General features: G+C 37.5%; 4 protein-coding genes across 4 annotated transcripts; all 4 read right to left on the bottom strand.

Moving 5' to 3' along the window:
- Nucleotides 1-515: 515 nt before the first annotated feature.
- On the bottom strand, nucleotides 516-1,667 carry LOC141607901 (uncharacterized). Its single transcript, XM_074427250.1, has 2 exons — nucleotides 1,548-1,667; nucleotides 516-935 (listed from the first exon to the last, which is right to left on the bottom strand). Exons 1-2 carry the CDS (start codon nucleotides 1,665-1,667, stop codon nucleotides 516-518), a joined length of 540 nt encoding a protein of 179 aa, XP_074283351.1.
- Nucleotides 1,668-28,815: 27,148 nt separating this feature from the next.
- Nucleotides 28,816-44,570, bottom strand: LOC141605744 (uncharacterized). The gene is made up of 10 exons (XM_074424628.1): nucleotides 44,069-44,570; nucleotides 42,396-43,378; nucleotides 38,436-38,507; nucleotides 37,428-37,523; nucleotides 35,228-35,293; nucleotides 33,892-34,020; nucleotides 32,074-32,124; nucleotides 30,920-31,060; nucleotides 29,779-30,462; nucleotides 28,816-29,601 (listed from the first exon to the last, which is right to left on the bottom strand). The coding sequence occupies exons 1-10, from the start codon at nucleotides 44,262-44,264 to the stop codon at nucleotides 29,272-29,274; spliced, it is 2,748 nt and encodes a 915-aa protein (XP_074280729.1). The 5' UTR covers nucleotides 44,265-44,570; the 3' UTR covers nucleotides 28,816-29,271.
- A 618-nt stretch (nucleotides 44,571-45,188) lies between these two features.
- Nucleotides 45,189-49,080, bottom strand: LOC141605745 (uncharacterized). The gene is made up of 3 exons (XM_074424629.1): nucleotides 48,940-49,080; nucleotides 46,005-46,392; nucleotides 45,189-45,911 (listed from the first exon to the last, which is right to left on the bottom strand). Exons 2-3 carry the CDS (start codon nucleotides 46,386-46,388, stop codon nucleotides 45,333-45,335), a joined length of 963 nt encoding a protein of 320 aa, XP_074280730.1. The 5' UTR covers nucleotides 46,389-46,392; nucleotides 48,940-49,080; the 3' UTR covers nucleotides 45,189-45,332.
- LOC141607899 (uncharacterized) lies at nucleotides 46,576-47,786 on the bottom strand. The gene is made up of 3 exons (XM_074427249.1): nucleotides 47,439-47,786; nucleotides 47,139-47,364; nucleotides 46,576-47,051 (listed from the first exon to the last, which is right to left on the bottom strand). The coding sequence occupies exons 1-3, from the start codon at nucleotides 47,784-47,786 to the stop codon at nucleotides 46,576-46,578; spliced, it is 1,050 nt and encodes a 349-aa protein (XP_074283350.1).
- Nucleotides 49,081-72,089: the final 23,009 nt, after the last annotated feature.

Raw genomic sequence — 72,089 nt, 5'->3', positions numbered from 1 at the left:
TCGCATTTTCGAGCGTATTCTGCTGAGTCTGCCCTTATTGTAGGCCAGAAGTAGCCTTGTCTGAGGGCTTTGTTTGACAGGCTCCTGCCCCCTGCATGGTTTTCGCATTCGCCACTGTGGAGGGCATGTAATACGGTATGTGCTTCTTGCTTATCCAGGCACCTTAAGTAGGGCCCTGGCAGTGACTTTCTAAAAAGCACATTGTCAATTAGCGTGAATCTGGAGGCTTTCATTTTACAACCTCTTACCACTTTTTTATCATCTGGCAGTTTGCCGTGTTTTAGCCAGTCAAAGTAAGGCAGACGCGAATCCGGGTCAGCTGACTAGTCATCTGTATTTGACAGAACTGCTGCTCCCTTTGGCTGTTCTTCTAGCTCTCCTCTGTCTACTTCTTCTACTTTTTGTATTGATGGTTCCAATACATGCGCGATGGGGATGCTAGTCAGCTCTGTTGGTTTGAAGGTTGCCCCCAGGGGAGCTAGAGCGTCAGCCTCCACATTCAGGTCTCTAGGGATCTACTTGAGCTTGCAATCTTTGAATTTTTGCTTAAGCTCCTTTACTACTTTTAGGTAGGCTATCATCTTTGAATCCCTGGCCACATATTCATCATTCATATGGTTCACTATGAGCAATGAGTCGCCATATACCTCTAGGTTTCTGACTCCTAACTCTAGAGCTAGCTGCATTCCTAGTAACAAGGCTTCGTACTCTGTTTCGTTGTTAGTTGCCTTAAATTCACAACGGAACGCTTGTGCTATCAGATCCCCGTGCGGGGACCGCAAGATCAGGCCTACCCCTGCTCCTCTTTGATTGGAGGCACCATCAATGTGCATCTGCCAGACTTCTGCTTCCTTATCCCCTTTGAGGGTTAAGATTTCTTTGTCTGCCAGATTTTGGATGGCTGTACTGAAATCTGATACGAAATCTGCCAGTGCCTGTGATTTTATCGCCGTTATCGGATCATACCTAATGTCATACCCACTAAGGTGCACGGACCATTTCGAGATTCTTCCTGGAAACTCAGGCTTTCTCATTATATATTTTAGCGGGTAGTTAGTTACAACGTGTATGGTATGGGATTCAAAGTAACGGCACAGTTTGTAAGATGCAATTACAAGTGCTAGTACCAGTTTTTCGAGAGATGTGTACCTGGTCTCTGCTGGTAGCAGAGACTTGCTTACATAGTAGACTGGGTTTTGTTCCTTATCCTGCTCCCTAACTAGAGCCGCGCTTACTACTACCTCCGTGACTGCTAGATAAAGGAACAACGGTTCCCCCGGTTCTGGTTTTGATAGTAACGGTGGGGTGCTGAGGTAAGGCTTCACCTCCCTAAATGCTTGCTCATGCTCTACAGTCCATTCGAATCTCTGGCTCTTCCTTAGTATGTCGTAGAATAGTCTACATTTGTCTGAGGATCTCGAGATGAACCTGCTCAAGGCTGCCACCTTACCTGCTAGCCTTTGCACGTCTTTCAGCTTTTCTGGTGACTCCAGCTGTAATACTGCCTTAATTTGCTCTGTGCTGGCTTCTATGACCAATTATCTCACCTGTTTGTTGATTCCTCTTGCATAAGTTGGAATCACGATCTCTCCCAATGAGTTAGCTGTTTCTCCAAACCCCACCAGCGGGATGGTCTTCTTCTGCAAGTCTTTCTTGCTGAACCCCATGTTCTCTATGGTTTTCAGCTTGATTAGATTGACCAAGCTACCTGTATCTGTTGGAGTATATGTCCTCAATAATAGTGCGATCACATTATTAAAACTCATGATAAGAATACATAAAGGGATGATTCATTTTTATACATCAACTGATCAACATTAATCGGTAATGATTAGCTGACTAGAGTTTGACATTACTGTCATTTGACGGTGGTGATCAGTTGATCCCTTAAGGTCACACCTAAAGTACGATTCCCTTAATAAATAAATTAATTAATTGTATACTGATACAGATTAATTAATTCCTTAAAATTGAACAATTTACATATGTGAGTAAGAATATGAATCTTATTGTAATTCGATTAAATGAGATTCGTTTTAGTAATTAAAATGTTATATTACTAAAACTTTGTCTATGAAACAATTAGATTAAGAATGATCGGTTAATTATAATTACAATATGTTGTAGATTATATTAACATGACCCATTTTATATACTTGTGATTATGAATTACTAGTCAATTGTTATATATAATTAAACTAATATATGTAATGATATTTAATTGTTAAATATGCATTAATATTACTATTAACATATTACATGTTACATGTTACACCTTATATGACAAAATGACAATTGACAAAAATAAAATGGATTCCATTTTAGATGGGGCACCGATTTTTAGAGGTGTTTGGGGTTAAAATGGTTAATTGTTTTTAATTGTTAAAAACACAATGATTAACCTCTAAGACTAGACTACACCCTGGTTTTGTTTTGAGAAGAACAATTGCAAAAGTGAAGGGCATGCATTGGCTCCATGGCCTAACCCCTCCCACCGGTTTTTCCACCTCCATTATAAGAATAAAATTGTTCTTATTCTTATTTTAATTCATTCTTATATTCTCAATATCCACTTCTCTCATATTATCTCTAAAATAAGTTCTAGAATATACATTGTTCAAAAATCTTATATTCATTTAAGATTACTAAAGTAGTAATAAGAAATAATATTAGATTAAATTTTAAGGTTTCTAATATTATATCTAGTTAATATATTATTAGAATTAAGGGGTAGTCTTGGTGCCATCAAGAGGAGAATCTCTACTATTGAGATTTTGGAGGATCATCCATAAACTTGTAGCTCAAGAACAAGTGTGGGAAGGAGTCCTAACTTGTGCCCTAAAACCGATTTCCACATATGCAAGGAACATTGTTCTTACTTTTCTCTTTATATTATCTAATTCATGCACTATATCATCATCTAAATTAATGAGTAATTTAGATCAATAATTAAAATGAGTTTAATTATAGGGTTTCGAATCCTTACAGTATCTACCGGAACCTTTCTCACCGTGCAATTGGCCATTGACAATGTTATGATAAGTGCATCGTGGTGCTCCTAGCTGTCGTGTATGTCTTCCTCGTCGAAGGCGACAGTAGGCAGATCACTGTGAGAAACTCTGTAGGAGGACTCTGGCCTGTCTCCCTTAGTCTCAGTAGCATGTCTCTTGGCCGCTGAATATGTCAGTCCGCTCAAGTCTGAACCGCCTGTTATCACGTTTAAGATCTTGGTGCATGTAGGTGGTACTACGGGCTTTGCAGAGCCTACCTTGTCCTGCTGCTTGCCCCCACGTGGTAACAGGTGGCTCAGCTCTCCTTGCTCGTACAAGCGCCTGATCTCCCTGCGTAGAGTGTAGCCATCCTCCGTGGTATGTCCGATGTCATGATGGAATTCACATTTTTTTCTTGCTGTCTTTTCGCCATGACTGACCTTCTACTGGTGGCCTAGGCCACCTCACTCCATCCCTCATTTCTCTGAGTGCTTTCAAGATTCCTCCGACGGCAGTTGTGAATCCATATTCTGCCAGCGTAGGGAGTTGCTGATTCTCTTCTCTATTGTTGATTCTGTTGACTCCCCTACCATATGGCCTATATCTCTCTTCCTTCTTTCCGGTGGATTGCTTTCTACTTGACTTCTCTATGGCCGACGTGCTGGATACGCTTGGCGTGCTTTGTATGCCAGCTCTAGCTAGCACATATTCCTTAGTCTGATTGCAGCTGCTACCTTCTCTTGTACTGTTTCACAGCTATGACAAGGGTGCAAAGTTAGCTGCTTATATAGGTCTGACTCCTGGTGTAAGCCCCTTCTGAATGCCTCCACCGATGTTGACACATCGCACTCCCGTACTGCCACCTTTTCGTTATTGAATCTGGTGCTGAATTCTCTGATAGTCTCATTGGCAACTTGAACGATCCGGTACAAGCCACCGACATGCTTTTATGGCTTCCTACTACTTGCGAACTGCTGAGTGAACGCATTTACCAGGTCGGCAAATATGGATATCGACCTGTTAGGTAGACTTACGAGCCATCGAAGTGCTAGCTCCGATAGCGTAGATCCGAACCCCTTACACATGCAGGCCTCTTTCACGTGCCCAATGGTTGTTACTGTCATCATTTTCTGTTTATATTGGCTTACGTGATCAAAGGGGTCCGTCGTGCCATTAAAGAGTCATGTTCGGATTGTTGAACCCTTTTGGCATGGCGATAATTGATATGGCGTCTACGAATGGTGAATCAGCGTAGAAGTCAGGCGCTGCATTTTCAAGTGGAGGCGGCATCCCTGGGACTCTGCTTAACATCTCCCTTAACTCCACATACTGTTTGTTCGTTAAGTTCCCTGAATCTGAGCTGCGGCCTTCTGCCACATGTTGAGTCTGAACTACGGCGGCGGCCTGATGCGGTGTGCTATCTAGTGGAGTTGACGTCATGAGTGTCCCCTGATGCCAACTTACTTGCGGGCTACTTATGGAACCTGCACCAGGTGTCTAGTTAGTTGTAACGAAATTATTAATTGTGACGTTACCTGGTGCTATTTCAGTGCAACTGGCAGGCTGCCAATTATCTGGCGTGAGGTATCCTAGTCCCTGTGGGACTATCCTTTCTCCCATTGAGACTACTGTTAGATCCAATCTGGTCACCAATTCTCCTGGAATCTGCCTCGGTTGGCTCTTGCTGCCAGATGCCCCCTGCATGAGTTCCATTATTGGAGCCTGGTTCTCACCCTCCGTTCCTAATGGCGCGCTTGTTTGCTGTTTCAGGAGGTTTATTTGTGCCCGGATCTCCCTGTTCCTTCTCGTTTCCTGAGCTTCTGCTTTCTTTTGATCTTTCCGCATACTTTCCATTACCTGTTGCAAGTTTTCCATGCCACTGAGCAAGGTTTGTGTTGGACTTGGCGGCGGGGTGAGATTTGAGCTTCCAGACCCCTTGTCTGACTTGGATTGTGCTGCTACGGCAGGACTCCTGGGAGGTAAGGTAGCTTTCGTGACGTGCGTGGTTTTCGGTACGTGTCCGGGTACCTGAGTTTGAGCTGTTGATACCGGATTTTGGATGGGATTTGGTGGTATCAGCGGCTGACTGCTTCCTGGCCCGGCTGATGACGTTTGTTTGCCTCCGTCCATTCTGTACTGAGTGATTTAACGCTGACGACCACAATGCCCCACGGTGGGCGCCAAACTGTTTTGGCATTTTTCTACCGAAGCAGGTTAAATTAGGTCAAAGTGATCTTATTCGCTGTAAGTGAATTATGTTGTTTGTATGAACGCTGAGTATGGAAAATAAAGGTGTAAATAAAGATTGACACAAGAGATTTGGTGACGCGGAAAACCCAATGTGGAAAACGACCGCGGGAAGAGACGGTACCTTTCCAATGATTGCACTAGCTTTAATTATGAGAACGATTACAAGGAACTTGGCACGACAATCTAGCTAGCACACTGTGTAATATCTCGTTTAGGTCTCGAATGATCTTTCTCCTCCTTCTCCTTGACTATTTATAGGACTCAAACCCTAGCAAGATGTAGGTTACTTGCGCGGCAAGGAGACCCATGTTTGAGTACTATTTGCCTTCTTTCCATAATTTGTCGTTGAGAATTCTATTCTCCCTGAAATCTCCCTGGCTCTTTCAGCTCGTGGACCCCTCGCAGACGTTAGCTTTACTTGGCCCAGTTTATTTATGAATCTTGATGGACTCATGTCTTCATAGACCCAATATGCGGAATTTGGCCCAAACAAACTTCATTAAATTCAAGATTTTTTTTTATTTTGTTCATCTATTCCCTAATTAGTTGTTGAGGTACGTGATTGTTTTTGTACCACCTTAATATATTTGGAAGAAGCAAATGTATACTTTCATTTGGATTAGATGATGTATTAATTTTGCGGTACTAATTTTGAAAAAGTCATACTTTATTACTCCTCAACTTTTAACAATTTTCGCTTATTTATTTAACCGCTTTAATAATAAAACCGACGCGCAAAGAAAACCCAAAAAAATGACAGCACGTGTTAAGATCACACAATTCTCCTCTATGATCTGAATTCCAGGTGATCGATCTCTTTAAATTATGTGATCCATCAATGACAAGGGAACTCGTCACATGTACATCCTCCCCTTATATAAAAGAGGATAAGGAGGGTTACTATTCTAAGGAATAGTAGAATGAATAGTTGAAAATTTATTATTTTCTTATTTAGTGCTAGGCGGGTTGAGCTGGGCATATGCATACGGGTTTGTATTGGATAGATGGATTTATGCGTTGGGCGTGTTCAGTCCACTACTCAGTTTTGGGCCTTTCACTCATTCCTTCACTGTTTCCCTTTCTCTCACCCCCACAGCCACAACTTCAACCAAAAGAAAAACAAATTAAAACTTCATCATTCTGATCCACTCATTCTCGTCTCACCTTCACTTCTCACTCAACTCATCGACCCTCCATCTCCATCAAATCATCTACAAAATCAAACCCTAATTTGATCAATTCGTCTCTCACACTTCACTTCAGTTCTGCTTTTTCCTGGATGTTATCTATGAAAAGGTGTCTTCCAAAGGAGGCAGGAGGGTTACGCTGGTGGCAACGCAGGTAATATGACGATCTTCAAAACCCAGGTCAATTTCACTTTATTTCTCCGGTTGATTCTTATACTTGTTTTGGTTTCGAATCGAATCGATTTTGCGATAAAGATATATGTTTGTGAGCCTCTAATTTTGATTTCATGATGTTTTTGATATTTGAGTCCAATACCCTAGCGATTCGATTACCAATTTTATTATGTGCATATGTCAACTAAGCTAGCTGATAATAGAGTCAGTCGAGGTGGTACTTTTTACATGGTTTGGGAGCAATAAGCATTAAAAGTTGCTTTGAGACCCCCTTAACACAAACTACGGGGAGAGTTTTGTAGGCCTTGCTAATGTTTGATCATCTGATCTTAAATATTCGAGTCTCAAATATTTAAGTGTTTAATGGAGTTTTCATTGTGATTGTTCGGGCAAGCTATGTCAAATGTCTTGATGAGATATTGTGTAGCTGTCCCTTCGCATGAGATGGCTTTAAAGTTAATTATGTGGGGAAACAATTGGAGTTTAGTTCTCATTCTTACTTTATTAGTAGTACCAATCTACCAATGTGGGGTTATCATTTTTATAAGGTGATTGTTATGAGAACTCCTCATGATTATAACTTAAACTCTTTAAGTGGGATGTGCAAGTTGGATCACGGCACACTTTAAATTGGATTATGCAGTTGTCGAATTGAGTGAAGTTACTATTAAATCTCGCTTAAACTCTAAGGTGGATAAGTTTGAAGCATTTTATCCACTAATTTTATGAGCTTCTGTTGCTATTGCTCATAGTAGCGCTATGTTGTAGAGCTTGCTTTTATGTGTTCGATTCTGTTCCATGTTTTTCTGTGTTGGCGTGTATGTAACCCGCATTTATTTCTGTCATTTTCTCATACAAAGTTGTTTTGTGAAGTTCCCTAATTCTCCTTGTTTTCTTTGATGCAGAAACTTACAACAGTTGTAAATTGCAGTAAACATTAATCTACTTTTCTATCTCGGTTCTTGCCCATAGGTGTTTTCGAAGACACTATATAAACAACTTAGGTAGTGGTATGGTTGGGCAACCAAGATCGTCACTATCAATGGTATCGAAGATCGGGTTTGCTTTTTATTCGACTGCTGCTGGAATTGGTCTTGCTCATCCCTTTAAGTGTATCCACCCACTATATGATCAAATCTTTAATATCCAAGCTTACTTCTTGTTCAAAGATGAGAAATACCATCAGGGCCAGCAAAGTTCTAATCAAAAGGTAGCTCTTGAGTCTGTGTAGATTTTTCGACCTCCGTCCTAAATTTGACCCCATTTGATTTTGTGATCAACTGATATCAACTTTTATAAACCTTGTTTTTTTGGGATATGAGCGACAGTACTGCGAGCTGCTAATGTTTTCCGAAAATGTTCTTATGTTCCTCTTCTCTCCGGACTCCGATCAAGGTACTTACTCTTTTAAATTTCTTCTGTTTTGTTAATTATCGATTTAATCATCAATTGCATCTTCACAAATTTCAAGGTAAGAAACTAATTAGTGTTCTTGTTATTTATTAAATAAATTGCTATTTGAGTTTTGTAAATCTTGGTGACATAATTGAATCAAAACTAATTAGTGTTCTTGTTATTTATTAAATAAATTGCTATTTGAGTTTTGCAAATCTTGGTGACATAATTGAATCATTCTAAGTCCTGCCATTAGTTTACATTTGTGTTTTTATGTAAAAATGGATCCTGACATCCCTACAGACGTTTGATTACTCGTTTGTTGCATTTGTGCCTGGAATTAGTGAGGTTTGGATGAACAAGATCTTGCCATACTGTAAACAAATTGAATCTCCGACCCTACTTTGGTTAATTTGGTATCAGGAATTACTTTTCCGTGGCGCGCTGTTACCTCTAAATGGCCTGAACTGGAAAAGTGTTCTTGCAGTTGCAGCTGTTTTCGGAGTTCTACACTTAGGGAGTGCAGAAAAATCTCCTTTGCAATTTGGTAGATACCGTTTTCCCCTTTTCTCAATCCCTAATTGTGCATACTTGTAGCAAAAGTAAAAAATCCTACTGCAATATAAACTACGTAAATAGAAAGGCCCATAACTCAACTATGCAAGCTAATATTATGTAGTTGATACCCGTCGTTGTGAATACCAAAAATAATATTTATAAAACCTATTAATACTAACAAAAGCTAGTGGTAATAGGGTCGAACCACAGAGAGGCAGATGTAATTATTAGATGTCTAATTTCTGTCTAAGGTAACAGTATGTGGGGATTGAGTTGATTTGGTCTATAGCTAAAGGCAAATAAAAGACAGTAAACTAAATAAACGGATAAAATCAAGAATTAAAAGGGTGCAAGGATGGTCGGTTCACTATAGTTTCGGCGGCAGCAAACTAGATAGGTCTAAAGCAATCACGTGAGACGGGAAAATAAGAGGTGCTCTCGGTCCACTCTTAACAAGTAGCATCTTTCGATCTCGCTACAGGTCCCTAATACCACTAATACTGACTTTCATCCTGAAAAGTGACTAAAGGTCTAAATTAATCTATCTTTCGATCTAATTAATCTAGCCGTCTTAATTAAGCAGGCTATCTCCCTTCCCTATCTTTCGATCTTTATTGGGTCGGTCAAATCCTAGGTATTCAACTGGTCGCGTGCACTCGATTCGTCAAACACAGCAATTAAAACAATTAAAACGAAACAATCTCAGCGTGGCCAGTCGATCGACCAGGGAACCCAGTCAATCGACCGGCATGCGATTTCAGGCCAAATTAATTCTAATGCCGCCTAACCTACAGTTCCCCTACATCCTAGCACAATTAATTTAGCTACTCATAGTACTGATAAAAACAACAATAATAATAACGAAATAAACTATCGAATTCATGCTTAAAATAATCAAATAACAAATAGCAATAAACGATAATTGGCTTTGGATACTAACTAGCAATTCTATATCTATGGATGCAAATAAAGTAATAAACCGAAAATAAGAGCAGGATAGTACCGAATGAAATTGCAGAAGGAAGATCCGAAAACCGAATTGTATTGACTACCCAACAATATTAAGAACCCTAACGAATTTATGATAAAGCTAATGAAAACTGAATGAAACTGAATGTATAAAACTCGATGATTGTATCTGTAAACTAGGTTACGTTATATAGCAAACTCACGTAACTTTATTCCTAAACCTAATATAGCTTTGGGCTTTGGATTTCTCGTTCTATATGTTTAATCTGCGTATCACCTCGCAACTTGGTCGATCGACCACTGTGACCGGTCGATCGACTGAGTGGCTCTGAACAGTGTCTTCTGTAACTCGTGCTCTGGTCGATCGACTAAGGGAGCCAGTCGATCGACTGCTTTAGCTGATACTTGACTTCTAATTCTCGTGGATTTGTCTTTCGGGCCTCGAAATGCGCACCAAGCTCGTTCCTTGAGTGAATACTTTACGTCAAATGCAGTGCAAGGTACTCGGGGACGGATTTAGCTCAATATCTACTCATTTCCGCATAAATCTGCAATATTACATAAAATACGAAAGTAGACGAAATGAGGCAAATAGTAGCATAAAACTACACAATTGAGCTCTGAAATGCGTGTAAAATGGGGTGTAAAACATCATATTTAGGACACGCATCAAACTTCCCCAAACCAAACCCTTGCTTGTCCCCAAGCAAGAACTAGACTCGATCTATAGGAACGAGTTCAATCTCAGAGCGAAATGCAATTGAATAGCCTAAACCAATTTAATGCAAAATTAACAATCAATTAGTAATATGAATCATGCAAACGAGTTATGGAGTCGTTAAAAACTGCTGAACCGTCAACTATGAAGACTCATCAAGTTGGACTCTCACGGGTCGCTCAAATCACTCAATAAATACAGGTGAATATATGTGAAAGATAGAAAGAATACATTTTGTTGGTGACACTCACCTAACTACGACCTATAAGAACATGCCTGCAATATAATATGAAAGTAATCTCTACAACCGTACATATGCATTCCAACCGAACAAATGACAATGACACATGCCGAGGTATATATGGGATATGTGAGGTAATGGGCAGGAAAGGCAAAACATTTATGGGAATGTGGGGTACAGGTGATCAAGCTAGTACCGTAACAAAACCAAATGACAATATCCACTTCTTGCTCAAACTTCTATCCACACGGTGCTATAGCAAGCACAAAACTCACAATCTCCGAAATAATCAACTCCCCATAAGGTACAAATGAAACATGGGAGCAAAAATCGCCATTTAAATAAAGACTTGAATCATGCGAATTGATTTTTCTTTTCTTTCTCGGGCATGGGTCGATCGACAAAGTAGAGCAGTCGATCGACTGCATATACAGTACAACACTCTTTTTTTCTTTTTCGAATCATTTTTTTCTTTTCTCTTTTTTTTCTCTTTTCAATCTTATTATTTTTCCTTCTTTCTTCCCTTTTTCCATCTTTCCGACTTCATCTCAGAATGAGCATATGCTACCAAAAACGAAGTAACAATCCCAAAAAACATAAACTACTAGCTTGACAAGGGCAGGCTAAATGTAGGATGTAGTAATGGGACAAAAAGGCTGTTGTTGGCAGTGTGGAGCTTATGGGTAAAATGTATAAAGGAAAACCTCTACCACATGTGTCAACAAACCACAGACCGAACGCATACAGGTATTAAGCAGATTAAGTTCACATTTATGCACATTTATGTAACATGTCTCATAAGGAGTAACTACTCACAATCCTAGATAAACCGGTCATAGATGTCACCAGTTATAGGCTCTAATCCTCAGAAAATATGATGTAGTTTGCCAAAAATCAAAGTCAAGTCTAAGGTCCAGCAAATAAGTTAACGAAAACTCGTAGACTATGCAAATGATTCTACTAAAAACATGTCGATTTAGCAAGGCTTAGGCAAAAACAGATGCAAATGCAATGTCATCATTGAAATACTACCGTTCCGACTCAACCTATATGCTAAAATAACTATGCTAAAATAACGTGCATTTTTTGAAATTTTATTTTTGAAATTTTTTCAATTTTTTTTTTTTTTTGAAATTTTGTATATATAAGAGAAAATAAACAGCAATGCAAGAAAAAATGTAAACGTGAATGTAAAAACATATGAAATGCAACGCAAAACCCTTCCCCAAACCAAATCGCACAATGTCCCCATTGTGCAAAATCATGTAATGAAACAAACAGGAAGTGGGAATTTGCGAAAAATTAAGTAAACAAAACATGAAGTGAAGACAAGGAGACTCACAAGACTTTAAGCGCAGCAAAAGGAAACCTCCCCAAACCAGCGTGAGCTAGGAGGTTTTGAGCTAGCTTGATGCTACCAATAAGTACCTGAAAAGACAACAATACCACGCATAAAACCGAGAAAGCAATGTTAAAGCGGTAATTATGTGCAAAATTAAGAAAATGGAAGAAATCAGATATATGACGGAAAATAAAGTGGAGTAGAAAACTCCCTTAATTCCGCAAATCGACCAAACACAGCAGGGGAGTGATCGTAAACAGGTATAGCAGCGTCCTCGGTCGATCGACCACATTACCCAGTCGATCGACCAATGTGTCAGGAACAGAAGCTCCTGGAACTGTGCAGCTCAGTCGATCGACCATAAGGGTCAGTCGATCAGAATAACTGCTGTACTTTTCTGATTTCTTCGAATTAGCTCAATAACTTGAGCTAATGAGGTCTAAAAACCTGCAAATGCACAATAATACGCGCCCAAAATTGCGCAAAACCCAAAGCAATTGACTAAAGTGTTTAAAATCCTAAGCAAAGTTAAAATGCGAAGTCTCGCGCACACAAAAGCAATAAATAAAAAGGTTCAACGAAAGCAAATAAAATGTATAGTTTGTGAAAAAGTCTCAGTCAACTAATAGTTGATCAAGAATGGCCATGGAATGGCCCACTTGACTGGCTTCTGGCTACAAGAGGTAGCCTCAACAGTGCTCATCTTCTCAGCTGCACTTGTCTCAGCAGAACTCAACGGATCAACATGTCGGACATCTTCCCATTCAATGACCTCTTCGGACTCGTCGGAATCCAGATCAGACTCCGTTGCTTTGACTGGCTCATCTTCGGGCTCCTCATCCGTGCCATAGCTAAGGCATCCTAGACCGCCTCTTTGAATGATTGGCTTCTTCACAGCTGGAGCAACATGTGGCTCTTCCTTCCCCAAACCAGCTCCTGCAATATCTAAAACAGAAGAATCTTCCTCCATTTTGCTCCCAGTCTGGGGCGGAGGTGTCACAACAGGAGTAGGGGTAGAGATAGGCATATCAGGAAGCACAAAATAAGATTTCTTTTCAGAAACCGTATTACAAGTTACGGGCCACATGGGCTCTTTCTTCCTAGCCGTCTGGGCAAAGACAATGGAATGCTTGCCTACCTTAAAGGTCAAAGTACCCGAACCAACATCAATAACTGCACCAGCAGTGTGCAGGAATGGTCTACCCAAAATGATAGGGATGTGGGCATCTTCGGGCATATCGAGCACCACGAAGTCAACAGGGAAGAAAAACTTCCCTATTTGCACGGGGATGTCCTCTAAAACTCCTATTGGCTGGACCGCAGAGCGATCAGCCATCTGTACTGTCATGTTGATCACTGCGAACCTAGTCAATTTGAGCTTCCTAGCAAGATTCAAGGGCATTACACTAATACTGGCTCCTAGGTCACATAAGGCTTTCTCAATAGGAAAGGTGCCAATATTACATGGGACTGAGAAACTACCCGGGTCTTCTAGCTTAAGGGGTGCAGTATGGCTCAAATAAGAACATGAATCCTCAGTTAGTGCGACAATATGCACAGTTTCAAGTGACTTCTTTTTAGATAAGAGTTGTTTCATGAATTTCGTGTAAGCAGGCACTTGATTGACAAGTTCAAGGAAAGGAACTTGCACATTTAAACTACGAATAACCTTTTCAAACTTATTAAATGATACCTGTTCCTTTGTCGGCACCAATCTCTCTGGATAAGGGGCTGAAAGTAGCAACTTAGCCCTCTCCTCTAAATCTCTCATGCCGGCATCGGTGGACTTAGGCTGGAAGTCCACAACCTTCTCCTTGTTGTAGCTCGACCCTTCTTCAGACCGTCTCAAATGTGAACCATTAATTGACAAAGGGTCGTACTTTGGAACCGGAACGGACCCATCAGCATTCGGGTCTGTCCTCAATATTTTCGGGGCAGTAGTACCCCGAAACAAGTGGTCCCTCAAGTTATCGGGCATTGGAGGACGAAAAGAATCACTATCAGCAGCGCTGTCAGTCGATCGACCAGGTTGATCAGTCGATCGACTGACCTCTATAGGAACAGTAGCTTCTGGTTGTCGCGGACCAGTCGATCGACTGGGTATGTCAGTCGATCGACTGACATACCTGCTTATCGTCTTTTTCTTATTTTTGTTCGTCATAGCCTTCTCCTTGCTTGGTTCCGCCTCATCCTTTTCAGTGACATCCTCAGCCATAGCGGGCCCATCAAGGGTAGACCCACTCCTCAAGGTGATAGCATTAAGGGTCTTCTTTTGATCAGTTTGAGTCGGTAAATGTCCCGGAGCTCGAGTTGTGTTCTTGCTTGCCAATTGGGCAATTTGGCTTTCTAGCATCTTCATCCCGGCCTCTCTAGCCTGGGATTCTTTCAGCAACAAATTCTTCAACTCATTGAAATCAGAACCTTGGGCTTGTTGCTGCTGCTGTGGGATATACGGAGGCTTTTGGTACTGTTGTTGCTTATGAGGGGGCACATAGTTCTGCTGCTGTGGAGGTTGAGTCGGATTTAGAACATTTTGGCTACTCCACCTCAAGTTTGGGTGGACATTCGGCTCATAGTAAGTGTTTGTCTGCCTATAATGTTGAAAGGCAGCACAAGACTCAAAGAGACTAGGACAATTGTCTGAAACATGTCCCTCAGCTCCACATCTTTTACAGACGAAAGGACCGTCTGAAACAGCATTTACATGGTAAATCCCTCAATTGGAAGCTCCTCCCAACTCGTACTTGTCAAATCTCGCCGTGAGAGCTTCTAATGCAGCTATAGAAGGAGATTCAGCAGCTCTCCTTTGATTTCCCCGGGAATTTCCATACTCAGCTTTGTGGGTGGCCAAGTCATCTATGATCTTCCACCCCTTAGTCTCCCCCGTGTTCTCCTGGAATCTGCCATTAGATGTCGCATCCAGGATAGCCCTCTGGTCGTCATAAAGCCCATTGTAGAACTGATTGCATAGGCTCCATTTCTCAAACCCATGATGCGGAATGGTTCGCACCAGCTTCTTGAAACGGACCCATGCCTCATGAAAATTCTCATCAGGCCCCTGTTTAAAGCTCGTGATTTGAGCTCTAATAGCATTCGTCTTCGAGGCAGAAAAGTACTTCTTGTAGAATGCCAAGGCCAAAGAATTCCAGTCGGTGATCCCATTAGCAGCTCGGTCCAGATCTCTGTACCACTCCCTTGCAGCATCGCGGAGTGAGAATATAAACATAGTCTCCTTTATCTGGTCCTGGGTCACACCGGTTGGCGGAGGTATAGAGCAGCAATAATCGATAAATATCTCCATATGCTTGGCTGCATCTTTATTTGCAGCTCCCCCGAATTGGTTCCTCTCAACCAAGTTGATATAAGAAGGCTTCGGTTCGAATTTTCTATCAGCTCCCGGTAATTCGAACCCCTTATATAGGTTTGCAGCTGTCGGCTCAGAGTGACTTGCTATAGTTGCTTCTTCAGCCATGACTGGAAATTCTGGAGATGTGACTGTCTCAGCTGAAGAAGTGGAAATGGGTGATAAAGGTGGATCCTCCTCGTATAGCTCGTTCTCGTAGTAACTAGACAGAGTACTCAGCTCTTCCTCTGTCGGCAATATCCTAGATGATCGTCTCAACTCACGCAAGGTCTTCTCAATCTCGGGATTGATCGGTAGTAGTTCACCACCCTGTGACCTGCGCATGCGCATAAGAAGAAACTACAAAAAGAATATGAGAATAGTTTAAGGAACGAATGTCCCTTAAACTAAGAAACAGACTAAAATAAAACAACTAAAAATTAGAACAATTGCCTCCCCGGCAACGGCGCCAAAATTTGATACCCGTCGTTGTGAATACCAAAAATAATATTTATAAAACCTATTAATAGTAACAAAAGCTAGTGGTAACAGGGTCGAACCACAGAGAGGCAGATGTAATTATTAGATGTCTAATTTCTGTCTAAGGTAACAGTATGTGGGGATTGAGTTGATTTGGTCTATAGCTAAAGGCAAATAAAAGACAGTAAACTAAATAAACGGATAAAATCAAGAATTAAAAGGGTGCAAGGATGGTCGGTTCACTATAGTTTCAAGCGGCAAACAAACTAGATAGGTCTAAAGCAATCACGTGAGACGGGAAAATAAGAGGTCCTCTCGGTCCACTCTTAACAAGTAGCATCTTTCGATCTCGCTACAGGTCCCTAATACCACTAATACTGACTTTCATCCTGAAAAGTGACTAAAGGTCTAAATTAATCTATCTTTCGATCTAATTAATCTAGTCGTCTTAATTAAGCAGGCTATCTCCCTTCCCTATCTTTCGATCTTTATTGGGTCGGTCAAATCCTAGGTATTCAACTGGTCGCGTGCACTCGATTCGTCAAACACAGCAATTAAAACAATTAAAACAAAACAATCTCAGCGTGGCCAGTCGATCGACCAGGGAACCCAGTCGATCGACCGGCATGCGATTTCAGGCCAAATTAATTCTAATGCCGCCTAACCTACAGTTCCCCTACATCCTAGCACAATTAATTTAGCTACTCATAGTTACTCATAGTACTGATAAAAACAACAATAATAATAACGAAATAAACTATCGAATTCATGCTTAAAATAATCAAATAACAAATAGCAATAAACGATAATTGGCTTTGGATACTAACAAGCAATTCTATATCTATGGATGCAAATAAAGTAATAAACCGAAAATAAGAGCAGGATAGTACCGAATGAAATTGCAGAAGGAAGATCCGAAAACCGAATTGTATTGACTACCCAACAATATTAAGAACCCTAACGAATTTATGATAAAGCTAATGAAAACTGAATGAAACTGAATGTATAAAACTCGATGATTGTATCTGTAAACTAGGTTACGTTATATAGCAAACTCACGTAACTTTATTCCTAAACCTAATATAGCTTTGGGCTTTGATTTCTCGTTCTATATGTTTAATCTGCGTATCAGCTCGTAACTTGGTCGATCGACCACTGTGACCGGTCGATCGACTGAGTGGCTCTGAACAGTGTCTTCTGTCACTCGTGCTCTGGTCGATCGACTAAGGGAGCCAGTCGATCGACTGCTTTAGCTGATACTTGACTTCTAATTCTCGTGGATTTGTCTTTCGGGCCTCGAAATGCGCACCAAGCTCGTTCCTTGAGTGAATACTTTACGTCAAATGCAGTGCAAGGTACTTGGGGACGGATTTAGCTCAATATCTACTCATTTCCGCATAAATCTGCAATATTACATAAAAATACGAAAGTAGACGAAATGGGGCAAATAGTAGCATAAAACTACACAATTGAGCTCTGAAATGCGTGTAAAATGGGGTGTAAAACATCATATTTAGGACACGCATCAGTAGTCCTGGTGTTTTTTTTGCTCCCGCAAAAAAAAAAGTCAGTACTAATTGGCTTTATAATTGAACTGCTATGTGCAAAGCTGGGTTTTTGCTGTGGTAAATGAGGTATAACCATGTCGAAAAATACAATTTTTACAAGCACGCAGGCAGTATTGAATCTCTCTTAGAAAACTGTAACTCAAAAGAATACAAGTCATCTTTCACACTTATTATTTACATGACTCGCATACAAACAGGTTATATTTGCTAACAACAGAAATAAATTGAATTGTATCATCCTTTTTAGCTCGTGCTACTGAAGAAGTGAGAGTATCTCGTGCTACTGAAGAAGTGAGAGTAGGTATTTCCTGTAATGCTATGATTGTATAGCTTACCAAAGTTATTTGTTAATGAACATCATATTTGAGGTTGGCAAATACCACGTACAATATAAAGCTGAAACTTCCAAAATAGAATACTGACAACTCATAGTGTGGATTGCTTCAGTTTTATCCTACTTTGGTTCCTTTATCTGCCTCATAATCCTTCACTTTCTATGAGGATGTGTGGACTATAAAGTTACAAATATATGTTTTTTCACTTGGTTGTAGTCGAAATTATCATACAGTATTATATTAGCCACATTATATTGAATCTCCACTCCATTTGGTCCTTTATTGTATTCTGAATAAATGTATGTTTGGAATAGTAATTAGTAGTTTTGTTCTGTACGACTAATTTTCCATGAGGTAGAAAACACTTACAGGGATGAGCAAGACCAATTCCAGCAGCAGCCGAATAAAAAGCAAACCCGATCTTTGATACTATTCATAGTGATGATCTTGCTTGCCCAACCATAACTATTGAGTTTATTGAGAAGAAATTTGAGTAGTTTTGGTGCGGAATATCGACCGATGAGTAGATCTTTGTTTTTACTCCACCGCCTTTAGCATAAACCCAGCCACCGCCACCGCTATTGCTGCCTTTTCTGACCTAGATAGTAGGTGTGGCCCTTTGGAGGGTCCCAGCTTTACCACCTTCTCTGCCTTACCACCATTTCTTGATTTTTATTTTATATGGTGCCAATGGTGGTGATCTGGGAGGATGAGTATGATGACAAATATGCTGGCATCTTGCTGATTTAGCTTCAGTTGTCTTTATTTGAAACTGTTTGGTATGATTTTTAATTTCTCACTTTTTAAAGGTTGGGTGCCACCGTGCCAGTGGTGGTGATGTGACTGTGGGGAGGTCACCGAGACACAGCAACGGCGCGGGTTAAGTATTTTGTTTATTTTCTTTGGATTGTGTCTTTGAGAGATCTTGTTGCATCTCTTAGGTATTTTATTTATCCCCTTTTCCCTCTTCTATCATGCTCAAGCTTCTGTCTGTCTTTGATAGGAGGATCAAATGCGGACAACCTCAAGGATTCTGCTCCAATAAACAACACACCTTCTGATGACGATGTACTGGTATGGCACTTGCTTTCAGGGTTAAGAAACTAATGTGTTACTGTGGTCGAAAGGAAAGGAAGGAAATATCCGATCATTGCTTTCAACTTTGCAATATGTGAGTTCCAAAGCTGCCACCTGAAAGCAAATTTTTAGTACAATAGATATTGTGTTGAGCTGTGTCATTACATAACTCCAGCCCCATACACCTCTCATATATCCCCACGTCATGGGTTTCACCCACAGACACCGTCTGTGGGTCAAAGTTATACATCCACACCCTGTATAAACGATTAACAACACAAGAAAACAATGTCCCCATTTAACCCATAATGAAGCTGATATGCATTGAATGTCAGTTTAGTTAAGTTCATAATTTTGTTCAGATTGCGCTAATTAGATTTGATAGGTTTAATACAAATTTTGTGCTTTGCATTTCATAACTGATGTACCCTTTCCGTCTCAATCATTTGGTTGCCTTTTTTTGTCGGGTTATTTTAATCAAAGGTTAACAAATGATTGAGACGTAGGGAACCCTGAACCAAAATTTGGCTGCTTTCATTAGCAAAAGAAAGCTAATATTCAGTACTTGGTTGTCCATTCTAGGTCCTATAATTGATTGAACCTATAGATGAGATAGCGATTCAGACTCTGCAGACCTATAAAGAGAAGAAGTTTGTTGATATAAGCAAAGAAGATTTGGAACCTGGTTAGATTGTTTTCTCCCGACTTGCTTGTTTTTTTTACCTATAAAATAAAACCTTTTCGTATTATGAATTATGATGATAAATGCCATTTGATCACAATTAGAAGAGTTACTTTGAAACTGCACTTTGAAATGACGCGACTCGTCAACATTAGATGATGATGATGATGATGCTTATGGTATGATTGTCCCTGTGATTGACGCTTTGTTCATTAACCATCTTCTTAAAAGGCACAAAGAAAGGAAGGGAAGTGATCAGAGAAAGGAAAGGAGGAAATGAAGACGGTGGGGGTGGAGATGGAGGAGAAAGAAGGGAAAGGGAATGGGAATGAGGAGACTGAGGATGCTATTACATGACTGTTCAAAAATCCTTTAGTAACTTAGGCTTCAGTGAAGACGTAATCGAATCTTTGAGAGCACAAGATTTTGTCTGCTCGTGAAACATTCAGGTATAAACTGTTTCATAGGAGTATATTACATGACTGTTATCTTTCAGACCTTTCAGTTTTGTCAACATCTTACGTGTGCTGGTTTTATTGCATTCTGAACCTGCTTCTGTGCAATGTAGCTGCTCCTCATACCCTTCTAAGCGAAACTTATTGGTTTTTCACAGTCAAGTGATGGGCTTGAATTGTTTGTTGTTTAATTGTCCATCGATTGATGAATTTTATCAAATTATGTAGTGAATTCTGGAGTCTAGAATCCATCGTTAGAGTGCTTTCGAGAAAAGTTTAATAAGATGTGTTCTAGGTGAGAATATAAATAAATGAGTATTATATTGAACAGCTGACAAAGCGCCTCGGGACCAGGCTATCTACCACCTTTAAGCATGTCAAAAAGCTCTTCATGAATTGATAAGACCACCTTGTCTTTGGTGAGTAATGTTATTGTGTATTAATCAAAACTAATGCTTCTGGTTGAGAGATTGCTTCGTGATCTGCTCTTTTTTAAGGACAGTATGCTAATATGATCTTAGTGAGGTGCGAGCCTTTGCTTTTGTCTATGCCCCAAGTCTATATTTTAACCCAGTTTAATTCAGGAGTTAAGTCTCTCCATATCTCAGTGTGGATTCAATTCTTCGCGTGGCTTGGGCGAGGAAGAATTATTGAAGCGATATAAAGAGTCTTGGCAAAGCTCTTTAAATAATAAGGGCTTGATGCCATTTTGTTGATATAAGGTGGTTTGGGGTTATGTTGTAGATAAAATAAAAAAGGGATTAACAAAAACACAGAAAGATGCACATAGATAATAATACTGAGAGGAGTTTTGTGCTATCAAAGAATCTAACATTGGTGTTTGGTTGCTTACAGGTTATGGGAATGTCATCTCCAATGACAAAATGTTGCTTGTGCAAGCTCTATGAGAGGTGGGTGAAGTCGTGGCTGTCACCGTTGAGGGCACTAATGACGCTACTGCTCTTCATGAGGTCTTTTTTTGTCCTAAACTAATTAATTATTCTTTGTGTTGGGACTCGGTACAAGGTTGCTTACATGGTTCTGGCTTCTTGCAGCTCTTTGATCCTGAAACCATACGTTACTAAGCTATAAGTCGGACAGATACCTGACTTCAAAATGCCAACCTCCTTTGTGTGTGGTGTGATGATGTGATGTGTATTCTGGTGTTTCAGAAGCTTGTGCCAAGTTTGTGATGATGCGTATTCTGGTGTTTGAGATGCTTGGCCCAAGTTTATTGAAGAATTAGGGTTATGTCGTTCTTGGTAGATTTCTTATTGTTCTATGTTCATGTTTTTAGTAAGCATAGTGATTAGTGATTAGCGCTTAGCGAGCCATCGTGATGGTGAGGAGAAATTCAATATAGAAACTTCGGAAACTCGTGGCAAGTTGGTGGCGGACTAAGAAATCGCCATTACTGTTTAATAACTAAGTAATATTTTGTTTTAAAAATTAGATTAGCTTGAATGTTAATATCATCATTTGCTTTCCTAACTTCTCATTAACTCCTGGGAGTTTGAACATGTATGAGATGGTATATCTCATTCCAATGCCTTCAATTCATTTTTAGATTATTATTCCCTTTGTCTCAATCATTTATTTGCCGTTTTCAATCTTTGTGAAGAGTATTTTTTAATCAAAGGCAACTAAATAATTGAGACGGAGGGATAATACTTTGAAAAGTGTCAAATCAATTATGTTCTCTTTTCTTTAGCACCTAGCACCTCTTACCTACTTAGGAAACCTTTGTATATTACCTATTAACTTTAGGGTTTTTTGTTAAAAACTATCTTATATTTAGGGGTATTTGTAAAAAGACTACCTTACATTGTTTTTTTTGTTTTCAACTACCTTCGTTTTCTTTATTTTTCTTCAATAACTACCTATGCTGAAAATCTGGAGAGATTTGGCAAGTTTAAGGACATTAGCGTATCCCATATGAATCTGTTAACATCAAACAACAATTGTCTTTTTTTTTTTTTTTTGACAAAGGTAAATGAAGGTTTACAATCTTAAGGCCCGAGAAGCCAGGCCATGAGCCACATTATTAAGATTCCTCGGAACATAAGAAAAACTTAGGCAATGAAAACAAGCATAAAGTTCCTTGAGATCCTGCAACATTCCTTTGATGATATGATTCACAGCCACATAACCTGCAATCTGACCAAGTAATTGAAGACAGTCCGTAGCCACCTCCAGATGGAGAAATCCCTTACCAATTGCCCAGCGCAAAACCTCTGCAATACCCCATGCCTCAGCATGCAAGGCTGATTCCGCCGCTATCTTCCTGCTTCCACTCTCCATCATATCCCCATCAACATCATAAGTCACCCATCCTACAGCAGCATCCAGGTTCTTTAGCCAGCCAGCATCAATCTTAACACGTATCCCCCCACACTGACCCCTCATACCAATAATGTGAATGAGATGCTCGTCCTTGATAGTCTCTAAATCCTGACATCCTAATGGTCCACTCCCCAGCCTTTTAATCTTTTCCTTATACTCCTTCACATTAAGAATGGACTGTAGACAAACCTCCACATTATTGTAGATCAACTGGAAAAGTAACTGGGGTACAACCCGATCACCTCGAAAGACCGCATTGTTGCGCATCGTCCATAGACCCCATAGCGTGGCCAGGAAAAAGCAAACTCTCCTCTCCCCCTCATCCAGAATCTCCAAATACCGGATCCAGTTTATTATCCAATCTCCAAGCAGGATCATCTCAGATCCCTCAGTCTGGATTCCTAAAACCGACCCAGCCCAAACCCGAGATGATAACCCACAATCCCTAAAAATATGCTCAATAGTTTCACTGTACAGTTGATCCCCTGAGCATATCCGGCATGTGTGGTCCACCTCAATCTTCCTTTTTTTAAACTCATGACCTACTGGGAGAGTGTTAGTAATAATTTTCCAGACCAAGATCTTCCATGAATTCGGTCCCGGTAGACTCCAAAGGCGTGTTTTACAGAAGTCCTTTCCTTTCACTGTAATCCTTGTTTTATCCTTTAAGGTACCTTTCCTCTCGAAATACTCCGTGAAGGCGATGCCGTACCCGCTTTTTACCGAATAAACCCCATCATTGGTGAGCGGCCAAAAACCTTCATCCTTTGTCCTAGACATACATAGCGTTGTTGCCAGAATCCTCGCCGCATCCTTATCCCTAAAGATAGACTGTACTAGGGGAGTATTCCAAGTAAAATCTCTATTCCATAAATCACGCACTTGAAGGTTCCTTAGAAAGACAAAGTTTGAATCAAGCAAACGATCCTTTGGTTCAGGTCTCTCTCCATCAACCCACTTTACAGTCCACGCATTAAGACAAGAATCCCAACCCGGCTTCCAGGCAATCTTATCCATAATCAGCTCCAGACCATAAATAATGCTTTTAACTCCCCATGAACATCCCACACCTTCCTTTGGACATTTCCCCTCAACGAAGGTGTTATCCCTAAAAAATTTCCGTCGGAACATTCTGCTAAAGAATGAGTTGTCCCCAGAGACAAGCCTCCATCCATGTTTTGCAAGTAAAGCCTTATTAAGACACCCGACATTTCGAATACCCAACCCTCCCGATCTCTTTGGAAGACTTAGAAAATTCTTGCTACACCAGTGTAGTTTCTTCCCCAGATTACATCCAGCCCACCAAAATTGTGCCAACAGAGAATTGAGCTTTGTTGCCACACTTACCGGAATTTTAAAAACCGATAGAAAGAAATTTGAGAGATTTGATAGGACTGAAGAAATAAGAGTGAGTCTACCTGCCGGTGCTAAGAAAATTCCATTCCAAGACGAGATACGTTTAGTGACATACTCAAGAAGAGAATTGAAAATCCCTTTCTTTGACTCCTGAAATTCAGCTGGAATCCCCAAATATTTCCCTATACCTTTGTTAGCTCTTACTCGTAATACCCTCATGGTCTCTTGAGCCTTAGCTAAACACGTACTTGGACTAAAAAGGATTCCGGATTTATCCAAATTCAATTTTTGTCCTGAGGCCTCGCAGTATTCATCCAGAATCCTTTTTAAGTGAAGCGTTGATTGTCCCTTATCTTGGAAGAAAAAAACAGAAACATCAGCAAAAAATAGGTGTGTGATGGGTTCCACCTGTTGACATAAGGTGATCCTTTTAAGAAGCCCTGACTCCTTAGCATGCTCAATCTGTCCTCCAAGCACCTCCATACAGAGAATAAAAAGAAAGGGAGATAGCGGATCTCCCTGCCGCAACCCACAATTCGGTTGGAAACGAGGTAACAGAGAGCCATTAAGTAAGACCTCATAGGAGACCGTGGTGACACAGTTCATAATGAGATGCACCAGTCTTTGCGGAAAGCCAAACCTCATAAGTACCGCTTCCAAAAAATCCCATCTCATTCAAACAACAATTATCAACTACTACCAACTTATGCTTATACACTCCAATAATAACTACAAACATTCACTAAAGTAAAGTGTAAGTACATCTTAACTTCCCCGAAATCCGGCTTACGTAAGATTAAATCAATAAAAGAGTCTTATGAGATAGATTAATGCCGGGAAATTGACTAAATATGGCTATATTCTTGGCATAGGTAGTTATTGAACAAAAATAAAGAAAACAAAGGTAGTTGAAAACAAAAAAAAACAAAAAATATAAGGTTGTCTTTTTACAAATACCCTTAAATATAAGGTAGCTTTTGACAAAAAAAAAAACTTAACTTTATAGTAAATATATTCAAAGTAGTAGATGAAGGAGAAGGATGGAGGAGGACATGCGGGAGATTTCATTTTAAACATTGACTTCATTTGGGTGACGATTTATGTCAGCCAACTCCAATCTATGTTGAGACTAAGGCTTTGTTGTTGTTGAACTTCATTTCTAGATTACAACTCATTCAAAAATATTTCAAAACTCTTCTTCAAAATATTCAAACACTTATTTTTCGTTTAGTTTATAATCTCTTATCTAATCAGATTTTGTTATTAGATACTTCCTCAGTTTCATTTGTGGACGCGGGCCCACGGGGGCGCTTGGGGGAGAACAAGCGTTTGCATTTGTGGAGTCGCCACCAATTTATTGTGGAAAATTGGAAACCGTTCGAATACCTCGTGCCATGTCAAGACACAAAGTAGTGACATGAACACCAAGAACTCGTTACCCTTAGCATTCTATGTCTAGAATGACTCTCGTGGATGCCAATGAACACGGATGTTCACAGAGATATGGAGTAAGGGGTGAGGGTACGTATTAGGAAGCTCTTTTGATCGAACACCTAATCCCGCCCGCCTCGATAGCGGCCTCTACTAATGATTAGGAAAATTGTCTATACTCGATATGTTGTCGATTATATGCATGCAATGCAACATCCAACGTTTTAACCCTGGCATGTGAAGATTAATACTAAGTCGTTTAACAAGTAATTTAATCATGCAATTGGGGCAAAGTTGAGATTTAAGTTGATTACATGTGAAAGCATACAATACAATACAATAAATATAATAAATATAATAAAGGAAATTACAATAATTACATCGGATTAAATGATTTATGTCGAAAATACTTCTAAAACGGATAATTTTGAGAAAGAAATAAATAAACAAATTAACGAGCAGGAATTAAGGTGATAATACAATTAGTAGTTAATTAATACGTAAACTAATAACTAGGTCAAGGCAAAACGGGAGTTCAGAGACAGAAATCAACCAGGAACAGGCGCATCAGACCTGCGTCCCTTGGAAGAGGCGCGGCAGTTGCTGCGTCTGTTCCTTGGCTCAGTTCTGGCTGTGAAGCCGGAATTGCAAGTCGTTAATATTCGTTGGTGATTTTAAGGCTTGATTATGAATAATTGACTCGGATGAAAGTGATTAGCAGGTTATTTACATGCGATTAAGGGTCATGAAAGCGATAAACATGGAACAAAACTAATTAGAACGAATTATTTACAAGATTAAAAGGATTAATTAACAAATTAATGAACCAAACAAATTAATTAGGTTAAACAGGTTATTAATGACGAACTAATGATGAACAAAGGGTGGAAAATATATCAAAGAGGAATTCCAGAGACTTAATATTGATGAATCGAACCTCTAAAAACCGAATTTGATTTTAATGACGAACCCGCAAATATGAATTATAAGGGATTTAAGTCGGAGATGAATTAAATACTAATAACGATGAATATATTACATGTTAGAATTATTATGCTTAAATCGTCATATGAACAATGAACAATTGAAGAAAGAAATAAAACAATCGAATCATCAAAGGACTAAGGAAGAAGAAAGGAAGCAGGAACTGCGGCAGCCTCACGAAGAGGCGCAAAGAGTGTCTGCGTCCCTTCAAGAGGCGCAGCGATTCTTTGCGTCCTTTCTCGACGGTCATCTTCTGGTAATCCGTAAAAAAAGATTTAAAGCATGGTTTTAGAAATCGGTTTTAGAAATACTTTCGACATAAACCTTACAATATGATTACAAAAGTAAAGAACAATAATAAAATAGGGATTTACACCCTCAGACTTACATGTTTGACGAAACGAGATGAACTAAGTTTACGTTTAGTGATGCTCGACTAGAATGTACGACGAAAGTGCCCTCGTAAGAGGAAAACGAATAAGATTGATTAATGTTGATTATGGTGGAGTTGGTCAAATTGGTCAGTCATGCAAAACGAGGCTGATACTCAGAAAGATTCGAGCTTACGTGGTCGAAAGTTCAAGCACGTAGACGCCAAAAAGTAAGAACGTGGTTTAGAATGCAAAGGGAGAAGAGAAGGGCGGACACTCGCGTGAGAAATATGTGAGACCGAAGGTCTCTATTTATACTAATCACACGGAGGAAGTAGGGTTTTTCGGAGAAACTTTGGAAGTGAATCTCGAAAAGATATGAAAAGATATGAAAAATACGCAGAAAAGGACTTGGGAAGAGGCGCAGCAGGCACTGCGTCTCTTGGAAGAGGCGCAGCACTTGCTGCGTCCTTTCCCAAGTGGTTTCCCCCTGCGGAAGAAAGATTTCCGTGTTTAGGTTATGGAATAACGGATTAATCTTGTTTTCCTTAATATTTTGTGTGAATATTACGGGAAATTCTTTACCAAAGATTAAAAGATTTATAAAATATGGAATAGAAGTATCCGGAACATTCCAGAACATTCTGACTCGGTTTCAGAAAATGAAGACGGTTTTATGACCCGGACTCCAAATGTACTCTAATTACTGCTAAAACGACCGTATCGGCACGTAGATGACAATTAAGAGGTAGACACAAGTGTTTGAGCGATCACTTGACGATAAACTTACGAACTGTCACAAATCGTTCCGCGCACCAAACATGCGGCCCAATCATCACCGGGTGGTTTGCGGGAGGTGCAGAAATGAGGTATCTACACCATTGAATTGCTTACATTTGCTTTTTGGGCACTATTCATAAGTGAGAAGAATCTTTAACTTCTAATGTATAACATAAAAGATAGTAATGTAAGATTTTGTTTAAATTGTCTTACCGAGTGCATTATGAATATCAAATTTTTATATTTTTTAACGATATGTAACTAAAGATATGAATAAAAGAAAACAATATTGACATATGCGGATAAAGCAAATATGAACTATCATATGGAACGGAGGAAGTATTATAGTGACTTTAGCTCCAGATTTGCCTAGATGGTTAGTTCTGTCATGTATTTACATAATTGATTATAGGTTATTATTCCTCGCCTCCCATGTGCAGTAGCCCATGGGTGTGAAACAGACAATATAAACCTCAAGCCTTAGTCCCAACATAGGTTGGGATCGATTAGCATGAATCATCACCCGAACGAAGTTAATAGGTTTAAATAACGGTCTCAATTATGCATGTTCCTTTTATCGACTTTCAAACTCTCGTTACACTCAAACTATATTGGTGAACCTATCTTAGGGTACGGTGCGGAAAGAACTAATGGGGAAAAGAGAAAGAGAATGAGGTGGGGAATGGGGGAAAGAGAAAGGGGAAGGGCTAAGGAGGGTAGCCCAAATAGTATAAGGAGAAGAGAAAGAATAAGAATACAGATGGGCAAAGGGATACAGGTTGAGAAAGAGTAAAAAGGAGAAATAGGATGTAGAGAGAGGGAAATAGAAGGATGTGAACGATAAAAAGAAAGAAAAAGATGAAGGGAGGAGAAACAAGAATATATGGAGGAATTGTACGAGAAAAAATGGAAGGGATAACAGTATGACAACAAGTGAGTGAAGAGGGTAAATGGAGGATATATATAAGAGCATGGGGGACATGGAAGGTATATGGGAGAAGGAAGGAGAAAATTATGGATAAGGACCACGAGGATGAAAAGAGAGAGCTTTTAGGATACGAGTATGCGACGACGTTGGAGAGAAAAGGGAGAGAGAAATAGAAGGACGAGGGGGGTAGCGAGGGAGATGAACGCGGGGAAAGAGGTGGAGGAGAAATAGGAAGGGTAAGAGGAGAATGCTGAATAGTATGAGTAGAAAGGTGAGGAAGAGATGAGGTGTTTGAGGGCTCAAAAATGTTGAAGAGAAAAAGGATAAACTGTGAAAGAGAGATGGATTAGGGAAGGAGGAGGAGTAGGAAGGGGTAAGGAGGGAAGGGCGAGTAGTATGAGGAGAAAGAGGAAGAGGACTAGGAGTAGTAATAGGAAGAGAAATGATTAAAATAAAGAACTAAAATAAATAGAAAAAAACCCGACTAATAAAATTAAAATGTATCAAACCTATCAAGTTTCCTTTTCACTAATGTAGCGGTTAGTAGAGACATTCTTAATTAAAATGTCATTTTCTTGGAGGAAGCATAGGAAAACTGACGGAGAAGACACAAGAGAATGCAGGGAGCTACAATAATAGAAGGGGGGATGAATAGGAAAGAGGATAACGAGCCTGATAAAAAGGCGGAAGAGAATGAGGCGGCAATGTTAAAGAGAAAAGAGATACGAAATATTTGCGAATGTGATCTTATTTGCAATCGATTCGAACAACCAAAAAATTAAAACGACAAAAAATTCATTGTGATTGCCACTCAAAATGTATAGAAAAACAAACCAAATCAAGATTCGCTACTACGCATGTGAAAAGTAAACGATTAAAATAACTTGGGACGGCGCGCATCGCGCGCCGTGCAACCAACTAGTACACACAAAAGCAACGATTTGTACATTTATTTATTTACAGGAAAAAGGCCTTATTGTTGCAGCAAAAATTATACTACCTCCGATTTTTGAAAATATTCTACACGAGGATGAAGGTTGTGAGTAGAATGGTGAGTCTTACTAATAAAGGATTGTGGTTTTACTAACAAAAACATGCTCAAATGGGTTGGGCAGTTCTAGTAAATAGGCCAAAATCGGAATACAGGGCGATTTCCGAAAATCGGAGTGAGAAAGTGAAAGTGAACTAAACAAGAATTCTACCTCGTTGCCTTCGAGTATATTTTATTGCCTCAGTCTCATGAACGCAGTAAAAGCCTTTAACAAGGGACGAAAAGCTTTTATTGGTTAAAAGCTCTCTACTACGGAGTATTATTTATTTTCCTTGGCCATTCAAAAACTGTAAAATTTTTGAAGCTTGCAAGGGTTCACTCTTTTTGGAGCCACTACAAGATGTATCTTCATTCAAAGCATTTTCCTTGGTGGCTGCCATAGAACCCGTTTTAAATCCAGAACTGTACTTTGCTGCAAATGCCAGTGCAGATTGAAGTGCCCTATCAGAGTTGCTTGGTGGGTTTTTCACTGGTAGATCGATCTCTGTTGGACATTGACTTAGAGAAGTTTGAGAACTCAATATTGGTCGCTCAGGCTGTACATCCTTTGACTTGTGTGACAAATTAGTATTTCCCTTCTCTTTATAGCAAATCTGCAAATCAGTATGCCTTTTAGTAGAAACTCAAATCCTCATACGAGACTTGTCCACATTTCTTAATCAATTTGGCAGGATAGTGGGTTAATCAGTATGATTTATAGTTAATGAACTCACAAATTAATAACATGCAACTATCTTTCAAAATATCAATTGAGAAACGCACACACTTACCGATTTGCGATCAGTTATATCATATGAGGGTCCACCAGAGGAAGAAACACCAATTCCCTTGGCTTTTGCTTGAGTGGGACCATCCTTAAACATTTCTGAAAGGTTCAGACCCCTTTTTGGGGTCGAAGTACCCTTGAATACCTTAGAAAAATCAAGAGCCATATCTTGAGTAGAAGTACCGGCAGCATAATCACTGCTTCCAGATGCGTCCTCAAGATTTTCTTTAGCAGAATCATTCGGCAGTTTCATTCCAAATGAAATATTTCCTGAGCTATTATCTCCATGTGGTGGCGGGAGTGGTAGTTTATTGTCCCTGAGCCTATCAACCGAGGTTCTATCGAGCGATTTTAATTCAGAAGTTGCCCCTTCTACCATGACCGGCTGCACACTAGCTCCAACAGTATAGCTACTTTGCTGGGTGAATTCTGAATCTTTAGGCAGAACAGAATTGTCCAATTGAGAGTTTCCAAAAGAAAAGAAGGTTAGACCTTTTGGTTTTTTCGCTGGCTGAATGGCTTTTGTTGTTGACACCTCCTTCAAGTTATTCAGCACTGTTTTTCCAGGAGTGAAGGGTACACTAGCATTAATTTGCCCTTTAGATTTCGATATATCATGTTGATACACGGAACTAGTGCCCGATTTCAAGGGCACGGTAGAGGGTTCTGAGCTGTCCTTCACTGCAATCTAACATAAAGTAAACAAATTAGGCATTAACAAAAGGTGTTTTTCCCCCATGTTAAGGTCAAATTTGCAGGCAAGTTGAGATTATTTAAATTCATTTAAAGGAACATGAGATGTGCATGGAAATTTGGCAATTAATGCATGCAAATCCCAAATGTGGGACAAAAATGGCCAATTTGGTACAAAAAAGAGTATGTATAGCTGATAAAAACAACTGAGAAAAGCAAGCAAAAAAACTCAGAAATAAAGGGAAAATGAATCTTGTACTAGATTCTCACACGTGACTATGTGAAACTGTCCCAAATGCTAATGTATGTCTTATTCTGGTTATATAAGGTGTGAGACAATCTGGTTATATAAGGTTAATGGTCTTTAAGTGAGCTGCACGCTAGGACCGTCTTCAAGTTTTCGGGAAAACAAATGTTCGTTCCAAGGGTAACTAAAAGGTAAAGAAAAATACCTTGTGAGAAAACGAGCAGCTTTCACCTCTATTACAAAAACCTGTATCCGAGTAATTGTTACAGGGGTACTTGGATAGCTGATGATCAAATGGGCAGTCATCCCCTTTCATGCATGCTTGGCGTGCAAAATGGCAGCAAGGCTACAGTAGAGCACGAACAAGAATATAAACAACATTCTACATAAAATATTTAATATGGAGAGCGAAAGGACTCAAATAATCAAGAAACAAAATGGCCACGTTTGCAAACAGGCTACTTGTAACTTGTATTTTGTATGTTAGTTGGCGGGTTATCTCTTAAGCGTTCTTGAACTCACTTAGTGACCCGGAAGCATGTCCCACTTCTGAAGTTAAGGTATGAAGTAACTTTTTGCCAAATCCCATGAAATTTCAATATAATATTTCTTTCTAGAATTATTGATTTCTAATTATGTTGAAAATGTCATTAATTTACATTCCCTCTAACTCAAGTTATGAAAGCAAGAGAAAAGAGAGAAACGAGGGTGAAGGAATTTAGAGGTTGGTGACCAAAGGAAAGGGTGGGTTGGGCGATGGTAAAAGAGGTGTTGAAGGGCATTTTACAGGGAGGGTAACGACCGCTGCAGAGAGTTGAATTAAGGTCAGGCTAGGCTTGGAGGTGCGTATGTTGGGTTAGCGTGAAGGTGATGGTGAAGGGAACAGAGGGCAATGTCTGCTGAGGGAAGGTTAATTAACATCAGGCTGGGCTGGGAGGCACATTTGGTGGGTTGGGGTTAAGGTGATGGTGACAGATGTCATAATCGGTGTCAAGGTCGTGGTGGGGGTAGTGGTGCAGGGTGGTGGTGACAATGGTTGAGCGGGGTACAATAAAGGTGTGGGATGTGGGATAGAGAAATGGAGGGATAAACTTTGGAAAGGCAGGGATTGGACGACAGTCACAATACTGTGCCCTTAGGTGTATGACAGTATGAGTTAAGGTGAGGGTTACAAACGGTTTTATAATCTTCCTTATCATAGAATCACTCGTTGATTTTTTATTCGAAATCTCACCAGCAATTAAAATTTGTTCTCTCGACACTAAATTGTGAAACTGACCAAGTATCAAAAGAGTAAGATTTAAGATCAGAAGCTATCTTCAATAAAGCTGACTAAAAATGGATATTATTTCTCTCCACCTTTGATTTTGTTAATGGCACCACGTCATGTGAGAACTTGCATTTCTCACCCTGCGAAATAGAAGAAGTAACATGTCAGGTAGCTATAGAATAACACATCAAACAAATACGCAGAATTACAGAAGGACTATTATAAGAAATATCTTGGATTGTATATAAGATTTATAAAATCACGGGCCCTTACTCTCATTCTAAAATATCACACACTAAAATATAAAATAATTAGAGGCCTATAAGGCTCCGTGCATAACTCATCCTTAATGCTTGATAGCGGTGTTGCTTTTTCACATACGGACTTTACTCTTTCACATACATTTTTTCGTAAGTTTCCATATTATACCCTTTCCCTAAATCTAGACTCAATAGGTTTTAATGTTTTATACATACATTTTACCCTAAAATTGAATCTAATTGTTCTTAAAACTTGAATAATGGATTATAATTCTTCAAGTAGTGATGTAATTATTTTGTTTAGCAATTATTAATAAGTTGTTTATCAACTATTTTGCCCAAAAATTAGGGTTTATAATTCTTAAGTTCTTCAATTAGGTTGATGGTTGGCGGAAGGCATGGTGGTTTAGTTGTTGGACGCTGTCGGAGCAGGGACTGTATGGTGGACGATAATTGTCGGAGCAGAGGGAGGGTATCGTGGTCGGTGGTGGCCGGAGCGGGGGGAGGGGGAGTGTGAGGGAGGGGCAGTGCGGGAGAAGGAGCGAGTACAAGGGGAAGGGAGTGGTCGACTGGGTGCGGTGGTCGACTGGGGACAGTGGTGTGTGTAGTCGTCAGGTTGTTGGTCAGATGGCGGTGGGGACGGGTGGTGTTGATGAACTTTGTATTGGCTTTGTGTTTTTTTCCCTAAAATCATAATTACTTTGTTTTGTTTTTTTTTTTTTTTCTTATGTTTTGTATATTTTTTTTTTTGTATTTATTGATTAGTTTTATTTTATTTATTAATTAACAAGATTAATTAATTTTAGTTGTATTGCTTTTTTTTTCTAAAAATAAGGGATGTAAAAAATGACAAGGGTAGGAGACTGTGTTACCCCAAAGCTCCGACACGGTGTCGGATACGGCTATTTTGTGCGAATTTTTTAATTTTTTGGTCTAAAATAAAGTGTCGAAGTGTTGTGTCGATGTCGACACGATAGGTGTCGGACACGCGACACGGCAGGTAAGTGAAGTGTCGGAGTAACATAGGTGGGAGATGGATGCAGGGAGAAAAAAAAAATCAATTGGATGTGAGATGAAAAAATGACAAGGTTAAAATTGTAAATGACGTATGTGAAAGAGTAAAATCCGTATGTGAAAAAGTAATACCCTGGTTAAAATGTGACTTCAAACTGCCTTCTTGAACATGTAGTTATGTATTTAGAAAACAAGAACAAATGAGTCACCATTAATGTGCCTTTACCTTGCTCAAATGGAAAACCAATGTGACTTTACCACTTAACTTGAAGCTAACAAACAGGGTAGAACAAAATAAAAATGACTCGAATCCCAATATTATAAGCACACTAAACCTTATCATGAATTCATGATAGTTCACATGAGACGCATTGTACGAATAAATATGGGAGTTGTGAATTATGATGGAACTATTGTTTTATTTATTTGCGAAGTTGCAGTCATTCAATGCAAGTATCAACATGATATTCATTATGGCCCATCGGTAATTAACTTCTCTATACTGTTAATATAGGTAAGATTGTGTACATCAGACCCCCCCATCCCGCTACTCAGTGAGTCTTGTTCTAGTGTTGTTCTGTGTTAAGACAAAACGAAGGAAAAAAGGAAACTTAAAAGTGAGTATCCAATTACCTCAAGGCATCTTCCATTGAGATAGTGACGACAGTGTTGCACAACTTTAGGCTTCACAATAGGTTTAAGCTTCAACCTCTTCACGCCAAGTTTTCTGTTTAATTCAGCTCGCTGCTTCCTTCTCTTCAGCTGCAGTGTGAAATCAATTAAAAGTAATCACAGAAGTCATGAGATTAAAAAGAGTGAGGGAATGAACTAAATTGAACAAGAAACACTTGTAATTTCAGACATATTTAATCAGCAACAACACTAATCGACTATGTACTATAACTCTATAAGTAATCCCATTGTCCCACCAATAGTTACGTTTGGTTTAGGATCAGTTTTCTTTGTAAATCAAATGCAAGTGGGCGGGACTAGTAACATCAAAAAATATGCCTGAAAAGGGAAACGTAAGATATTCGCTACGACGGACTAAAAAGGAATACGGAAACTTTTAGCCAAGATAGGAGTAACATATTAACATATTTATCTCAAATCTATAATTGATGTCAGAATTATTACTAGAGGTCATAAAATAGCTTTGACCAATGATTTTGAGCAGAGGCTTCCATCCCTTACTAAGTAAGAAACAGAATGTAATGAGCCTACCATTCAACGCAGCAGAGAATAAACTATACGCAGCGACCACTTAGTTTCCTTGTATGTTTATAATATGTGGGTTTAGAGACATAGAGATAACAGGGAAAAACAATGTCGAGACAATTCATGTGGAACATTTCTTTTGCCTTCACTCACATTCTCGCTAACTGAATTTTAAGTTTGTAGCTTCTCAACTAGACACCTAAATAGCAGTAACAAGAACGTCACCTTGAGAAGAAAAAAGAAAAAATTTGCCTACAAGAAGAAGAAAACAACTATGAGTCGATAATGGAGCTTCCTTCCATATAAGCATTGCTCCATGGAATTCCTCGGAAATGCATTTGAATGCTTGTCATTGATTTGATTGGATTTCCCTCGTTGTTATCTATCTGTATGGTAGAATAGGTCTCTCTAGCTTTCCTTCTAGTGTGTTTGTGAATGAAGGAGTTTAAGCCCGGAAATCAAATAATTATTTACTATGATAGGATTCGTTAAATCAAAAATTATATACCATATTAGGAGAGCTGAGATGCAACCTCATAGATGAGTCATGTATCGGAAAATGACATCTATTCAATACGCCAGCACGTATCATTCAACCTAAGTAAAACTGTGAAAGTGAGTCAGGTGCAATAAAAAAACATTTTGTTGAAATAAACATGCATTAGATATGAAACAAAGCATTGAAGTCACATAAAGCTCAAACAATGACGCTTCATATCCCCTCAAGTGAGAATCATAGAGCAAATGTAACCTTTTTCTTTTCCTTCCTTGCTTCAGAAGCAGAACCTCCCCGTTTGTTCTTCAAGATGCTAGAGTCCTGCCATATAGTCACACATCAGACATCGCACAGGCAGGCACTTCCATAAACAACAAATCAATCAAAGCTATTTATTGATGCAGTAAGTCAAACTCCTTAAAGGTCGAATTAACCAAGATAACATCAAAGACCAAGCTTTGCACACCCATTTTGGTGTTACTCGCCTCAGAGTTATAAGAAGCTAGAAGAAGAGCAGCAGCAGCACAAACAAGAAGAGAGCCTTAATCCCAAGATGATTTAGGGTCGGCTGACATAAATCGGCCTTTAGAACCATCCCTGGATGATCGCACACCTCAAAGAAAACGAGAAGTGAAACATAATACCAAAGTCAAGCTAAACCTATAGGGTTGAGAGTTCAATAACTGTTTTCTTTTATAAAAATTTGGAATTTAGATATCAATTACAGTACAATTTAATAACAATAATTTTGAAAATATAACTTAAAATTAATGTTTGAGAAGATCTTAAGGTCCCGTCTGCTTTCTTTGACCCCATCTTTAGTGTCATTCTAACTTCACTCATTTGTATACTACGCATAAGTTCCCAATTAACCATGGTTGGCGGTATATGTACATTCCCAATACCTTGCTCCTGATGTCCATTGAATAGGGTATCAAAGTAAGATCTCTATCTATCCATTTCATTATTCTGAACCAAAACCTCGGGGCAAATATCCTTCACACATTTAGCTCTCCCAGTATCCTCATCATTCTGTCTCTCAGATGTGCCAGTTTATAGATATCTACAATTCTTGATTAACTTTTTCCCTCGCATCTCACACTGCCTTTTTAGCTGCTCGTCTAGCCTCTTTGTACTTTTCATAATTCTCATATCCCATGCATTATCGCGTGTCTCACTTCATCGTTCCACCAAGATGTGTCTTTACTTCATGGCTTATTACCTTTAAATTCCGCATGTGAGTGTTTTAGGCCATTCACTATCGGTCCCAAGCCCGGTTAAAGGAGGAGGGTTGTGGTAGGTTTGTGGCAACTATCGTTAAAACTCCCATCACACATTATAGACATGAATCGAAAAGATTTGCGAACCACCATTTCATAAAATTGTTTCAAAGTTATCGATATAATCCCAAAGCAGTTGCAATCATTTTCAATCAAAGCCAGGTCTTTAAATTGTTTATTATCCATTGTGGCAATTATTTTGAAAAGTTTTAGGGAGTAAAAGTGATAGGGATCAAGAAGTTGAAAATTTTCAGTAAAAGGAGGATTACCAAATTCCAATTTATGCAGAAGCCCTGCAGAAGCGCAGAACAAAGCAAAAAAAAGCCATTCTAGATCCATAAGAAATTCTTCAGTAGAAAAATGCAATACAGCACAGCAGAAGAAGTCACAAATTTGTGGGGTCTCCTAAAGACTCGCCACAGTGAATATTATAGGCGAGAATACAAAGGGTAATACATTTCTTTCTATGATTAATACTATGGATTTTCCCACGGAGAGACAAATAGCACTATATATGAAGGCTAGATGAAGTGATAGCTAGTTGTGTGGGGACAACTCAACAAACATTATAAATGAAGGCCACAGATGAAGTGTGCCTGGTTACAAGCTACAACTATGCATTCACCCATGCAGGGATAAATTGCTCATTAGCTCCAGTAAAGCTTGCTGCTTTTGGTACCCTACCTTTTGTTAAAATTGAACTTAGTTTGACTATTAGACCATGTTTAACGGGGGTGGGGGGAAAGGTGGGGGAGCAGGGTGAAAGAAAAAGAAATGATAAAAAAACTCAAACCCATTGAAACCTTTGGTATGTTTGGGTGCACAAAGGATCAAGGTGTGGGGTAGAGTGAAAGGAAAAAAGTGATAAAAATATCAAATAAGTCAATGCAAGCGTGTCATGAGGATGAGTTAAAGTGGGTGAAAGATAGGATGATAAAAATAGAAAAATTATGGTGGGTTTGGAAAAGTGGGTTGTGAATAAAGTATAATAATTAAATGTTAGACCATGGTGAAATAGACCCATGGATAAACATAATCTTAGAGCATTTGCAGGTTCGCAGGTGTGCTACATGAATTGCGTCACATGAAAACAAGGTATCTAGCTATTATAATTAAGCATAATAAATAACTAGATCAAGAATACATTAAAAATCTAGAATCGAGACACAACTTACAGCAATTGCGAAAGCAGCAGAGATCTGGTGTTTTTCATGTATTTCAGCTCCAATTTCTCGTGCAGCTTTTTGAATATACTCAGGAACAAAAGCTGTCTTTCATGAAGCAGAAGATACACAATAAGAGCTTATTAGCTGAAACACCCAGCAAAAAGACTAAAATCGTAGAGTACCAACATCAATAAGAAGACAGGAGCAGTAACGTTTTAATGACACCAATATCACATGCAAAACCTCATCCCTAGTATCAATAGTGATATACTCCCTCCATCCCATATACGATGTCGACTTAGACCAATGTTTCTGACCATATACGATAGTTACAGATTTTAAAAATGACAATTCGAAAACAGTTTCCTTTGATGAATCAAACATGACAAGTTTTATCTCTTCTTATATTTGGAGAAACATTTGTCAAAGTTCAGATCACTGAACAAAACCCCTAACCATCCACCTAAAATGGACTCACCCATCTGCCATCAGCACTCAAGGTTTGATATGTACCTTGTTCTCCCCAACAGAACACAAACGCTAGAATTTGAAAAAAAAAAACATGGAAACCCCCAATAATATCTGAATGAATAAGAGTGATGAAGGGATGCTCAAACTCAAGTACAGGGAGACAACAAAGAGGTATTACTAATCCTTCCTCTAAAGAAAGATAACCTTCCTTAAACAATACTCCCTTCCATCCACTCCAAAGGTAACATGGGCCCACTTTTTAAAGTGGGCCCATGTTGCCTTTGGAGTGGATGGGAGGGAGTAGAATTTAAAAACACCTTCAGTCACAACTCATAAGATCAATACAAAAAAAAAAAAAAAAAAAAAAAAAAAAAAAAATGGGAAGCATTCCAAAAAGGACACATCAAAAAGGAAAATATTCAAGTCAAGCAGGCAACTCTTCCCAAGTATATCGCAAAGATACTTACCCAGTTACACTACTAAATATCTTGCTTGGACCAATAAAAAAGTTGCAGACATATTTAAACAGGCAAGGTAAACATTTACCTTCCCCAGATGCAGCAACTCTTCCCGGGTATATCGCAATCTCTCACAAGCCTTAGGCCGTCTTTCATTATCCTGCAACACAAGAACGGCATAAATTTATTTATCAAGACATTTAACACTTCAAGCAACCAAGCTCACAAAAGAAGTTGGCATCAAAAGAAAAATAGAATCCTAATACAATAAAAATAAATAAAAGTTAGCTCAAGACACTAAGATGTTTCACGGTAAGGAGAAGTGTACTTTAAGGAAATTTAATCATTCAAGACAAGTTTGCATCAGAAACAGAAAGCTAGAAAATGATGACCACAGAAAAAGTCATTACTACCTTCAGGATTTTTGTAACTATGAGAGAGAGAGAGTTGATATTATAACATAATTGTACGACACTGGCACAGATGCCGACAGAGACATCCTTTTGAAAAACAAAGCTGCTGACAGTACACACGGATTCTACTCCACATGAAAAGACGTATCCTTATATAAATTTTCTTCAAGGTGCTAGCTACCTTTTATGAAGGTTTCTTCCCGACTTCCTACCAAAGCCAATCTTGGCCCAAAAAAAAAAGAGAAACTTTCCAGCAAAAAACACTGATGGTATGCTTCTCGTACTAAAAGTAAGTTTTGGGAAAATAAAGATCGGTCATGATTAATTTTCACTGAAAACTTTTTTTTTTTTTCTAATTGCCAAAATTGGCTTTTGGTAAGAGATTTTGAGGAAATGTTCATATAAGATATGGGTTTTGAACAAAACCTATATGAAGGTACATGTTTTGAAAAAGTGGTATAGAAAGTGGTATGCAAACTGCTATACACTCGATCAAGTCAGACATTCTTTGCCTTCGTAATATGAGGTAATAAAGCAAAATGACTCCCATCAAGTTATATGGCCTGAAGCTACCTATAATAACCAACAATCAGCTAAAAGCCACAATGCCACACAATTGAATACCTCACACTAAAAGTATAACAATGAGATTTTTAACACAGAGGAGCAAATGTAACAATTTCCATAGAAGCTACGGGAACTTTAACTAATACACACAACCAATGGAATCACATTAACAAAATTATGATAGAGCTGAACTTCTACCAGTTCAAGCATCCCCATGAAAGATAACTGATTTCATGTTATAAACGTTACTAGTTTAGGACCCGTGCAAAGTTGCACGGGCGTGTATAGATTGTATATATAAATTTTTTTGTAAATTCTTAAATTTACAACATTGTTTTGGTTTCTTATTTAAGGTAATTGATTTCCCATATGTTACATGAAAATTATATACTTGACAATTACAATTACAAATACAATACTTTTATAACAGTATAATCTACATATTTAAATTATAGTATTAATTTTTTTTCAAAGTAACATTAGTATTAAGAGAGTATTAATTGTAAAAACATAGTTACACTCTTGTTGTATATTATGCTTACACCCGTCGTATATCTTATTTTTGATTAGTGCATGCATATGCCGACATGTTTACCCTTATGTTAAAGCATGTTAATAATTTCAAATATCGGCAAATTTTACCATATATGATAAGTTTTGAAATGTTTGCACAAAAATTAAAATTGAAATGAGGACAAAATAAAAAAAAGTAGAATTACGAATTAAGTCAAAACAGTATTAGTTAACGTATACACTTGAAAACTTGGCATAAAAGGAAAGAACGCTTATGAGTTACACATTATGATATCTCTATAAATTATTTTCTATTTGATATACTAATCAGTATATGTAAATGATCATACTAAAACCTCTCAGAGCTTTTGAAATTAATTTACGACCCGTTTCGCGAAACATATTTGGTCTCTATGTCCCATAACATTACTCGTATCTCACATCTTTTGATGTACACATTCAAAAGTCATAAACTAAGTTGAATTTATTTTTTAGTTTCAAGGTATTCAATATTTGACCGGTAGAAATTGGTACAAAATCAATTGAGGTTCATTTTTGTTAACATGGTGGGCTCATTTCATAGTTAGTATTAGTCGTGTATGAGGTAGTAGATATAAATTTGATGATCATTGTGGGCCATTTGATTAGTGGGCTAATGAATTTTGGTAAAATTGTGCTTAGTATGAGGTGAGTATTTAGGCGGGAAATTAAAAAAGATATTTATGGTTTGCGTTTTATAATTTATAAGAAATAAGAAATAAAAAATTAACCACTTTTATCAATGTAAGTAGAATATAGACTGGTAAAAGTGACCAATTTATAACAAATAGCAGTAAGAGGATTATACATCTGATGTACTACCTCCAATTCTATAGTTTCTGAGCATTATAATAAAGTTTTTGAGTTTTGTTTTAAAGTTTCTGAGTTTCACTATGAAGTTTATGAGTTTATTCACTTAAACATTAAGCTCTAAAAAATTACAATAAAACTCAAAAACATTACATATAAGTTTAGCTAAATTTGAGTTTTGACGAAAAAATATTAAAATCTAACTTATAAACTTTATTATGCTCAAAAAAATACACATGCTCAAAAACAAATAAATTTTGAGATAATAAGCTCAGAAAAAATACATATATGCTCAAAAAACAAAAAGGTTGGAGGTAGTTTATCCGATGTATGTTCCTTTTTCTCTAACAAATAGTGAATATTATGTGTAAAAATGATTGTTTTTTTTTTTAAGTAGTCACTGTTAGTAACAAAATCGTGGTGACTTTTAATATCAAAAGCAAATTTTTTATCATAAAATGGTTATTTTTATGTGGATTCACCATATTAGAGTATCATATCATAGTATAATTTGTGATTGAGAATTAAGCCATTGACACTCTAGAGTGTAAACCCCTTATTCATGTTCGCTAACGTTAAAATGTTAAATATACATCCAATCAAAACTCTCTAATGCATACCCTTTAATCCTTTATTAATGTTTAAAAAATGTCAACCTACTCATATATAATCAAATTTCATTCGTATAAATTGCATTAACTAATAAAAAAATTTGAGGGAGATCGGAGATAGTCTCTAAAGAAGTTATTGATATAAAATTGTAATCATTTATCGTTTTCATGACCATTTTATAATTATATTGTTAATCATGACTTCAAACGACTCTTTAACTTTGTATATATTTTTATAATAAGTGTACTCATTTTATTTTTAACCATGTTTTCATCTGTTTTATTGACCGTGGTACTGTTTTGTATTATAATTATAAAATAAGCTCATAATAAATTTATTATGAGACCTTCTATAAAGACATTTACCCAATGCTTGTCAAATTCAATTTGTTAGTTGTTAGATTATTCAATTTACTAGTGCAAGGAAATGGGAGATGCTATAATAACATGATAATCGAAGATCGGCAACAAAACATTAAGTTCATAGTAAAAAAAAATTAATCAAGACACTATGGCAATTGTTATTGTTCTATTAATTAGTATAGATAGTTAGATTGAAAGTTATGAACACTTCAACATGACTGGCCACTTTAACAAATAGATATTCACACCAGTTTAAAAACGTAAAAGGAATGATTTTGAGACTAACAATTATCTAAATTGCATGATTAAACAATATTGTCTAATCGAGTAAAAACATGATGCTTAAAAAAATTAAATTCATGCCATAAAACAATTGTATATACTATATAAGATATGAAAATTATTAAAAAAAACCACAAAATTCCAAAATTAATTTTATGTTGGTATAAATTATTTTGGAGACCTTAAAATATAGAGAAGTTAGTAAAAACAACAATAAAACATGGTGGTATAAATTTTATGTTAACAACATAAAATAAATTTTATATATTGGGTTATTTAGCTAATGAGCCTCTTTTTAAGAAATTCTAAAATCTATGTTAAATGTGGAGTGAGGTTTTGGAGGGAAAAAAAATATGTTATGGTTGTTTTATTATTTTATATAGATTAACATTTAAGTCATCTTTTGTTTCAAATAAAACATATAAGTCAACTTAAGGAAGTGTCACATACCTCTTTCGTTGAAGGGCTCATTAAAATTCCAAGCACAACCTGCTTCCGTATCTTACCATGAACTATAGGATCACCAGCTCCAGATTTCATGTTATTGTAAGCCTCGCCTTCTAATCGTACAAGCTTACCTACTCCTGATTCTATATCTTTATCAGACTTCTTCTTAGTGTTCTTAGTCTTAGTTTTTTTGGCCTTAGCACTAACAATAAGTTGATTCCTCCGCCCAACGTTGTCCAATAACTGGCCAGATGAAACTTGCCCTACATTTTCTCTCTCCCATTCGGTGGAAGCCAAATCTCCAGTTTTTGGCAGCTCTCGTGGAGCAATTTGCTTAGAAAGCTTTTTGTCCTTACTTGGAGCATCTTTGATGCATTTAACATTCTGGTTCACAAACTCAGGACAACTAGATAGCACTGTATCAGCGGACTTTGGAGCCTGAGAGATCCCTTCACCTTCAAGAATGGATCTATCTACTTCCACACCCTTTCTTTTCTTCCTGTGTACTGCATCTTTCTTCGTAATATCTCCTGCAATACATTTTTTACTTTCAAAGCTCTCCATGGTCAGAGATTTATCACAAGGCCTGTCAATGTCCAAAATGGAACCAAAGTCACAAGCAAGGTCCATGTTCACATCTTTATCCAGCAGTTGTAGCATGTCCGGATCATCTGATTCATCCATGAGAATCCTGTTAATGCTTGACAAATCTTCATGCACATTACAAAGCCCAATAGTTCCAACAGTAGTGCCCTCCTCATCATGCGTAGTGTTGTCAGTCATTTCAGAGTTTTTAGACATTCCCAACTCGTTTGTTATCATTTCTGGCCTACGTAAAACAGCATCATCATAAAAAGCGGCTGCAGTTGTATCACTTTTCGTCTCATTATGAGAGGAAGAATTGCCAACTTCCACACCAGAAAGATAATCAGAATCATAGGGTACTGCTTTCTTCCTCCTTGTTTCAGGATTATCAGGAACACCATCTTTGCTCAAATTATAAAGAAAACCATTAATCATTTATATGCAAAAAAAGATCACTCACCCAAGTGAGAAAGTATACAGCTAAGGAAAACTAACACTAGCAGGATCAAATCACTTGAGAGCATAGCTTACGCGTACTATAACCACATCATTTTCTAACTAGAACAAAACGTGGGCTTCGAAATTTAGTAAATTCATGGATGGCAAACCAAAGCTTCATTTCAAAGGAATAAGAGTTTTTTTAGCATTTACATGTAAATGGGCGATAATGGACCCCAAGCTTAAAATGTAACAACACATGAATTAACGGCCTTACTTCAAAATTAGTGTTCCTCAGGCATACGTAGGAGCTAGCAATAGTGTCCATTACCCCTAGCTTTATTTGTTTACATTAGGAGCACCTTTCGCGCAGTTGGTGAGGCACAAACTGTAATTTCCATATTTTCCTTGTAATTGCAATTTTATACCATTCCCTTTTCCCCATCATCCGGATCCCTCAAGGCTCCCACACATAATGGGTGGAAAATTGAATGTACGCAAACCTCAGGCCTGTGCTAAGCGGCACAGAGACGCCGTTTTCAAATGACCCAAGAACAAATCATTTAACATAAGAACAAATCATTCAAGCAGACACAACTAATCAATCAATTTATTATGGTTATTAAAGAATAAAATAGTAAAAAGGAAATTACCAGTAAAAAGAGTGGTATACTGGGGAGAATTAGCATACTTAGCAAAGGGGTTATTGGTTTGATCAGGTAAAAGGGAATAAATTTTGACAAGTGTATTGAAAGTATTGCACGGAATTGGGTCTCTTTCCAGCGAATTAAGACCAAAGAACTCTCTCACTGATTTCCTACTTTCTTCGTCTGGTTTATTATCCACCATTCTCTAAGATTGCAGCATAAATGAGCCCTTAATTGGTAGTTGCTGAATGGAATTGTAGTGTCGCGATTCGATGAGACAAGGGTCTGCCCAGCAACCGTCGGCTGGCAACGCCGTCAGATAGGGCCTTTCCTACTTTCAAATGCACCTTCTTTTCCTAATCAATCAATCAATCAATCAATATCAATATCTATCTATCTATCTATCTATATTAATAAAGGAAGCTTTTTTCGGAGCATATTAGAGTCTCCAACATTAGCGAACTACCCGAAAAAAACATAATATATATATACTTTTCCTTATAAAAATAGATAGAGAAAATAAAAATAAAAAAACCTCAAATAAAACCACAAGATAGAGTTTATGAGCGAACAAACGTAGTAATAGTGATGATCGATCAGCAGCTGCCTTAGCCTTATAGAAGTCTAATATGACTAAATATCTATCTTATTGCAAATACGCCAACCTTCAATGCTATATATATATACACTTCAGGAATTCCTTTGGTTCACCATTAAACTTAGGGGGCGTTTGGTATGGGAAAGGGAAAGAGAATGAGATCAAGTAAGGGAAATGAGGGGTAAGGTATAGAATTCCTTTGAATTAAACTTGTTGTTTGGTTATGATCTTGTAAGGGAATGATTTATCCCCTAATTCCCTTTGTGGTTGTTTGGTTGTTAAAGAAGGGAATCAATCTAATATTACGATTTTTTCTTATAAACAAATTTTTTCATACTTTTTTTAATGTTACGACTTACCAACTATTTTTTCCTGTTCATTTTTTTTTCTACCTTTTTTTTGTGATTTTTTATGTTACTTTTTTTCAACAACTTTTTTTATTCTTTTATGTTATTCAGTATTTTTTTTTTGTTATGCAACCTTTTTCAAGTAAACATATTTTTTTAATACAACTTTTTTTCGAAATAATTTTATTCATCAACGCAAAATATTACTTCTTGTCCATAATACGAAACATTGTTCCAAGTGACAACCGTAAAAAAAGTTCAAAAGCAAAAAACGATTATAAGTTCAACCTACTAGTTTTTCATAGACTCAAACATCAACATCATTCTAAGTCAAAAGACTTTTGACATATACGCATTTCAATTCATCGGGACACTTGAAGAAAATCATGAGCTTATTTGGTTGGGCCGTCAAGATCGGAGCTACTTCCAAAGCTTCTTGCGGTGTAATACCTTCCAAAGCAAGTAGTACATCTAGCACTTTTTCACTCTTCTCGCTTATTTCTCTCTCACGTTCATCAGCACGTTGCTCACGTTCATCAGCTCGGGACATCACATTAGCCATGGTAGAAAGATGAACATTCATGTCTTTCATAAAACCTTGTAAAGAAGCTAACTCAGAATTGCTAGAACTTCCAGATTCTTTCTTACCTCCCTTGCGCTTAAAAGTGTGTTCTCGCTTCACTTTTTTTAATGGAGGGGTAGACTCTGCATTACCACTAACAATGGCATCCTCTTCATCACTTGAATCAAGCATAACTTGCACGGTGTGATTTCTCCATATTATCAATAGCTTCAACAAAACCCTCGGTAGGTTTTCAATCGCATAATCTTTGCCATAAACTTCCAACAATGCATTCAAGTGAGGAAAAGCATGTCCATACAAGTTTTTGCAGTTTGGATGTACCTAACAATTTTACACATTTGATTTAATTACCAAATTAATTGCTTTTGAACTAAAAAAATAATATATAAAAAAATAGCTGTAAACTTATATTACCTTACAATACTCATCATACACTGATCTCTCCACCGAAATCATTTGTCTCTCATCATCCCACTTGAAGCCACTTGTACCTAACATCTGAACAATTGCTCTAAATTTGGTTACAAGTGTCTTGAGTCTAGAATCAATGTGTGGCAATGCTTTCAGACCACAACCGGGAATAGCCTTGCTAATAATTTCTTCTAACCGTACCATGTAACCATTTCTAAATCCATTTTCACATTTCCAGTGTGGATCGGCATTCAAGTCAGACAAAGCCGCTACCAAAGCATTATCTTCTTCTTTGGTCCAAAAACGTTTGTTCTTGCCTCTTCCACCTGCACTAGCACCTCCACTAGCAACTCCAATAGCACCTCCACTAGCAGTACTTTCATCCATCCTACTAAAACATTATAACAGAAAGTAGACAACACCAATCTAATTTAATTAAAAAAAATCATAATATTGTATTAAATAATACAAACATTAACAAGTTTAATTTGATGCTCAAACATAACATACAATCCAAATGATAGAAAGTAAAGCAACTTAACACCAAGTATTCTAAAAAGAATGAAAATATAAACTAGTCAATCCGATTTCTAGCTCTCCAATTGTTGAACATGCTTTGAGCTAATGAATTTCTCTTATCTGTCCATGAGTCGGTTACATTAATGGAGGTTATGTACTCCACCTCATCATCATCACTTTCATCACCATCACTCTCAATTTCTTCATATAACTCATCGTCATCAAATGATTCAGGAGACATATATCTCTTCACCAAATTATGTAATAAAGCGCATGCAAGTACAATACGGCCATGTGTTTGTAAACTAAACCAAGAAGGACTTCTAAGTATTCCCCATCTTCCCTTAAGTAACCCGAAGCATCGTTCAATCACGTTTCTAGCTTGTGCATGCCTTAAGTTGAAATATTCCTCGGCGGTCTGAGGTCGATGAGGACCACTATTCCACTCTTTAAGATGGTAAAGATGACCTCTAAATGGTGCTAGAAATCCATCTCCATTAGTGTAGCCACCATCACATAAGTAATAACAACCTTAAGACATTAAAAAAACGCTATTTAATTATGTAATTATTAATGTAAGTCGGATTTTAATTAAATATATTTTGTTAATTGAATTACCTTTTGGCACTTTTAAACCATTGGGCCTAGAAATAGCATCTCGAAGAATACGACCATCATGTGCAGATCCCTCCCAACCAGGTAAGACATATATAAATTCCATTTCAGGAGAACATACTCCTAGTACATTCGTTGTAAGGTTACCTTTTCTTGTCCGATATTTAGACCGATCAGCAGTAGGTACATTTACATAAATCATTGTACCATCAAGTGCACCTAAACAATTCTACATGAAAAAAAAAATATTTAAAATGAAGTTATATGTCTACTATGGTTAAACACAAGAGATATTTATAGTACCTTGAAATATTTCCATCTATCATCCTCGCAATCTTCTGGTATTGGTGTAGGTTTTTTAAGCAACACAACATGCAACTTCAATATTGCCATTAAACAAGCATGAAATTGTCTACTAACACTTTCACCACTTCTATAAAAATGTGCACCTATCATTCTATTTTTTTTATGGTGTGCCACTGTGTATAAGAAACCTGCAACAATTTCTTCCAACCTCATGTTTTTTGTTCCACTTAGACCCCCCACATCTCTTATCATTTCTAAAAGTACACCAAATGTTCCACGGTCAATACGAAGAAAGTTTCTACACATAGTGTCACTTTCCCTAATCATTCTATTCAAGTTATACATTCTTCGTTTTCTTCTAGTTCGTTTATCTAATGTTAAATATTGAGAGTCATGTATGCTCTTCCTAATGGTATACCACATCAAATGTACCAATACAACACACTTCATTATGATAATAACATATCGTATAAAGTCCAAATTTCTCCTCCTTCTCAAAGAAAGATCACTACGAGCCATTTCTGTAAACAAGAAAACATGAATAATACCATATCATTTGTCTAACACATACTTAATAAACTCAATAAACACAATTTACTTAATTAAAATTAAGTGGGCTGAAAGCAAATTGACGTTAATTAGTCTTGTGTTTACTATCTACTCATTGTCGTGGAAGCTTTTGAGGCAGGGACTACCATTGCAATTCTCTCTGTCTAAGGTTTCATAGTCAGCTCGACATAGTACTCATTGTTCGGTCTGTCTAAGGAACAACAAAATACTATTTTAAATTCAGCAATTCTCTCTTGTGACGGTCACAATTTGCGACGGGTAAATTTGACCACTTTTTGAGAAAATGTAACCATTCAAGTATTGTTCATAAAATGTTATTTATAAAAAACTGGTCATATTTTCTCATAAAATGATCACATTTGGCCCGTCGCAAATGTGAATAATACTTGTGACGGAATAGTACCCGTCACATGAGAATTGGTGAAATAAATTAGGTGCGACTACTTCCTGTGTAAGATGTAGCACCTGAAAGTGAACCATTTTCCATATTAATATAAGACGAAAAAGTCAGATTTCATGTCCACCAAAATCAGACACTCAAAAAAGTTACCCTGTATTTTCATCTTAGACCAACTATGTCAGACTATTGTAGCTAACATGAAATATAAAAAAAAAAATGGAAGAACAACTATGTCAGACTATTGAATTCGTCAAGCGTAAATTAGAGATAACAACTATGTCAAGAACAATTATGTCAAGCACAATTAAAACCCTAAATTAGAAAAATTGAACAATAATAACCCTACATCAGAAAAATTGAATAATAAGAACCCTAAATCAAAAAAATTGAACAATAAGAACCCTAAATAAGAAAAATTGAACAATAAAAACCCTAAATTAAACATGAATAAGTCCATACTTTACAAAAGCAAAAATTAAAACTAAAAAACAAAATATAAAAGGATGAATTTTTTAGAGAAAAGAGGACAAACATTGAAGAGAGAAGGGAGAAGTGACGGCAGATAGGACGGCGACTGACGGTGAGGTGGCGACAGGCGGCGGCGACGACAGGCAGTAGAGCAGCAACGTTGTTTTTTTTTTCTTTTTGAAAGGCTACGTTGTTTGTAGTGAAGGGAGGAAAATAGATGGGTAAGGAAGGGAATGAAAATCTAAACCTTGGGGGGGGCAGTGGTATCAGTTTAGAATTATTAGGAGGTTTGTTAATAGGATAGATGGGTAAAGGGTATCATTAATTTGCTTAACCAAACAATAACAAAGGGAATCATCAGTCCTTATTCCCTTACCCTTTCCTAATTACCCCCAACCAAACTTTCTATTGTTTGCACTTAATTCTTATTCCTTTGCTCATGGTATTGACCCTAATTGATTTATTTGTTTTAATTTTATGCAGCACAATTAGTTTAGATGGTGTGGACTCATTGCGTTGTGAATCTTGTGATGTTTGCGTAGTCTTTATACGGAGTACAAATTAAGGTAACAACTAACATTATGGGAATTTGTAGTTCGGATTTGATCGGTTTTGTAAGATTCAAACCCGATCCACTTACTTATTTCAAATTGTGCTACATGCTATTGTTGCCGTTTTTTATTCATGTTGTCTTTATTGTTTACTTATTATTATTATTATTATATTATTATTATTATTATTATTATTATTATTATTATTATTATTAAGAGATATATGTATATTTGTTTCAATTCCATTGTAAGTTGCTCCAATTTGAATGTGATACTTTTTTTTTTTAAATATTGCAGGTATTTAGAATATAGTTCAGGACTTCAGGCCGAGAAGGTTATATGATAACAACCCATGATATTCACATTGACAATGAAATAGTATGATGGTAAGTAATAATAGGCATAAGTTTGAAAATTTTGGAAAGAAGATAACCCTAAAGACCTTATTACGGGTATATATTTTCTTACTATCTTATCATGGAATGAAGGGATATTTGTATCATGATCAAATCGATAAATCGATAATAATGATATAAAGTCAAGAACGTAATACACCGGTCACCGACAGTATAAATGTTTCTAACCATACAAGACCATGATATACAGCTTTACCTTGTATCTAAATATTGGAATAAAATTTCTTTGATATTACACCACTCTTTTCCGTTTACAGTTTTTTAATCTACCTTTAGAGACCTAGCTAAAGATGTTAACCTAAGATTGAAAGAATTTATACACTCGCAATCTCACACTTTTTTTGTTCATTCACTCTTTATCGTCAATGATGCGTTTCCCTTATGTTGAGTATTCAAACACCTTTCTTTTCGTACATTTATTATAAAACTACAGAAAAAGAACTGTTGAGTATGCAAATAGTTAAACGATCATATGTTTTTAATATTAAACTTAGTAATGTGTATGCTTATGTACATACTACGTACAGTCAATTGAGTTACTCTGCGTGAATATTATTAGTTGCGGTGACTTTGCATGACTCTATATTTTTATGCAAAACGTTTTCTTATTTGAGTTAGTTTTGATTAATGCGGTTTTATATACTACGGAGTAATTGTATGTTGCCGACCTTAAAGAAATTCATGAGTAGAACACCACACGAACGAAGTAACGCGTAATTTCAATCATACAAACATTTTAATTTTCAAAGCTCTTTTTTTTTCATCAGAAAATATTAAGGAGTAATCATTAATGCTTTCGAATTACTTCGTTTTGCTCTGCTTTTCACTTTAGGAAACAAATACGTGACGGTAAGATATCGGGTTCAGCTCTGTTTGTTAACTTTGTCTGACCATTGAAATTATATGTGCGTAGTTTTTGTATTGAAGTGATATTTTATTCGTTTAATGAACATAATTCCTCAATATATAAGTATTTTAATATTAGTAACTAAATTTGCATAATTATGGATTTTTTAATTTTATGATTTCATATTTACAGTTCACGAAGCTTGAAATTAGAGAGTTCTTGGGTGGAAAATAAAATTGATTTTTATTTCTCCGCGAGGAGTTTTATCAAAAGCAAAGCTTGTGAGAATATATATGAATAACTGAACAAGGTAGAGCCAATGCTATGAACTTTTCTCCTCAAAGCTTAAAGATGCTAAGCCAAGATATATATCTCGGAACTTCCCAAAAACGGCAAACGTTTTTTTGGTGTTAGTAATATATATCTTGGAGTATTTTTTGTTTATTTGACGAAATATAATCAAGATTATAATTTATCAAGTTTGACATCAAATACTCAAATAGTGAATGAATCATTTGAAGTAGATGGGAATGGGTACTACATAATTCTTAGCATAGACATTTGACTCTATCACAGTTGGCTGGTGTGAGTGGTAAGGGCTCTCATCTCTTAAATAAGTGGTCAGGGGTTAGATTTCCGACTCTTGCGAATGAAAAAGACCTAACTTGAGAGGGGTAAACCCATTAAATTACCTTCGGTATTCCCGAAGAATATTGCCCCAACTGTAGGTAGGGGATACTTTTGATCAACACCAAAGAAAAAAAAAGACATTTGGCTCTATTAGTTATAGAGTTTCGGTAATTTTGAGTTACACAAGACGAAAAAAATACACAAGACGTTACATTTGAAACCAAGCTCAGCCTTGAGCAGCCAATTCTATGTGGGAGCTGGGGTTAAATAGGCTTTTATCGTGTTCATTATTGTTTATGTTTATTGAGATTGCAAGTAATATTAAAGTATACACCCTAACTTTTTAAGGTTACTTAATACGGAGTATGAATTTGGAGTAAATCAATAGAATTAACCGAATACATTTGCTATTAAGTGATATAATGACTTATACGGTAATTTGTACACTCTTACAATCCTACATTCATACTCGCTAATACTCAATTTAGTTTGGGTTCACATTATAACTACAAGTCTACAAAGTACAACCTTGAGTATGAATAAAAAAAGACACAGGTCAAAAGTAGTTGATCAAAAAAATAATCTCATACGTGGATAGAACATCACACAAACAAAGTAGCATATAATTTCGATCGTGAAAATATTTGTTAATTACTACATTCTACACGACAGAGCATTACAAATTGGCCCCGGCATCGCCGGGGCATTAAATCTAGTCTATATTAATAAAGGAAGCTTTTTTCGAGCTTTTACAGAGTCTCCCACATTAGCAAAATACCTTAAATTAATAAATATATAAATAATGCTAAATAACTTCTACTAAAAGATAAAATATATGTTATTATATGGCGAATTTAACAAAAATAACCCAACCTTTGATAAGTCTTCCAAAAATAACCCGACCTTTTAACTTAAACAATAATAATACAACCTTTGTATTTTTGTCACATAAATATCCCGAAATCCCAATTAAACTAATTTCTACCAAATATTGATAAATGATATTTGTAAAATAGTTTCATAAATCTTTAAAATTATTTTATGATATCATATATAAAAAAAACTCATAACCAAAAAACTGGAAAAATTATAATTTCCTTAGTTTGTCAATGGAAAATTAATTATAAAACAAATATATAATTTTTTGAAAAGAAATAAGATAGATTTTAAATTAGTGGAAATAGTTATGAGAGAAATACTTTTGATTTTTTAAACCGAGGATTTGAGGAAACAAACAATTTTTTAAACATATCATTTATGCTTTTTGGGATTTCGAACAGTAGTATAAAATTTTTTCAATTTTTTTTCCATGCTTAAAATTGTTCTTAAATAAATTTTTCATAATTTTATATAATTACTTATGCAAATATATTGTCAATAAGTTAATGAATAGATTAATATATGATTAAATTATTATTTTTCGATATATAAGTAAAATGTTGGGATATTTCTGTAACACAAAAGCAAACGTTGGATTATTCTTGTTAAAATCAAAAGGTTGGGTTATTTTCGGAATACTTAACAAACGTTGGGTTATTTTTGTTAAATTTGCCTTATTATATTTGCGATGGTATTTGTAAAATTAACTTTTATCTAAACACTAGGGTAAGACTCCAACTTTAAACATGTTTTTTTTAGGAAAAATTACAAATAACCACCATATATTTGCATATTTTTGCAAATTACCACCATGTATTTCCGTTTTTACAAATAACACCCAAACTTCAATGTATATTCCCCAATCACCACCGTATTTTGACCCCGAACATCATTTTTTTTATTTCCCGACTTTTTAAGTAACGATTTAAGCGAAATTCCAAAAATACCCTCATTACTTACACTAACTGAATCATTAACTAACATTTCCCCAATCTTGAATCTCCATCCCTAAATCCCCCAATTATTTACAAATCCTAAAATTCCCCAATTATTTCGTGGAAAAGCTAAATCCCCAAATCCTTAAAGAATTAAATTGCAGAAACCAATGACTCCAGCTCAATGAAACATCCACCCACTTGGCGATTTTTCATACCTAACGAATTGATCTTTGAAGATTTTTGCTAGAAGAGATTCATGACAATAATACGACACTTAATACCTAAACTTCAATGGACGTCTACTCCAACCCCATGTTGTTGGTCAAATGGTGAGAATCCTTGAATTTTCATGTATGCCAAACTTTGAACCTGAAGCTCCATATCTTGTTTCATCTGGAAATTTGCTTCCCTTCATAGTTATTTGCAGGTTAACCAGGAAACTAGAACAAACGACAATTGTACTCCCACTTTGTTCAGTATTCTTCATTTTATGCGTGTCCTTTTAGTCAGAAATTTTTCCACTTCGTGCATTCATTGATTCATCTCATTAATTTTTTTTTCAATTTGAAATGAAAGATTTCCTTATCGGTAATTATTCAACAGGTAAAGTTTAGTCCAAGCTATACTGAACGAATTGATCGATTCAATCGGCGATTAAAGAATTTTGGGATTAAGAGATTTTGGGATTTAAGGTTTGGAAATAATCGGGGGATTTAGGGAAATCAAGATTCAAGAAGGGAGAAATGTTACGTTATTTGGTTAATAATTCAATCAGTGTAAACAATGAGGGTAGTTTTGGAATTTCGCGTAAATCGTTACTTAAAAAGTCGAGAAATAAGAAAGACGATGCTCGGGGTCAAAATACGGTGGTGATTGGGGAATATACATTGAAGTTTGGGGGTTATTTGTAAAAACGCAAATACATGGTGGTAATTTGTAAAAATACGCAAATACGTGGTGGTTATTTGTAATTTTTCCTTTTTTTTAACAGTAGTAGTAATTGAGTTGGGCTAGGAATCAATGTATGGTTTTGCATACGTATCCATCTACAACTTTTCATATTTTTTTTTTAAATCAAGACTCCTAATAGAAGTTAGTACTCTTATACCAATACTAAAATCTCACGTAATATCATATACGGAGAGTAATAAATAATAATAAAAATTGGAGTTTTAATAGGATTTAAACAACTTTGTGTTGGTATATATAAGGCCCCTACTACGCAACAAATAGATATTATTTTTTTCTACCACTTCTACTTCTCTCGCTCTTCTACTTTTATGTAATTTAATTTCATGCAAGATGAATTCTGTCTTTTCATTTCCTTGCAATGTTCATTGAGTGCTATTGTACAGTTTTTTTTATATAGCTTGCCATGTATAGATGGTATATGAATATCAATGTATATTATTTTTCGTAACAATTTTTAATCCCATTATATACTAATGCATACTTTGTTTTTCTGCAGTTATAGTTATGGACGATCTAACAATCGCAAATATTCAAAAAGGATCAATTTTTTTCATCATAATGGTTTAAAATTAAAACCCGTTACCCTATAGTGGATTTATTGGTAAGTTTTTTTTTTTTTTTTTTTTTTTTTTTTTTACGTAACGAATTATACTAATCTTAGTGCGAAAATAAGCAAAAGGATTATGTATCCATAATTTGAGTTTAGAAAATAAATATATATAGTGATATTTATTGTATCATGTTCTCTTTAGTTCCATGCACGTAAGACAAATTTTAGTCATATGTTTATATTGAAGTGAAGAATTCTCGCAGATCCCGAGTCTCATCAATCAAGAACAAAGGATACAACTGGGGTAAACCAATTTAAAGAAACACACTTGATATAATAAGCGTATTTTGCATGATAAATTAATTGTTAAATGAATAATTATAAATTTATTAATCTTATTAAAAATTAATACAACCATTATCGCTTGGTAACATGTAAAGGATAATTATAGAGAACACAATCAAATACATACGTGATAATGCATTATGCATATATACAACAATTTGTAAAACAAACGTGTAATAATCATGACGACGACTGTAAATCACTTCTTCCATCGTCTCTCTAATTTGCTTTATCAAACTTTTGATTTCAATTTTGAACCCTAGGTATCTCTCTCTAATACAATGAAGCTTACGCCAGATGGATCGGTCCAAAACAACACAGCTCACTGTTAGTTGTCGTGCACACGAATGGATTATAAAAAAAAAGATTAATAATCAAATAAGAGTTAATTTTGTGTGAGTAAAATGATGATTAAGAAATCCCGCTTAACAATAAATTTGTGTAAAACCGCCTTAAACAAATATTTGAGATCAATCTTGTAACACCCCGTATTTTATTAAGTTGGATAAAATTCTTTTAATTGCTATTTTGAATTTAATTACATCATTTAACGATTTATATATATATGCTTAGCTAATTAATTAATTTCATCATAATTCGATACGTTAATTTTAATAATCATTAATAAGTTTATTGGAGTTAGTTCGAGTTTATTTATTTAATAATTTCCGTTTCTTTACGAGTCCTTATGAAAGTTGTTTTAAGTGAACCCGAGATGGATTTTGGGAACAAAACCGTCCAATTAGCTATTTTGAGCTTATTTCACTAAATTAGCAATTTTTATTAATATCTGTTAGTTTCGTAAAAATCGCTAATAATTCCGATTCAAGCTGATATTGTATTATTTACGTTAACTAGCTGAGTTTATTTTATTTTCACTCATTAAATTTATTTATTATTGATTCTGTTTTATTACTGAAACTTTTACTAAAACCGATTTTAGTAACTCGAGACGGTTTTAAAAACGAGTGAAATTACTTAACGATGAAGAAACGTACGTATAATATATAGCAGGCAAGCAAGCTCGTCACTCATTCTTTCATTATTATTTAGTGTTGTTGTTATCCTGCTTACGTCCCCACCCCCTTCACTCTTTTCTCTTGTACCTGCGGACAACAAACCAAAAACAACAATGTTAGGACTAACCTTCAACCGTACACCATTTTCTGAGACCTTAAAACCTCGATCCCGCCTCCATTCTCAACCAAATTCCATAATTTTTGTACCATTCTCCTCCTCACTTCCTCCTTCATCTTTCAAGGTAAGAAAGTCTTGTTTTTGTGATGATTTGATTTTTGACCCGTCTCATGAAAGTTCGATTTTTAGCTCTTTTATCTCGTTTTCTTTCCTCTAGTTTAAGAAATCGAAGACCCGGTGAGAAGCTCATACTTTTTAGACGTTTTCTCGGAGTTTTGAAGAGCGTTTGAGGTAACGGTGATAGGTTACTCGACATATGTCAAAAATTCCGTCTTTTGTGTCGTCTGTTTATGCTTTTGTTTGATAAAATTTGAACCTTTATGCTTTCTCATTTGTATGTTATTTTCCCGTCTCAATATGATCTTTGGGGGGTATTTGATTTGTTTTGGCACGTTCCGGAAATTATAGGTGTTGAAATTGGGATTGTTTTAAGGCCAAAAATCGGGACATCTTTGGGATGTTACAATGGGTTGTATGTATTTTAGATTGTTTTTGGGACGGTTTTGCTTGCGTTTTGGGATTGTTTTGGAGTCGTGTTCTTGGTTTGGTTGGTCGGTGGCGACTGTTTTGCAAGGTCATCACGGACGGGATGTACTTGGGGGTCGAGTGACACAGGCAAGGGCATGCAGCCTCGGCAGAGGCTGGTGGGCACGGATTGGAGCCAGCGAGTGACCATGGCCGGGACGATCGTGGCCTTGGTCACGGCTGGTTGTTTGAGGTCGTGAGAGAGGGGCCGCCTAAGTGGCTCTTTGAGTCGTGGTCATAGCTTCTTTTGGCGTCTAGTAGTCGGATATTGCTAACAATTTCTTTGGTCATTTTGGTACCAATGAAGTAGTTTGTGTGAAGGGTCTGAGTTGGCTCACTAAATGGGAAATTATATGGGTGAGATTAAGGTTAATGTGGCATTAGTATCCTGTAAGAGTTTAATTTCATTTGAAGCTTGGAATTACCGTATTGAAGTGTCACGTAAAACCTATGTATACAACAAGTGTCTAAAATTCGAGATAATAGTCTAAGATTAGTTATCAATTTAATTTCCGTCTCATATTTTATATAAAGATAATTCGTTAATATCGTCCTTTCACATAATTATTTTAGGTGACTCATATGTGGTTGAAGATGAAGAGTAATTTTGGGTTTTAGAAGCTTTCTCAAGTCATTACTTGTCTCTTTGCTAACTTAAGGTAACATATTTCGAGTTACTCGACGAATTAATGTCACACTCTTTGCTTTTTGTATGATTTTGTGAATGTTATTTGAGTGGCTTATTTCACATGAAAATATGTGTTAAATTCATGTCTTTTGTATGTTTAAGTTCACATATTAGTATGGAAATGAAATGGGAATGATTAATTGATGCTTAAAACGATGTTAAAATGAACAAAATTGGAGAAAAGGAGGGTTGGGGTGGCGGCCCCAGGCAGGCCGCAGGCCGTGCGAGGCCCACGGCAGCCGGGTTGGCCCGGGTTGGCCCGTTGCTTGTTTTCGCGATTTTCCATGCGTTGTTTGTCGTTTCGGATGTATTAATGTTATATTTAGTATAAGTAACATATGGGTAGTCTTATGAAAAGAATAATGTTAGTAGTAAATATAATGTTGATGGTAAAGTTATGCTTATATGGGTAGTTGGCACATGTTAGGATAGGTTATAATATGAAATTGCAATGAATAGGCTTAAAATGTATTCTATAGCGATAATTGTAATGTTTGGATGATTATGCCGAAAATTGAGCCTTAGTCCCTTTGATGAATCGATGTCGATCAATTGTGTGATTGGTCACCGCGATTGAACCCGCACTGTCGCGGGGATCGGGGTTGCGGGTAAAAATTCGGTTGGATGAAAATTATTGTGAAAAATGGATAATTGGCCTTATTCTTGTTTTAGGCCATTTATATGTTTTTAGTTCACATGTGTTGTTGGTTGAATTGAATGGTTTCTTATATTGTAGAAACGGCCTTAGATTCCCTGAAACCTTTAATATTGTTAATATTGCTTGAAGTAGAATTTGGTATTGAATACTTCTTGCAGGTTGTTGTGTTTGTCATAGATAGGCCTTTATAGTCTTTAACGAGTATATGTTCACTGCTTAATAGCCTTTGTGTTCCTGACTTGGTGGGATTATATCCAAGTTGGGGCATGACCTCGTTACTTATTTTGAGGGTAAGTGGTCAGCTTAAGTACTAGCCAACCCTTTGGTGGACTCTTTAGGGTACTCACTTTGTTTTAAAAAATTGTGGGTCTTGGGTGCGGTGGTGTGTATCCGCATGTCTAGGTCTGCGCAGATTTAGGACTAGGGTTGTGTTGTGTCTTAGCCATGTTTTGATAGAACCTCTGAGCCAAGATACCGGTTCGATTACCTTCCCTACCTCGTGGTATAGACTCGAGTTACAGAGTGACTATTGACGGTGCTAAGAACTTATGCCTGTCTTTGATATATTGCCCTTTCTTGTATGGTGATTTTATGAATTGTAATAGGTGAGATGCAAGCCGGTTACAATTGATAAAGTTTGGATTACTGCTTGTTATATGTTTCACATGATAGTTTAATTTGGTCAGTTTAGTGTTCATATGTTAGAATATTCGATAATTAGTTTATTTATGGTGTTGTTTACATGTTACATTACATGTTACATTAAATATGACATTTCGTGGCTGGGAGGACTCGAAGTTACTCCCCACTGAACTGTGGCTTTCGTGTTTGTATAAAATGCGATTGATAGGTTGAAGATGATTAGATGGGGTACACGGACGAGCTAGTGAGCAAAAGAACCTTGGACTTAGTTTGGTTATATTTTGTAGTAAACCTTTAACATATGGTTGTGTTTATATTTTGGAGGGACATATGTCTCCCTCTTTTACTTTGGTTTGTATCACTTTATTCTCACGACTTAGTATTGTTATGTAAATTAGTTGGTTAATATTTGCAGGTTTTGGCACTCTTCATTTGGGAATGTTTGTGAATGGTTTAGAAAAGTTTTAAAAATTACAGGTTTTATCTAGTTGAACCAATTACAAACATATCCTGTCAGTTTTTCTGTAGAATTTACGTGTTTATTTAATGCTAAAAATGAGGGTGTCACAAATCTGATCAAATAAAGGGCCTAAACTCCAAATAAAGCCCTTCCTAAAGTCTTATTTTTCAATCTCATTTTTGTGTTCTGTTTTGTGTTCACTAATCACTACAATACCTTTTTATTGGTCACACAAACTATTTTATAAAAGGGCAAATCCCATAAGATGTATTTGTGTCCAAAAAAAAGTATGGGATATAACCGACACAAAAATAGGATAAACTAACCTAGGTTTTTTTTGTTTTTTTCTAAAATGTCAAACTTGCACTTTAAGTTACCACACAAATCTACCAATTAAGGAAGAAGAAAATTCGACTAACACAAATTCTTAAGAAAGACAGTCTCTCATTAATATTAATGAGAGACCTCTCTCATAAAAGATAGTTATTATTTTTATTTATCTTTTTTCTTTTTTTTTTAGTTACTTTGTATAATTTATTTATTGGTTGTCTCTCATTAGTGTAGTGAGACATTGTCTCTCAGGAAACTTACTCTCCGAATAATCTGAATAGAAAATAACGAACTGTACATTGGATATGAGGGAGTACTAATGATTTTACAAAGTGGCCCGTGCATCGCACGGGCATTAAATCTAGTATATAACTAAAGGAGGCTTTTTTTTTTCTAATTATACTATTAGCATTAAAATTAGGAGATAATTAACTATTTACAATTTTCCTATTAGAAATAGGTTTTCCTAATTATACTATTAGCATTAGAATTGGGAGATAATTAATTATTTACAATTTTTCTATTAGAAATAGGAAATAAATTAACAATTTATTAAGGATTTTTTTTCCTAATTTACTATTAGAATTAGGAGATAATAATTATTTAAAATTTTCTATTATAATTAGGAGTATTATTTTCCTATTAGAAATGAGAATTAATTAATTATTTTATAATTTTATTATTAGAAACAGAAAATAAAATAATTATCTATAATTTATTAATATTAAAATTATTCATTAGTATTTGTTCACTTTTTATTAAATTAGAAGGAAAAAAAACTTTTGATATATTTATAATATCCAATTTTATAACAACTTCCGATTAAAAAAAATGAGGTATTATGAGGCTAAAAGGCCCTAGGCCGAACTGGGTTGTGACAAATGTGTGTGCATAATACGTACTACATGGAATTTACTCATTTAAAGAGTAAAATGAACGCTGAAATATGTCCCTACGTCTTTTGTTATTGCTAATGTCATATTTAATTATACATAATACGAAGTTTATTTTTCCAATGTCATATGTATTTCTCCTACTAATTTTAAAGTTATTTTCCTCAAAATACACTTCAACTTCTATTGATAATTTATTATATGTTATTTACATTCATTTGTCATTATATAAAAGTATATATTAATCGAAATATAAATAAGATATTAACAAATTATTGATAAGTACAAGGTTTGATATCTATTTTTCAAGAAGTATTAAAAGATAAAGAAAGTTGCTGCTAATTTGCGAATCGAAATATCATATTATGACAAATGAGTAAATGTTTTGAAAAACTTTATTGTGCGATTGTTTTACAATTTAAAGTAAAAATGGTACCACGAGTAATAAAATAGATTTGAATGAGGCTTGAAGGTAAATTAGATACACTTATTATAGAAATATGTATAAGGTTAAGATTCAATTCAAGCAACGATCAACATTAAAAAAAAGTCGTGAAAAACACATAAAAGGGTAAGAGTAGTCTTTCCCTAACATAGTGAAGATCGTCTCTCTCAAGCTTTTCTTCTGACAAATTCACATGCATAAAAAACGGTACTATTCAATTATATGGAGCAAACTAATTATTGTTGATGTTATATTTTTTTTTGTGTGTGTAAATTGAGTACATCAACACTATAATTTAGGGAGAGATACGAATTGGGGAAGGGCGAGACATATTCGTCATGCATAATAAGATGCTTTAACCACCTTTAGGCAAAAATATAAAAATAAATGAAAAAATTTAAACCTAAAAGGGGGTCACGTACTTGCCAACTCATCTATAGTTCTCTACCGCATTGATATTCTCATGAAGTTTATGACATTTATTTCATATTAATAAAAAAAATGATTATACTGCTTCGTACAATTTGTGATTTATAACTTTTAGCTAACTTATTTGAACTTGCTTAAATTTATATATTTTAAGTGAAGAATATTAATTACAAATATGATAAATATAAAGTTTGATCTTTAATTTCCTCAAAGATAAAAAAAAAAACTCAATTTTTATTTTCTTATAATATACTAATTAAAGGTCATAATGTAAAACATGAAATTACACCACAATCTACTATTTTAATATGCCGATGATCAACACTCAAAATAGTACATTTGTTATTTAAATAGTGTAAAAACTCTAAAAATGCTAAAAAAAATGTTCAATCTGTCGTTATCAAACAAAACCTTATTTTTTGCATTTTTTTGTCATGTTCAACTTAATCTTTACGGGATGTAAAAATGATGAAGTTCAGAAAGTAGCGGTTAGTTTTCTGTTAGTTAGATGGACTTTTCAAGAGAGAGATGAAAGCTTTGCATTTTAGACTGTTTTATGTGTGAATCGAAGGGATTAAGTAGTGGACTAAAGGTTGTTTCGAGTGGGAATGAGGTTGATTGCGACGAGTTGGTTGACTAAAGTTTTTCCTTACTAGATCTATAAGGGGATAATAATTATGAGATAATAAAATTTGAAGAAAAAAAGACAATAAAAATGAGATGGGGGTAGTAAGATTTATTTATGCAAAATGAAATAAATATCAAAGTTCGTGTATATATATATATATATATATATATATATATATATATATATATATATATATATATAATATTCAAACTTATTCAGTTTACAAACATAGTACCCAAACACTTTGTTTGAGTATCTGGAATGAAGGTAGGGGAGGGGACGAGAAAAAGACTAGGAAGGGAAAGGGAGACAGATAAGAGGGAAGATTGCTTCTTTAACTTTTCTTTGTTGAAGGAGAAATAAATTCTCTTCGATAAGGGAGACGAGGATCCATATCATCTGGAGTAAAGATTGGTGTTTCATGGAGGTGAATGTGATTTATGACTTCTTAGATGTAAAACATGGCAGAAAGGTAGTGATAGTGGTAGTAGATTGGAGGTTATTTCAAGTAGTAAGAACTAATCACAGTGGCTGATGTTTTATTTTGCTGGTAAATTAGTGGGGTGGAGGGATGGTGCATTTGTGGATGGTGATGAGTTTAATGAGGACAGTGATAATAAATAAGGTTATTTATTAGCAAAATATCGCTTGTATTAAAACATATAGGTAACATGAATAATAACAAGAAACCTCAAAAGATCATACTGATAAACATAATCTTGACCCCCATCAATCCACAAATTAAATTAAAATCTTAATTCTAACAACATTGTCGAGAGCAAGGGTTAGTTTCCATTGGGTTGTAAATTTTTCTAGAAGTAGGGGTTCAGTTTTTCACTTGGTTGGATAAATTTGAGAGAAGTTTCGAAGACAAGGATCGATCTTTCAAGGGATGAGATTGTATTAGATCATGTGTGTGAACAAAGAAGAAAAATAGGGGCCTGCATGAAGGATTTTGTTTCAAATGAGAAGATGGGGGGCAAGACTATTGTTATAAGGGGAGGGTCATAAGCAGGCTCAGCCATATAGTATTGCGTTAGAATTTGGTTCACATTCAAAGGTACGTCTATAGTTTGACCGGGAGATATAACATTTAACTACCTGTAAATGTTTATACGTAACTACCATTTGACCCAATAATGATTAAATTATGGTTGCTTTCTAAAGAAGGAGATTTGTTGCATCATTGAGTTGATTATGCAAAGTAGATATTATTGTTTTCCTTGACCAAATAAAAAACAAACATGTATTAATGAACAAAATCTAAAAACTCTCAGTCCCAAGTATCATATATATAAACTTCATATTGGTTTTATTTTCCTAAAAAAAACAACATTGCCGAGAGCAATGGTTAGTTTCCATTGGATGGTGGATTTTTCTAGAAGTAAGGGTTTAGTTTTTCACTTGGTTGGATAAATTTGAGATAAGTTTTGGAGACAAGGATCGATCTTTCAAGGGATGAGATTGTTTGAGATCATGTGTGTAAATAGGGAAGAAAAATAGGGGTCTGCGTGAAAGATTTTGTTTCAAATGAGAAGATGGGGACCAAGACTATTGCTATAGAGAGAGAGAGAGAGAGGGTCGTGATAAGCAGCCCTAGCCATGTAGTATTGCGTCGGAATTTGGTTCACATTCAAACGTACTTCTATAGTTTGACCGGGAGATATAACATTCTAACTACTTCTAAATGTTTTTATATAATTACAATTTGATCCAACAATGAATAAATTATGGTTGTTATTCGAAAGAAGGGGATTTGTTGCATCATTGAGTTGATTATGCAGAGTAGATATTATTGTTTTCCTTGACAAATTGAAAAACAAATAGACATTAATGAACAAATTCTAAAAACTATCATTCCAAGTATCATATATATAAACTTCATATTGGTTTTATTTTCCTAAAAAGAAGTATTTTATTAATCAAACACTTTTTCATTCTTATGTCAATATTATGTTAACGGGAATTATTTGTTGGTCATGCGGCATACATAAAATCTTAGACATGAACGATGTACTATATGTCTATATTCCATTTTATTGTGAAATTTATCACACATTATTTTAATATCCGTGCAACGCACGGGCAAAAAAACTAGTAACTCCTATTTTGGTTTTGAACCAATGTTTGCCTTACTGATTTTGTAACTTGTCTTATTTATTCAACTTAGATGCTCGTTTTATGTATATTATGTTGGAATTACTTTTTTACATACGAATTTTACTCTTTTATATATATTTTATCATTAACATTCCATCTTAATACCCTTTTTATAATTCACATTAAAAAATGCACCGCCCAACCTACATCGTTTCCCACCGTCCGCATCCCCTCCCATGATAATAGTTCTGAAAAACTAACTCTACTTTTTCAAACGTTAGTCAGAGTTCAACTTCATAAATGCTATCACTGTTATGTTGGCAATTGAAATTTTCGTGAACAAACATAAATCTTGAAAAGTTCTCACTTTTATGGAGATTAAGCCAAACATACTACGGAGTATCAAGTATCTTATATTCGATCCGGGTAATTTTCCTCCACCCTTGTTGACTAACTGTTCCCAATTAACCCACATTTATTAAACCCTAACTATAATTAGACCCAATTGTAAAATTAATATGGTATAAAAATATAAAATTAAATCATAGAAATAGATTTATTTTTGCCCGAAATGAGGTCCGCCGGATCGAGGTTGATTGGAGCAATGTTGGTCGGCGACTTGACCGACTGGAGGTGTTGAACGGATTTGTTGTAGGTGGCGAAGAGAGAAAACAAATTAATTGGGCGAAGGAATGGAAAAAATTGACAAGGGTAAAATTGTAAAAGGCGTATGTTAAAGAGTAAAACTCGTATATGAAAAAGTACGTCTCAACATGTTTGGCTCGAAAAGGTTACGGTTACACTCAGTGTATAGAATATTTTTAACATTGACTTTGTTACATTTGAGAGCCATAAATATGAAGATCAATTTTAAAATTAAACATCTATACAATATTGTGGACATGGGCCACCCGTGGCGCGTGCGGAAGCGCTTGAATAAGCGTGCATTTGTGGAGTCGCCACCAATTTTTATGGGAAATTGGAACCGTTCGAATACCTCGTGTCATGTCAAGACACAAAGTAATGACATGAGCACTAAGAACTCGTTGCCCTTAGCATTCTATGTCTAGAATGACTCTCGTGGATGTCAATGAACACGGATGTTCACAGAGATCTGGAGTAAGGGGTGAGGGTACGTATTAGGAAGTCTTTTTACTGAACACCTAATCCTGCCCGCCTCGATAGAGGCCTCTACTAATGATTAGGGAAATCGTTCGTATTCGATATGTTGTCGATTATATGCATGCAATGCAACTTCCAACGTTTTAATCCTAGCATGTGAAAATTAACTAAGTCGGTGAACAAATAATTAGCACTTATTAATGTCGAATTAGGGTTTAGAATTGATTACGTGTGAAAGACAAATAAATACATCATCCATAATTAAATACGAGAAATAAATAGCGATAATTAAAATTACAATGAATTATAATGATTTAATTGATTTACGTCAAAAATATATACTTAAGACGGGCGATTTGAGGAAAATAAAGGAAAAACAAATAAGGTTGGAAAATATGGACAGATTAAGGGTGATATTACGGCTAATAGTCAGTTAATTACGTAATTAAAGGATGAAGTCAAAGCAAGAACGAAAATTCAGGGACAGAACTAAAAGCGATAAACACGAATTAAAACGGATCAAAACGGGTTAAAAACGAATTAAAACGAGTTAAAACTAATTAGGTTTATATACGAAGACGAAAACGAAGCTTGAAAGGACGTAGTAAATTGCAAATAAGCAATGAAAACATGTACAGAGGACGAATTTCAGAATCTTGATATGAACGAATCGAGTCTCTAAAATCCGGGTTTGATTTAATGACGAAAACCCGCAAATATTGATTATAAGGGATCTAAGTCATAAGATAACGTGATTATTAAAAAGAATGTATTAAAATTTATTTATGTACGGAGAAAAGAGAGAAAATAGGAAAGTAAAAATAAAAGGAATGAAACAACAGAAAAACCGAGGAAGAAGAAGAAGAGCAGAAACAGCGGCAGCCTCTGGAAGAGGCGCATCAGATGCTACGACTCTTCGAAGAGGCGCAACTGTTGCTGCGTTTCTTCTCGACGTCTGGTTACTGCTAATCCGTAAAAACGGTTTGATAATAGGGTTTTAGAAGTCGGTTTTAAACATACTTTTAACGTAAATCTTACAATAACTAGTACAAAAATAAAATACAATAAAAAAAATATGGGATTTACACCCTCAGACTTACATGTTTGACGAAAGAGATTATCTAAGTTAACGTTTAGTGATTGCTCGACTCCAATGTATGTAGAAAGTGCCCTCGTTAGAGGATTTAGATTAAATTGACTGATGTGTAGTGGTCAAATTGGTCGGTCATGCAACGTGACTGAAACTCAGAATGATCTGAGCTTACGTGGTCGATTGATCAAGCACGTAGGCGTCGAAAGCTTAGAGCACGGTCTTAGAATGCAAAGGGAGAAGAGAAGGGCGGACACTCGCGTGAAAAATATGTGGAACGAAGGTCCATATTTATACTAAAAAATATGAAGAGTTATAGAATGACTCAAACTTTGGAAAGAAATCACGGAAAAATCTAAAAACAGGCATAAACGAGCTGCGGAAGAGGCGCAACAGCTGCTGCGATCCTTCGAAGAGGCACAACATCTGCTACGTCATTTCCCCAATGGTTTCCTCCTGCGGAAGAAAGATTTCCGCGTTTCTTTTAGGGAATTGCGGTGGATCTCTACTTCCTTATTCCTTAAAATAAGATTTATGGGATATATTTTACCAAAAGTGTAGATACCTCATTTCTGCACCTCCCGCAAACCACCCGGTGATGATTGGGCCGCATGTTTGGTATGCGGAACGATTTGTGACAGTTCGTAAGTTTATCGTCAAGTGATCGCTCAAACATTTATGTCTACCTCTTAAATGTCATCTACGTGCCGATACGGTCGTTTTGACAGTAATTAGAGTACATTTGGAGTCCGGGCCTAAAACCGTCTTCATTTTCTGACAACCATTAAAATGCCGGGTCGGAATGTTCTGGAATGTTCCGTGATGGGGCATATTCTGCACCCGCTGACCGAGTCAACATATTGAGCAAGGTCAAAGATATCCACAGCAAGTCAACAACTTGGACAGCCTAACCGACGCAGCCTGTCGGCCTGTCTCTTGTGCCTCGGCCACGGCAGCCCGGCCGGTAGAGGCACATATCCGCGAACTCATATCCAAGAGCCCTCGGCGGCGAGTCAACAGGGCCCGCCGGCCTGCCATGAGTCCCTCGGCCGAGGGTAGAACAGACTTTCCACCTGCTCTGCCACTTGGCCACTTTGCCACTATGTGACAAAAGGTGAAAGTCTATAAATACTCCTCAACTCTCATTGAGGAAGGGATCCAGAATTTAACCTAAGAATCACTATTCATCTGGTAATATCTTCCTTATCTCTCTACAATACGTACTTTGCCAAGTAACAACAACTTACCTCTCTAAGTTACTGACTTGAGCGTCGGAGTGAGTTCGCTCGGTCCAAAGCCGAGCCCTCAGTTTGTTCATCGTTTCAGGAGACCGCAAGGAGGATTCAACTAAAGACGTCATTCTACAAGCACGGGTGGTAACATATAACTGCTCTGGAATCGAGCCCGGAACAATTGGCGCCGTCTGTGGGGAAAAGATACTAGAAGCTAGTCACATTCATTCCCAAACAAAAAAAAAAACAAAACAAAAACCCACTCCAAAAGCTAAGAAGATGTCAAAACAAAGAAGAGGTATTCAGAATCGACGAAACCGAGTTCTGCCAAGATGATACCGTCCACAACTCTGGAGTTGCGCAGCCCTCCACCGGCCGGGTAATTCAGCCGGAGTACGGGATGCCAATAATACCAGATACGCCGCTGCCCGCCAACCAGGTCACCATCATGGGACATGTGGTTGATGTAGCGAAACTGAAGCTACTCCTGGACCTCATTAGTAGTACGTCGGCTCACACTGTCACACCGACAAGAGCGGCGGAACCCGTCCAGGAGACCAGGGCCCAGAACGTGACTCCAAGAGACTTGAATGGAGCACTGGAAGAAGCTGGCCCCGTCAAGACACCGGAGGAGCCCAGCGTGCCGGTGGTGGACCTAAGTCCTTCCCGCACCCGCGGGAGGACAGCGTCGCCGCGGCACCGACGAGGCCTGCCTCAGAGGAGTGAAAGAAGTCCGACTCGTCGAGTCGGAGGAGAAGCCTGACTTACCATAGTCGGAGGAGAAGCCCCACCCGAGACGAGGAGAGGAGCCGGACTAGGAATGCGAAGCCGATCGCCGCGTGTCATTCGACACGTGGTCAGACAGCCCCTCAGCGCCTATGTCCTTGACACCGCCGTGCCAACCAAATTAAAGTTGCCGGCGTTCACATACAAAGGGGATAGCGACCCCACCGACCATGCCGAGGCCTTTGAGTCGTACATGTCGGTGTGGGAACAACCCGATGAAGTCTGGTGCCGAGTCTTCCCAACGACCTTGCATGGGATGGCTCAGAGTTGGTACAAAGGGCTGCCCGACGGCTCGGTATCTTTGTTACGCCGACCTAAGGGACGCCTTCCTAGCCCAAAGTACTCTTGCAATAAGAGGAGGGCCGTGGAGACATCGGACCTCCTAACTATCAAGCAGGAGGGGGCGAGTCTCTACGAAGCTATGTGAAGAGGTTCGATGCCAAGGTTCAGCAGATTCGAGAGATTAATCCCGAGTGGCGGCCTTTGCGCGATGAAAGGCCTCCCAAGGGGAGACTTAAAAACGAGCTCATCAAGTCCGGAGGCACGGGCTTAGACGCCGCCAGGAAGATGGCCGATCAAGCCATCAAGGTAGAGGACTATCACAAGACCTGGGTCGGCCACAGCGAGGCTGGGCACTCAGAGAAGAAGAGCCACCGGGAGGACAACCCGGATGAAAGACGCCGTGACAATAATAGGTCACGGTCTGATAAATCTGCCAGAAAGCGAGCTCGGCGGGCGCCGGGGAGTTCGGGAACATACCACCAAAGGCGGTACCGTGATCACACCCCCCTGGTTGTATCTGCCGCCGAGGTCTTCGCCCTGAGCAAGGGCGAGGGCCAGAAATGGGAAAGGCCTCCCAAGCCGAAGGGAGACGGTGACACGAGCCAGTACTGCGAGTACCACGGCCACACCGGTCACTTAACTGATAACTGCCGGCATCTGTAGAATGCTATTGAAGAACTGATCCGGAAGGGGAGCCTCAGCAAGTGTATGTAGCTGGAGGCCCAGGACCAAAGTAAATGCAATCGAGCCAAAACCTCGATCACCTCGGCCAAAGCCGGGAGTGACGGGGGAACGAGCCGGTAAATGCAATCGAGCCAAAACCTCGATCACCTCGGCTAAAGCCGGGAGTGACGGGGGAACGAGCCGAAAGATGCAATCGAGCCAAAACCTCGATCACCTCGGCCAAAGCCGGGAGTGACGGGGGAACGAGCCGAAAGATGCAATCGAGCCAAAACCTCGATCACCTCGGCCAAAGCCGGGAGTGACGGGGGAACGAGCCGAAAGATGCAATCGAGCCAAAACCTCGATCACCTCGGCCAAAGCCGGGAGTGACGGGGGAACGAGCCGAAAAATGCAATCGAGCCAAAACCTCGATCACCTCGGTCAAAGCCGGGAGTGACGGGGGAACGAGCCGGTAAATGCAATCGAGCCAAAACCTCGATCACCTCGGCTAAAGCCGGGAGTGACGGGGGAACGAGCCAAAAGATGCAATCGAGCCAAAACCTCGATCACCTCGGCCAAAGCCGGGAGTGACGAGGGAACGAGCCGAAAGATGCAATCGAGCCAAAACCTCGATCACCTCGGCCAAAGCCGGGAGTGACGGGGGAACGAGCCGAAAGATGCAATCGAGCCAAAACCTCGATCACCTCGGCTAAAGCCGGGAGTGACGGGGGAACGAGCCGAAAGATGCAATCGAGCCAAAACCTCGATCACCTCGGCCAAAGCCGGGAGTGATGGGGGAATGAGCCGAAAGATGCAATCGAGCCAAAACCTCGATCACCTCGGCCAAAGCCGGGAGTGACGGGGGAACGAGCCGAAAGATGCAATCGAGCCAAAACCTCGATCACCTCGGCCAAAACCGGAGTGACGGGGAACGAGCGGAAGATGCAATCGAGCCAAAACCTCGATCACCTCGGCCGAAGCCGGGAGTGACGGGGAACGAGCCGGTAAATGCAATCGAGCCAAAACCTCGATCACCTCGGCTAAAGCAGGGAGTGACGGGGAACGAGCCAGTAAATGCAATCGAGCAAAACCTCGATCACCTCGGCCAAAGCCGGGAGTGACGGGGAACGAGCCGAAAGATGCAATCGAGCCAAAACCTCGATCACCTCGGCCGAAGCCGGGAGTGACGGGGAACGAGCCGTAAATGCAATCAAGCCAAAACCTCGATCACCTCGGCTAATTAAAACCGAGGGCGACGGGGGAACGAGCCGATATGCCTAGATATTTACAACGGCAGTCAGAACGTAAACTCGATCACCTCGGCTAACTAAGACCGAGAGTGACGAGGGAACCACGACTTGCCCTCGGCTAATTAAGACCGAGCTTAAGAATGTATAAGTACCGTTGAGACGCAAATCTGACACCTCGGCAAATTAAGACCGAGCGTGAACGAGGACGCAATCAATAATGGTCTATAGATACGACGACGTCGCGCCGTAACCCCGATTCCCTCGGCCAAGGCCGGGAAGCAGCGGGGCCACAACGACCGATACGCTAACATGTTTACAGCGGCGGTTGGGACACGCTCCTTGACAGAATGCCAATCGACGTATCTTCTTCAACACGCTCCTTGGTATCTACTTGCCAAACGGTCCACTCTCAACCCTGGTCTCGGCCAACGTCTCTCTCTTTTCCACATCGGATGTCCATTACACATCCATGTGGAGGGGGGATAGGGTACGGCCTAAGCAGAACCAAGCCGAGGTAGAAGAAGCGGGCGAGAAAAATTTTTACTTGCGCAGAATATACGCTCAACACACATCGGAGCCCATACCACGGCATAGACTACGCTGGGGCAAATTGATGGGGCATATTCTCGCACCGACCGAGTCAACATATTGAGCAAGGTCAAAGATATCCACAACAAGTCAACAACTTGGACCCTAAATTTAAACCGACGCACTGTCGGCTGTCTCTTGTGCCTCGGCCACGGCGGCGGCCCGACCGAGGCACATATCCGCGAACTCATATCCAAGAGCCCTCGGCGGCGAGTCAACAGGGCCCGCCGGCCTGCCATGGGTCCCTCGGCCGAGGGTAGAACAGACTTTCCACCTGCTCTGCCACTTGGCCACTTTGCCACTACGTGACAAAAGGTGAAAGTCTATAAATACTCCTCAACTCTCATTGAGGAAGGGATCCAGAATTTAACCTAAGAATCACTATTCATCTGGTAATATCTTCCTTATCTCTCTACAATACGTACTTTGCCAAGTAACAACAACTTACCTCTCTAAGTTACTAACTTGAGCGTCGGAGTGAGTTCGCTCGGTCCAAAGCCGAGCCCTCAGTTTGTTCATCGTTTCAGGAGACCGCAAGAAGGATTCAACTAAAGACGTCATTCTACAAGCACGGGTGGTAACATATAACTGCTCTGGAATTACACCCGGAACCTTCCGGATATTTCTATTCCATATTTTATAAATCTTTTAATTTTTGGTAAACAATTTCCTGTAATATTCACACAAAATATTAAGGAAAACCAAATTATTCCGTTATTCCATAAACTAAACACGGAAATCTTTCTTCCGCAGGGGGAAAGCACTTGGGAAAGGACGCAGCAGGTGCTGCACCTCTTCCAAGAGACGCAATGCTTGTTGCGCCTCTTCCCAAGTCCTTTTCTGCGTATTTTTCGTATCTTTTCATATCTTTTCGAGATTCACTTCCAAAGTTTCTCCGAAAACCCTACTTCCTCCACGTGATTAGTATAAATAGAGACCTTCGGTCTCTCATATTTCTCACTTGAGTGTCCGCCCTTCTCTTATCCCTTTGCATTCTAGACCACGTTCTTATTTTTTGGCGTCTACGTGCTTGAACTTTCGACCACGTAAGCTCGGATCCTTCTGAGTACCAGC

The sequence above is a fragment of the Silene latifolia genome, chromosome 10 (genome assembly GCF_048544455.1).
Source record: "Silene latifolia isolate original U9 population chromosome 10, ASM4854445v1, whole genome shotgun sequence".
In the NCBI taxonomy this organism is placed as follows: domain Eukaryota; kingdom Viridiplantae; phylum Streptophyta; class Magnoliopsida; order Caryophyllales; family Caryophyllaceae; genus Silene; species Silene latifolia.
The sequence above is the reverse complement of the archived record's forward strand: the minus strand, read 5'-3'. Positions and strand labels throughout refer to the sequence as shown.

Excerpts from the sequence above, each read along its gene's own strand:
- LOC141607901 (XM_074427250.1), bottom strand. The coding sequence starts at position 1,667 with ATGGGGTTCAGCAAGAAAGACTTGCAGAAGAAGACCATCCCGCTGGTG. Across the intron at positions 936-1,547 it reads CAAGAGGAATCAACAAACAG|GCACTGGCAGATTTCGTATC; the intron begins GTGAGATAATTG and ends ATAAAATCACAG.
- LOC141605744 (XM_074424628.1), bottom strand. The coding sequence starts at position 44,264 with ATGGTGGATAATAAACCAGACGAAGAAAGTAGGAAATCAGTGAGAGAG. Across the intron at positions 38,508-42,395 it reads TGAGCCCTTCAACGAAAGAG|GATAATGAAAGACGGCCTAA; the intron begins GTATGTGACACT and ends CTTGTGTTGCAG. Across the intron at positions 29,602-29,778 it reads ATATAACTGATCGCAAATCG|ATTTGCTATAAAGAGAAGGG; the intron begins GTAAGTGTGTGC and ends ACTGATTTGCAG.
- LOC141605745 (XM_074424629.1), bottom strand. The coding sequence starts at position 46,388 with ATGGATGAAAGTACTGCTAGTGGAGGTGCTATTGGAGTTGCTAGTGGA. Across the intron at positions 45,912-46,004 it reads TGTATGATGAGTATTGTAAG|GTACATCCAAACTGCAAAAA; the intron begins GTAATATAAGTT and ends TAAAATTGTTAG.
- LOC141607899 (XM_074427249.1), bottom strand. The coding sequence starts at position 47,786 with ATGTATAACTTGAATAGAATGATTAGGGAAAGTGACACTATGTGTAGA. Across the intron at positions 47,365-47,438 it reads ATAGATGGAAATATTTCAAG|AATTGTTTAGGTGCACTTGA; the intron begins GTACTATAAATA and ends TTTTTCATGTAG. Across the intron at positions 47,052-47,138 it reads TGGTTTAAAAGTGCCAAAAG|GTTGTTATTACTTATGTGAT; the intron begins GTAATTCAATTA and ends TAATGTCTTAAG.